Source organism: Spermophilus citellus (genome assembly GCF_964194105.1).
Source record: "Spermophilus citellus genome assembly, chromosome: 15".
In the NCBI taxonomy this organism is placed as follows: domain Eukaryota; kingdom Metazoa; phylum Chordata; class Mammalia; order Rodentia; family Sciuridae; genus Spermophilus; species Spermophilus citellus.
In genome coordinates this window covers 9516334-9588422 of record NC_138195.1, presented here as the reverse complement: position 1 = coordinate 9588422, position 72089 = coordinate 9516334, and positions in this window count along the sequence as shown.

Here is a 72089-nt window from a genome sequence, read left to right as displayed (position 1 = left end):
GAAAAAATGTGTGCTGAGATTTCAGGAAATTCGTAGTTTTTTGGAAGCTTGGCAACCCCTTTCCATGAAAGTGATTTGCAATAGTCTCTAATTAGGGCTACATCAATAGGAAACAAACCATAGAGATAGAACTTGGAACTAATTTATTGTGTCAAGTTTCAAAGAGCTAGCACAAACCGTGTTTGATTTAGAGTTCCAACTACATGTATCCATATAGGAGAAAACAGAGTGAAACCTAAAAATTAAAACTGTTACTCCCAACGAACGGTTTAATGTAGAAGAACGAAATTTGGTGAGCCAAGTGGGACTGGCGTACTGATCATTACCTGAAAGTGTCATCAAGATTGGTTGAAAAAATTTTTGCTGAGATTTCAGGAAACCCATAGTTTTTTGGAAGCTTGGCAACCCCTTTCCATGAAAGTGATTTGCGCCAGTCTCTGCTTAGGGCTACATCAATAGGAAACAAACCATAGTGATAGAACTTTGAACTACTTTATTGTGTCAAGTTTCAAAGAGCTAGCACAAACCGTGTTTGATTTAGTGTCCCAACTACATGTATCCATATAGGAGAAAACAGTGTGAAACCTAAAAATTAAAACTGTTACTGCCAACGATCGGTTTAACCTAGAAGAACGAAATTTGGTGAGCCAAGTGGGATTGGGGTACTGATGATTACCTGAAAGTGTCATCAAGATTGGGTGAAAAAATGTGTGCTGAGATTTCAGGAAATTCGTAGTTTTTTGGAAGCTTGGCAACCCCTTTCCATGAACGTGATTTGCGCCAGTCTCTGCTTAGGGCTACATCAATAGGAAACAAACGAAAGTGATAGAACTCGGAACTACTTTATTGTGTCAAGATTCAAAGAGCTAGCACAAACCGTGTTTGATTTAGAGTCCCAACTACATGTATCCATATAGGAGAAAACAGAGTGAAACCTAAAAATTAAAACTGTTACTGCAACGATTGGTATAACCTAGAAGAACGAAATTTGGTGAGCCAAGTGGGATTGGGGTACTGATGATTACCTGAAAGTGTCATCAAGATTGGTTGAAAAAATGTGTGCTGAGATTCCAGAAAACTAGTAGTTTTTTGGAAGCTTGGCAACCCCTTTCCATGAAAGTGATTTGCGCCATTCTCTGCTTATGGCTACATCAATAGGAAACAAACCATAGAGATAGAACTTGGAACTACTTTATTGTGTCAAGTTTCAAAGAGCTAGCACAAACCGTGTTTGATTTAGAGTCCCAACTACATGTATCCATATAGGAGAAAACAGAGTGAAACCTAAAAATTAAAACTGTTACTGCCAACGAATGGATTAACCTAGAAGAACGAAATTTGGTGAGCCAAGCGGGATTGGGGTACTGATCATTACCTGAAAGTGTCATCAAGATTGGGTGAAAAAATGTGTGCTGCGATTTCAGGAAACTCGTAGTTTTTTGGAAGCTTGGCAACCCCTTTCCATGAAAGTGATTTGCGCCAGTCTCTGCTTAGGGCTACATCAATAGGAAACAAACCATTGAGATATAACTTGGAACTACTTCATTGTGTCAAGTTTCAAAGAGCTAGCACAAACCGTGTTTGATTTAGAGTCCCAACTACATGTATCCATATAGGAGAAAACAGAGTGAAACCTAAAAATTAAAACTGTTACTGCCAACGAATGGATTAACCTAGAAGAACGAAATTTGGTGGGGCAAGCGGGATTGGGCTACTGATCATTACCTGAAAGTGTCATCAAGATTGGGTGAAAAAATGTGTGCTGAGATTTAAGGAAACTCATAGTTGTTTGGAAGCTTGGCAACCCCTTTCCATGAACGTGATTTGCGCCAGTCTCTGCTTAGGGCTACATCAATAGGAAACAAACCATAAAGATAGAAGTTGGAACTACTTTATTGTGTCAAGTTACAAAGAGCTAGCACAAACCGTGTTTGATTTAGAGTTCCAACTACATGTATCCATATAGGAGAAAACAGAGTGAAACCTAAAAATTAAAACTGTTATTGCCAACAAACGCTTTAACCTAGAAGAACGAAATTTGGTTAGCCAAGTGGGATTGGGGTACTGATCATTACCTGAAAGTGTCATCAAGTTTTGGTGAAAAAATGTGTGCTGAGATTCCAGAAAACTCGTAGATTTTTGGAGCTTGGCAACCCCTTTCCATGAAAGTGATTTGCGCCAGTCTCTGCTTATGGCTACATCAATAGGAAACAAACCATAGAGATAAAACTTGGAACTACTTTATTGTGTCAAGTTTCAAAGAGCTAGCACAAACCGTGTTTGATTTAGAGTCCCAACTACATGTATCCATATAAGAGAAAAGAGAGTGAAACCTAAAAATTAAAACTGTTACTGCCAACGAATGGATTAACATAGAAGAACGAAATTTGGTGAGCCAAGCGGGATTGGGGTACTGATCATTACCTGAAAGTGTCATCAAGATTGGGTGAAAAAATGTGTGCTGAGATTTCAGGAAACTCATAGTTGTTTGGAAGCATTGTAACCCCTTTCCATGAAAGTGATTTGCGCCAGTCTCTGCTTAGGGATACATCAATAGGAAACAAACCATAGAGATAGAACTTGGAACTACTTGATTGTGTCAAGTTTCAAAGAGCTAGCTCAAACCGTGTTTGATTTAGAGTTCCAATTACATGTATCCATATAAGAAAACAGAGTGAAACCTAAAAATTAAAACTGTTATTGCCAACGAACGGTTTAACCTAGAAGAACGAAATTTGGTGAGCCAAGTGGGATTGGGGTACTGATCATTACCTGAAAGTGTCATCAAGATTGGGTGAAAAAATGTGTGCTGAGATTTCAGGAAACTCGTAGTTTTTTGGAAGCATGGCAACCCCTGTCCATTAAAGTGATTTGCGCCAGTCTCTGCTTAGGGCTACATCTATAGGAAACAAACCATAGAGATAGAACTTGGAACTACTTGATTGTGTCAAGTTACAAAGAGCTAGCACACACCGTGTTTGATTTAGAGTTCCAAATACATGTATCCCTATAGGAGTAAACAGAGTGAAACCTAAAAATTAAAACTGTTACTGCCAACGAACGGTTTAACCTTGAAGAACGAAATTTGGTGAGCCAAGTGCGATTGGGGTACTGATAATTACCTGAAAGTGTCATCAAGATTGGGTGAAAAAATGTGTGCTGAGATTTCAGGAAACTCGTAGTTTTTTGGAAGCTTGGCAACCCCTTTTCATGAAAGTGATTTGCGCCAGTCTCTGCTTAGGGCTACATCAATAGGAAACAAACCATAGAGATAGAACTTGGAACTACTTGATTGTGTCAAGTTTCAAAGAGCTAGCACAAACCGTGTTTGATTTAGAGTTCCAACTACATGTATCCATATAGGAGAAAACAGAGTGAAACCTAAAAATTAAAACTGTTACTGCCAACGAACTGTTTAACCTAGAAGAACGAAATTCGGTGAGCCAAGTGGGATTGGGGTAGTGATCATTACCTGAAAGTGTCATGAAGATTGGGTGAAAAAATGTGTGCGGAGATTTCAGGAAACTCGTAGTTTTTTGGAAGCTTGGCAACCCCTTTCCATGTAAGTGATTTGCGCCAGTCTCTGCTTAGGGGTACATCAATAGGAAACAAACCATAGAGATAGAACTTGGAACTACATTATTGTGTCAAGTTTCAAAGATCTAGCACAAACCGTGTTTGATTTAGAGTTCCAACTACATGTATCCATATAGGAGAAAACAGAGTGAAACCTAAAAATTAAAACTGTTACTGCCAACGAACGGTTTAAACTAGAAGAACGAAATTTGGTGAGCCAATGCGATTGGGGTACAGATCATTACCTGAAAGTATCATGAAGATTGGGTGAAAAAATATGTGCTGAGATTTCAGGAGACTCATATTTTTTGGAAGCTTGGCAACCCCTTTCCATGAAAGTGATTTGCGCCAGTCTCTGCTTACGGCAACATCAATAGGAAACAAGCCATAGAAATAGAACTTGGAACTACTTGATTGTGTCAATTTTCAAAGAGCTTTCACAAACCGTGTTTGATTTAGAGTTCCAACTACATGTATCCATATAGGAGAAAACAGAGTGAAACCTAAAAATTAAAACTGTTACTGCCAATGAACGGTTTAACCTAGAAGATCGAAATTTGGAGAGCCAAGTGGGATTGGGGTAGTGATCATTACCTGAAAGTGTCATCAAAATTACGTGAAAAAATGTGTGTTGAGATTTCAGAAAACTCGTAGTTTTTTGGAAGCTTGGCAACCCCTTTCCATGAAAGTGATTTGCGCCAGTCTCTGCTTAGGGCTACATTAATAGGAAACAATCCATAGAGATAGAACTCGCAACTACTTGATTGTGTCAAGTTTCAAAGAGCTAGCACAAACCTTGTTTGATTTAGAGTTCCAACTACATGTATCCTTATAGGAGAAAACAGAGTGAAGCCTAATTTTAAAACTGTTACTGCCAACGAATGGTTTAATCAAGAACAACGAAATTTGGTGAGCCAAGTGGGATTGGGTACTGATCATTACCTGAAAGTGTCATCAAGATTGGGTGAAAAAATGTGTGCTGAGATTTCAGAAAACTCGTAGTTTTTTGGAAGCTTGGCAACCCCTTTCCATGAAAGTGATTTGCAACAGTCTCTGCTTAGGGCTACACCAAAAGGAAACAAACCATAGAGATAGAACTTGGAACTACTTGATTGTGTCAAGTTTCAAAGAGCTAGCACAAACCGTGTTTGATTTAGAGTTCCAACTATATGTATCCATATAGGAGAAAACAAAGAGAAACCTAAAAATTAAAACTGTTACCGCCAACGAACGGTTTAACCTAGAAGAACGAAATTTGGTGAGCCAAGTGGGAATTGCGTAGTGATCATTACCTGAAAGTGTCATCAATATTGGGTGAAAAAATGTGTGCTGAGATTTCAGGAAACTCGTAGTTTTTTGGAGGCATGGCCACCCCTTTCCATTAAAGTGATTTGCGCCTGTCTCTGCTTAGGTCTACAAAAATAGGAAACAAACCATAGAGATAGAACTTGGAACTACTTTATTGTGTCAAGTTGCAAAGAGCTAGCACAAACCGTGTTTGATTTAGAGTTCCAAATACATGTATCCATACAAGAAAACAGAGTGAAACCTAAAAATTAAAACTGTTACTGCCAACGAACGGTTTTACCTAGAAGAATGAAATTTGGTGAACCAAGTGGGATTGGGGTACTGATCATCACCTGAAAGTGTCATCAAGATTTGGTGAATAAATGTGTGCTGAGATTACAGGAAACTCGTAGTTTTTTGGAAGCTTGGCAACCCCGTTCCATGAAAGTGATTTGCGCCAGTCTCTGCTTAGGGCTACATCAATAGGAAACAAACCATAGAGATAGAACTTGGAACTACTTGATTGTGTCAAGTTTCAAAGAGCTAGCACAAACCGTGTTTGATTTAGAGTTCCAACTACATGTATCCATATAGGAAAACAGAGTGAAACCTAAAAATTAAAACTGTTACTGCCAACGAACGGTTTAACCTAGAAGAATGAAATTTGGTGAGCCAAGTGGGATTGGGGTACTGATCATTACCTGAAAGTGTCATCAAGATTGGGTGAAAAAATGTGTTCTGAGATTTCAGGAAACTCGTAGTTTTTTGGAAGCATGGCAACCCCTGTCCATTAAAGTGATTTGCGCCAGTCTCTGCTTAGGGCTACATCTATAGGAAACAAACCATAGAGATAGAACTTGGAACTACTTGATTGTGTCAAGTTACAAAGAGCTACCACACACCGTGTTTGATTTAGAGTTCCAAATACATGTATCCATATAGGAGAAAAGAGGGTGAAACCTAAAAATTAAAACTGTTACTGCCAACAATTGGTTTAACCTTGAAGAACGAAATTTGGTGAGCCAAGTGCGATTGGGGTACTGATCATTACCTGAAAGTGTCATCAAGATTGGGTGAAAAAATGTGTGCTGAGATTTCAGGAAACTCGTAGTTTTTTGGAAGCTTGGCAACCCCTTTTCATGAAAGTGATTTGCGCCAGTCTCTGCTTAGGGCTACATCAATAGGAAACAAACCATAGAGATAGAACTTGGAACTACATGATTGTGTCAAGTTTCAAAGAGCTAGCACAAACCGTGTTTGATTTAGAGTTCCAACTACATGTATCCATATAGGAGAAAACAGAGTGAAACCTAAAAATTAAAACTGTTACTGCCAACGAACTGTTTAACCTAGAAGAACGAAATTCGGTGAGCCAAGTGGGATTGGGGTAGTAATCATTACCTGAAAGTGTCATGAAGATTGGGTGAAAAAATGTGTGCGGAGATTTCAGGAAACTCGTAGTTTGTTGGAAGCAGGGCCACCCCTTTCCATTAAAGTGATTTGCGCCAGTCTCTGCTTAGGGCTACATAAATAGGAAACAAAGCATAGAGATAGAACTTGGAACTACTTTATTGTGTCAAGTTGCAAAGAGCTAGCACAAACCGATTTTGATTTAGAGTTCCAACTACATGTATCCATATAAGAAAACAGAGTGAAACCTAAAAATTAAAACTGTTACTGCCAACGAACGGTTTAACCTAGAAGAACGAAATTTGGTTTGCCAAGTGCGATTGGGGTACTGATCATCACCTGAAAGTGTCATCAAGATTGGGTGAAAAATGTGTGCTGAGATTTCAGGAAACTCGTAGTTTTTTGGAAGCTTGGCAACCCCTTTCCATGAAAGTGATTTGCGCCAGTCTCTGCTTAGGGCTACATCAATAGGAAACAATCCATAGAGATAGAATTTGGAAATACTTGGTTGTGTCAAGTTTCAAAGAGGTAGCATATACCGTGTTTGATTTAGAGTTCCAACTACATGTATCCATATAGGAGGAAACAGAGTGAAACCTAAAAATTAAAACTGTTACTTCCAACGAACGGTTTAACCTAGAAGAACGGAATTTGGTGAGCCAAGTGGGATTGGGGTACTGATCATTACCTGAAAGTGTCATCAAGATTGGGTGAAAAAATGTGTGCTGAGATTTCAGGAAACTCGTAGTTTTTTGGAAGCATGGCAACACCTGTCCATTAAAGTGATTTGCGCCAGTCTCTGCTTAGGGCTACATCTATAGGAAACAAACCATAGAGATAGAACTTGGAACTACTTGATTGTGTCAAGTTACAAAGAGCTAGCACACACCGTGTTTGATTTAGAGTTCCAAATACATGTATCCCTATAGGAGTAAACAGAGTGAAACCTAAAAATTAAAACTGTTACTGCCAACGAACGGTTTAACCTAGAAGAACGAAATTTGGTGAGCCAAGTGGGATTGGGGTACTGATCATTACCTGAAAGTGTCATCAAGATTGGGTGAAAAAATGTGTGCTGAGATTTCAGGAAACTTGTAGTTTTTTGGAAACTTGGCAAACCCTTTCCATGAAAGTGATTTGCGCCAGTCTCTGCTTAGGGCTACATCAATAGGAAACAAACCATAGACATAGAACTTGGAAGTAATTGATTGTGTCAAGTTTCAAAGAGCTAGCACAAACCGTCTTTGATTTAGAGTTCCAAATACATGTATCCATATAGGAGAAAAGAGGGTGAAACCTAAAAATTTAAACTGTTACTGCCAACGAATGGTTTAACCTTGAAGAACGAAATTTGGTGAGCCAAGTGCGATTGGGGTACTGATAATTACCTGAAAGTGTCATCAAGATTGGGTGAAAAAATGTGTGCTGAGATTTCAGGAAACTCGTAGTTTTTTGGAAGCTTGGCAACCCCTTTTCATGAAAGTGATTTGCGCCAGTCTCTGCTTAGGGCTACATCAATAGGAAACAAACCATAGAGATAGAACTTGGAACTACTTGATTGTGTCAAGTTTCAAAGAGCTAGCACGTACCGTGTTTGATTTAGAGTTCCAACTACATGTACCCATATAGGAGAAAACAGAGTGAAACCTAAAAATTAAAACTGTTACTGCCAACGAACGGTTTAACCTAGAAGAACGAAATTTAGTGAGCCAAGTGGGATAGGGGAACTGATCATTACCTGAACGTGTCATCAAGATTGGGTGAAAAAAGGAGTGCTGAAATTTCAGGAAACTCGTAGTTTTTTTGAAGCTTGGCAACCCCATTCCATGAAAGTGATTTGCGCCAGTCTCTGCTTAGGGCTACATCAATAGGAAACAAACCATAGAGATAGAACTTGGAACTAATTGATTGTGTCAAGTTTCAAATAGCTAGCACAAACCGTGTTTGATTTAGAGTTCCAACTACATGAATCCATATAGGAGAAAAGAGAGTGAAACCTAAAATTTAAAACTGTTACTGCCAACAAACGGTTTAACCTAGAAGAACGAAATTTGGTGAGCCAAGTGGGATTGGGGTACTGATCATTACCTGAAAGTGTCATTAAGATTGGGTGAAAAAATGTGTGCTGAGATTTCATGAAACTCGTAGTTTTTTGGAAGCTTGTCAATCCCTTTCCATGAAAGTGATTTGCACCAGTCTCTGCTTAGGGCTACATAAATAGGAAACAAACCATAGAGATAGAACTTGGAACTACTTGATTGTGTCAAGTTTCAAATAGCTAGCACAAACCGTGTTTGATTTAGAGTTCCAACTACATGAATCCATATAGGAGAAAACAGAGTGAAACCTAAAATTTAAAACTGTTACTGCCAACGAACGGTTTAACCTAGAAGAACGAAATTTGGTGAGCCAAGTGGGATTGGGGTACTGATCATTACCTGAAAGTGTCATTAAGATTGGGTGAAAAAATGTGTGCTGAGATTTCATGAAACTCGTAGTTTTTTGGAAGCTTGGCAACCCCTTTCCATGAAAGTGATTTGCACCAGTCTCTGCTTAAGGGTACATCAATAGGAAACAAACCATAGAGACAGAACTTGGAACTACTTGATTGTGTCAAGTTTCAAAGAGGTAGCATATACCGTGTTTGATTTAGAGTTCCAACTACATGTATCCATATAGGAGGAAACAGAGTGAAACATAAAAATTAAAACTATTACTGCCAATGAACGGTTTAACCTAGAAGAACGAAATTTGGGGAGCCAAGTGGGATTGGGGTAGTGATCATTACCTGAAAGTGTCATCAAGATTGGGTGAAAAAATGTGTGCTGAGATTTCAGGAAACTCGTAGTATTTTGGAAGCTTGGCAACCCCTTTCCATGAAAGTGATTTGCGCCAGTCTCTGCTTAGGGCTACATAAATAGGAAACAAACCATAGAGATAGAACTTGGAACTACTTGATTGTGTCAAGTTTCAAAGAACTAGCACAAACCATGTTTGATTTAGAGTTCCAAATCCATTTATCCATATAGGTGAAAACAGAGTGAAACCTAAAAATTAAAACGGTTACTGCCAACAAACGGTTTAACCTAAAAGAACGAAATTTGGTGAGCCAAGTGGGATTGGGGTACTGATCATTACCTGAAAGTGTCATTAAGATTGGGTGAAAAAATGTGTGCTGAGATTTCATGAAACTCGTAGTTTTTTGGAAGCTTGGCAACCCCTTTCCATGAAAGTGATTTGCACCAGTCTCTGCTTAAGGGTACATCAATAGGAAACAAACCATAGAGATAGAACTTGGAACTACTTGATTGTGTCAAGTTTCAAAGAGGTAGCATATACCGTGTTTGATTTAGAGTTCCAACTACATGTATCCATATAGGAGGAAACAGAGTGAAACCTAAAAATTAAAACTGTTACTGCCAACGAACGGTTTAACCTAGAAGAATGAAATTTGGTGAACCAAGTGGGATTGGGGTACTGATCCTCACCTGAAAGTGTCATCAAGATTGGATGAATAAATGTGTGCTGAGATTACAGGAATCTCGTAGTTTTTTGGAAGCTTGGCAACCCCTTTCCATGAAAGTGATTTGCGCTAGTCTCTGCTTAGGGCTACATCAATAGGAAACAAACCATAGAGATAGAACTTGGAACTACTTGATTGTGTCAAGTTTCAAAGAGCTAGCACAAACCGTGTTTGATTTAGAGTTCCAACTACATGTATCCATATAAGAAAACAGAGTGAAACCTAAAAATTAAAACTGTTATTGCCAACGAACGGTTTAACCTAGAAGAACGGAATTTGGTGAGCCAAGTGGGATTTGGGTACTGATCATTACCTGAAAGTGTCATCAAGATTGGGTGAAAAAATGTGTGCTGAGATTTCAGGAAACTCGTAGTTTTTTGGAAGCATGGCAACCCCTGTCCATTAAAGTGATTTGCGCCAGTCTCTGCTTAGGGCTACATCTATAGGAAACAAACCATAGAGATAGAACTTGGAACTACTTGATTGTGTCAAGTTACAAAGAGCTAGCACACACCGTGTTTGATTTAGAGTTCCAAATACATGTATCCCTATAGGAGTAAACAGAGTGAAACCTAAAAATTAAAACTGTTACTGCCAACGAACGGTTTAACCTAGAAGAACGAAATTTGGTGAGCCAAGTGGGATTGGGGTACTGATCATTACCTGAAAGTGTCATCAAGATTGGGTGAAAAAATGTGTGCTGAGATTTCAGGAAACTTGTAGTTTTTTGGAAACTTGGCAAACCCTTTCCATGAAAGTGATTTGCGCCAGTCTCTGCTTAGGGCTACATCAATAGGAAACAAACCATAGACATAGAACTTGGAAGTAATTGATTGTGTCAAGTTTCAAAGAGCTAGCACAAACCGTCTTTGATTTAGAGTTCCAAATACATGTATCCATATAGGAGAAAAGAGGGTGAAACCTAAAAATTTAAACTGTTACTGCCAACGAATGGTTTAACCTTGAAGAACGAAATTTGGTGAGCCAAGTGCGATTGGGGTACTGATAATTACCTGAAAGTGTCATCAAGATTGGGTGAAAAAATGTGTGCTGAGATTTCAGGAAACTCGTAGTTTTTTGGAAGCTTGGCAACCCCTTTTCATGAAAGTGATTTGCGCCAGTCTCTGCTTAGGGCTACATCAATAGGAAACAAACCATAGAGATAGAACTTGGAACTACTTGATTGTGTCAAGTTTCAAAGAGCTAGCACAAACCGTGTTTGATTTAGAGTTCCAACTACATGTATCCATATAGGAGAAAACAGAGTGAAACCTAAAAATTAAAACTGTTACTGCCAACGAACTGTTTAACCTAGAAGAACGAAATTCGGTGAGCCAAGTGGGATTGGGGTAGTGATCATTACCTGAAAGTGTCATGAAGATTGGGTGAAAAAATGTGTGCGGAGATTTCAGGAAACTCGTAGTTTTTTGGAAGCTTGGCAACCCCTTTCCATGTAAGTGATTTGCGCCAGTCTCTGCTTAGGGGTACATCAATAGGAAACAAACCATAGAGATAGAACTTGGAACTACATTATTGTGTCAAGTTTCAAAGATCTAGCACAAACCGTGTTTGATTTAGAGTTCCAACTACATGTATCCATATAGGAGAAAACAGAGTGAAACCTAAAAATTAAAACTGTTACTGCCAACGAACGGTTTAAACTAGAAGAACGAAATTTGGTGAGCCAATGCGATTGGGGTACAGATCATTACCTGAAAGTATCATGAAGATTGGGTGAAAAAATATGTGCTGAGATTTCAGGAGACTCATATTTTTTGGAAGCTTGGCAACCCCTTTCCATGAAAGTGATTTGCGCCAGTCTCTGCTTACGGCAACATCAATAGGAAACAAGCCATAGAAATAGAACTTGGAACTACTTGATTGTGTCAATTTTCAAAGAGGTTTCACAAACCGTGTTTGATTTAGAGTTCCAACTACATGTATCCATATAGGAGAAAACAGAGTGAAACCTAAAAATTAAAACTGTTACTGCCAACGAACGGTTTAACCTAGAAGATCGAAATTTGGAGAGCCAAGTGGGATTGGGGTAGTGATCATTACCTGAAAGTGTCATCAAAATTACGTGAAAAAATGTGTGTTGAGATTTCAGAAAACTCGTAGTTTTTTGGAAGCTTGGCAACCCCTTTCCATGAAAGTGATTTGCGCCAGTCTCTGCTTAGGGCTACATTAATAGGAAACAATCCATAGAGATAGAACTCGCAACTACTTGATTGTGTGAAGTTTCAAAGAGCTAGCACAAACCTTGTTTGATTTAGAGTTCCAACTACATGTATCCTTATAGGAGAAAACAGAGTGAAGCCTAATTTTAAAACTGTTACTGCCAACGAATGGTTTAATCAAGAACAACGAAATTTGGTGAGCCAAGTGGGATTGGGTACTGATCATTACCTGAAAGTGTCATCAAGATTGGGTGAAAAAATGTGTGCTGAGATTTCAGAAAACTCGTAGTTTTTTGGAAGCTTGGCAACCCCTTTCCATGAAAGTGATTTGCAACAGTCTCTGCTTAGGGCTACACCAAAAGGAAACAAACCATAGAGATAGAACTTGGAACTACTTGATTGTGTCAAGTTTCAAAGAGCTAGCACAAACCGTGTTTGATTTAGAGTTCCAACTACATGTATCCATATAGGAGAAAACAAAGAGAAACCTAAAAATTAAAACTGTTACCGCCAACGAACGGTTTAACCTAGAAGAACGAAATTTGGTGAGCCAAGTGGGATTTGCGTAGTGATCATTACCTGAAAGTGTCATCAATATTGGGTGAAAAAATGTGTGCTGAGATTTCAGGAAACTCGTAGTTTTTTGGAGGCATGGCCACCCCTTTCCATTAAAGTGATTTGCGCCTGTCTCTGCTTAGGTCTACAAAAATAGGAAACAAACCATAGAGATAGAACTTGGAACTACTTTATTGTGTCAAGTTGCAAAGAGCTAGCACAAACCGTGTTTGATTTAGAGTTCCAAATACATGTATCCATACAAGAAAACAGAGTGAAACCTAAAAATTAAAACTGTTACTGCCAACGAAAGGTTTAACCTAGAAGAATGAAATTTGGTGAACCAAGTGGGATTGGGGTACTGATCATCACCTGAAAGTGTCATCAAGATTGGGTGAATAAATGTGTGCTGAGATTACAGGAAACTCGTAGTTTTTTGGAAGCTTGGCATCCCCGTTCCATGAAAGTGATTTGCGCCAGTCTCTGCTTAGGGCTACATCAATAGGAAACAAACCATAGAGATAGAACTTGGAACTACTTGATTGTGTCAAGTTTCAAAGAGCTAGCACAAACCGTGTTTGATTTAGAGTTCCAACTACATGTATCCATATAGGAAAACAGAGTGAAACCTAAAAATTAAAACTGTTACTGCCAACGAACGGTTTAACCTAGAAGAACGAAATTTGGTGAGCCAAGTGGGATTGGGGTACTGATCATTACCTGAAAGTGTCATCAAGATTGGGTGAAAAAATGTGTTCTGAGATTTCAGGAAACTCGTAGTTTTTTGGAAGCATGGCAACCCCTGTCCATTAAAGTGATTTGCGCCAGTCTCTGCTTAGGGCTACATCTATAGGAAACAAACCATAGAGATAGAACTTGGAACTACTTGATTGTGTCAAGTTACAAAGAGCTAGCACACACCGTGTTTGATTTAGAGTTCCAAATACATGTATCCATATAGGAGAAAAGAGGGTGAAACCTAAAAATTAAAACTGTTACTGCCAACAATTGGTTTAACCTTGAAGAACGAAATTTGGTGAGCCAAGTGCGATTGGGGTACTGATCATTACCTGAAAGTGTCATCAAGATTGGGTGAAAAAATGTGTGCTGAGATTTCAGGAAACTCGTAGTTTTTTGGAAGCTTGGCAACCCCTTTTCATGAAAGTGATTTGCGCCAGTCTCTGCTTAGGGCTACATCAATAGGAAACAAACCATAGAGATAGAACTTGGAACTACTTGATTGTGTCAAGTTTCAAAGAGCTAGCACAAACCGTGTTTGATTTAGAGTTCCAACTACATGTATCCATATAGGAGAAAACAGAGTGAAACCTAAAAATTAAAACTGTTACTGCCAACGAACTGTTTAACCTAGAAGAACGAAATTCGGTGAGCCAAGTGGGATTGGGGTAGTAATCATTACCTGAAAGTGTCATGACGATTGGGTGAAAAAATGTGTGCGGAGATTTCAGGAAACTCGTAGTTTGTTGGAAGCAGGGCCACCCCTTTCCATTAAAGTGATTTGCGCCAGTCTCTGCTTAGGGCTACATAAATAGGAAACAAAGCATAGAGATAGAATTTGGAACTACTTTATTGTGTCAAGTTGCAAAGAGCTAGCACAAACCGATTTTGATTTAGAGTTCCAACTACATGTATCCATATAAGAAAACAGAGTGAAACCTAAAAATTAAAACTGTTACTGCCAACGAACGGTTTAACCTAGAAGAACGAAATTTGGTTTGCCAAGTGCGATTGGGGTACTGATCATCACCTGAAAGTGTCATCAAGATTGGGTGAAAAATGTGTGCTGAGATTTCAGGAAACTCGTAGTTTTTTGGAAGCTTGGCAACCCCTTTCCATGAAAGTGATTTGCGCCAGTCTCTGCTTAGGGCTACATCAATAGGAAACAATCCATAGAGATAGAATTTGGAAATACTTGGTTGTGTCAAGTTTCAAAGAGCTAGCACAAACCGTGTTTGATTTAGAGTTCCAACTACATGTATCCATATAGGAGAAAAGAGAGTGTAACCTAATATTAAAACTGTTACTGCCAACGAACGGTTTAATCTGGAACAATAAAATTTGGTGAGCCAAGTGGGATTGGGGTACTGATCATTACCTGAAAGTGTCATCAATATTGGGTGAAAAAATGTGTGCTGAGATTTGAGGAAACTCGTAGTTTTTAGGAAGCTTGGCAACCCCTTTCCATGAAAGTGATTTGCGCCAGTCTCTGCTTAGGGCTAAATCAATAGTAAACAAACCATAGAGATAGAACTAGGAACTACTTGATTGTGTCAAGTTTCAAAGAGCTAGCACAAACCGTGTTTGATTTAGAGTTCCAACTACATGTATCCATATAGGAGAAAACAGAGTGAAACCTAAAAATTAAAACTTTTACTGCCAACGAACGGTTTAACCTAGAAGAACGAAATATGGTGAGCCTAGTGGGATTGGGGTACTGATCATTACCTGAACGTGTCATCAAGATTGGGTGAAAAAATGTGTGCTGAAATTTCAGGCAACTCGTAGTTTTTTGGAAGCTTGGCAACCCCTTTCCATGAAAGTGATTTGCGCCAGTCTGTGCTTAGGGCTACATTAATAGGAAACAAACCATAGAGATAGAACTTCGAACTACTTTATTATGTCAAGTTTCAAAGAGCTAGCACAAACCGTGTTTGATTTAGAGTTCCAAACACATGTATCCATATAGGAGAAAACAGAGTGAAACCTAAAATTAAAACTGTTACTGCCAACAAACGGTTTAACCTAGAAGAACGAAATTTGGTGAGCCAAGTGGGATTGCGGTACTGATCAATACCTGAAAGTGTAATCAAGATTGGATGAAAAAATGTGTGCTGATATTTCAAGAAACTCGTAGTTTTTTGGAAGCTTGGTAACCCCTTTCCCTGAAAGTGATTTGCACCAGTCTCTGCTTAGGGCTACATCAATAGGAAACAAACCATAGAGATAGAAATTGGAACTACTTTATTGTGTCAAGTTTCAAAGAGCTAGCACAAACCGTGTTTGATTTAGAGTTTGAACTACATGTATCCACATAGGAGAAAAGAGAGTGAAACCTAAAAATTAAAACTCTTACTGCCAACGAACGATTTAATCTAGAACAGCGAAATTTGGTGAGCCAAGTGGGATTGGGGTACTGATCATTACCTGAAAGTGTCATCAAGTTTGAGTAAAAAAATGTGTGCTGAGAATTCAGGAAACTCGTAGTGTTTTGGAAATCTTGGCAAACCCTTTTCATGAAAGTGATTTGTGCCAGTCTCTGCTTAGGGCTACATCAAAAGGAAACAAACCATAGAGAAGGAACTTGGAACTACTTTATTGTGTCAAGTTTCAAAGAGCTAGCACAAACCGTGTTTGATTTAGAGTTCCAACTACATGTATCCATATAGGAGAAAACAGAGTGAAACCTAAAAATTAAAACTGTAACTGCCAACGAACGGTTTAACATAGAAGAACGAAGTTTGGTGAGCCAAGTGGGATAGGGGAACTGATCATTACCTGAAACTGTCATCAAGATTGGATGAAAAAATGTGTGCTGATATTTCAAGAAACTCGTATTTTTTTGGAAGCTTGGCAACCCCTTTCCATGAAAGTGATTTGCACCAGTCTCTGCATAGGGCTACATCAATAGGAAACAAACCATAGAGATAGAACTTGGAACTACTTTATTGTGTCACGTTACAAAGAGCTAGCACAAACCTTGTTTGATTTAGAGTTCCAACTACATGTATCCATATAGGAGAAAACAGAGTGAAACCTAAAATTTAAAACTGTTACTGCCAAGGAACGGTTTAACCTAGAAGAACGAAATTTGGTGAGCCAAGTGGGATTGGAATACTGATCATTACCTGAAAGTGTCATCAAGATTGGGTGAAAAAATGTGTGCTGAGATTTCAGGAAACTCATAGTTTTTTGGAAGCTTGGCAACCCCTTTCCATAAAAGTGATTTGCGCCAGTCTCTGCTTAGGGCTACATCAATAGGAAAAGAACCATAGAGATAGAACTTGGAACTACTTGATTGTGTCAAGTTTCAAAGAGCTAGCACAAACCGTGTTTGATTTAGAGTTCCAAATACATGAATCCATATAGGAGAAAACAGAGTGAAACCTAAAATTTAAAACTGTTACTGCCAACGAACGGTTTAACCTAGAAGAACGAAATTTGGTGAGCCAAGTGGGATTGGGGTACTGATTATTACCTGAAAGTGTCATCAAGATTGGGTGAAAAAAAGTGTGCTGAGATTTCAGGAAACTCGAAGTTTTTTGGAAGCTTGGCAACCCCTTTCCATGTAAGTGATTTGCGCCAGTCTCTGCTTTGGGCTACATTAATAGAAAACAAACCATTGAGATAGAACTTCGAACTACTTTATTGTGTCAAGTTTCAAAGAGCTAGCACAAACCGTGTTTGATTTAGAGTTCCAACTACATGAATCCATATAGGAGAAAACAGAGTGAAACCTAAAATTTAAAACTGTTACTGCCAACGAACGGTTTAAGCTAGAAGAATGAAATTTGGTGAGCCAAGTGGGATTGGGGAACTGATCATTACCTGAAAGTGTCATCAAGATTGGGTGAAAAAATGTGTGCTGAGATTTCAGGAAACTCGTAGTTTTTTGGAAGCTTGGCAACCGCTTTCCATGAACGTGATTTGTGCCAGTCTCTGCTAAGGGCTACATCAATAGGAAACAAACGATAGAGATAGAACTTGGAACTACTTGATTGTGAAAAGTTTCAAAGAACTAGCACAAACCGTGTTTGATTTAGAGTTCCAACTACATGTATCCATATAGGAGAAAACAGAGTGAAACCTAAAAATTAAAACTGTTACTGCCAACGAACGGTTTAACCTAGAAGAACGAAGTTTGGTGAGCCAAGTGGGATAGGGGATCTGATCATTACTTGAAAGTGTCATCAAGATTGGGTGAAAAAATGTGTGCTGAGATTTCAGGAAACTCGTAGTTTTTTGGAAGCTTGGCAACCCCTTTCTATGAAAGTGATTTGCGCCAGTATCTGCTTCGGGCTACATCAATAGAAAACAAACTATAGAGATAGAACTTGGAACTACTTTATTGTGTCAAGTTTCAAAGAGGTAGCACAAACCGTGTTTGATTTAGAGTTCCAACTACATGTATCCATATAGGAGAAAACAGAGTGAAACCTAAAAATTAAAACGGTTACTGCCAACGAACGGTTTAAACTAGAAGAACGAAATTTGGTGAGCCAAGTGGGATTGGGGTACTGATCATTACCTGAAAGGGTCATCAAGATTGGGTGAAAAAATGTGTGCTGAGATTTCAGGAAACTCGTAGTTTTTTGGAAGCTTGGCAACCCCTTTCCATGAAAGTTTTTTGCGCCAGTCTCTGCTTAGGGTTACATCATTAGGAAACAAACCATAGACATAAAAATTGGAACTACTTTATTGTGTCAAGTTTCAAAGAGCTAGCACAAACCGTGTTTGATTTAGAGTTCCAACTACATGTATCCACATAGGAGAAAACAGAGTGAAACCTAAAAATTAAAACTGTTACTGCCAACGAACGGTTTAACCTAGAAGAACGAAATTTGGTGAGCCAAGTGGGACTGGGGTACTGATCATTACCTGAAAGTGTCATCAAGATTGGCTGAAAAAATGTGTGCTGAGATTTCAGGCAACTCGTAGTTTTTTGGATGCTTGGCAACCCATTTCCATGAAAGTGATTTGCGCCAGTCTCTGCTTAGGGCTACATCAAGAGAAAACAAACCATAGTGATAGAACTTGGAACTACTTGGTTGTGTCAAGTTTCAAAGAGGTAGCACCAACTGTGTTTGATTTAGAGTTCCAACTACATGTATCCATATAGGAGAAAAGAGAGTGAAACCTAAAAATTAAAACTGTTACTGCCAACATACGGTTTAACCTAGAAGAACAAAATTTGGTGAGCCAAGTTGGATTGCAGTACTGATCATTACCTGAAAGTGTCATCAAGATTGGGTGAAAAAATATGTACTGATATTTCAGGAAACTCGTAGTTTTTTGGAAGCTTGGCAACCCCTTTCCCTGAAAGTGAATTGCGCCAGTCTCTGCTTAGGGCTACATCAATAGGAAGCAAACCATAGAGATAGAACTTGGAACTACTTGATTGTGTCAAGTTTCAAAGAGCTAGCACAAATAGTGTTTGATTTAGAGTTCCAACTACATGAATCCATATAGGAGAAAACAGAGTGAAACCTAAAATTTAAAACTGTTACTGCCAACGAACGATTTAAACTAGAAGAACGAAATTTGGTGAGCCAAGTGGGATTGGGGTACTGATCATTACCTGAAAGTGTCATTAAGATTGGGTGAAAAAATGTGTGCTGAGATTTCAAGAAACTCGTAGTTTTTTGGAAGCTTGGCAATCCCTTTCCATGAAAGTGATTTGTGCCAGTCTCTGCTTAGGGCTACATCAATAGGAAACAAACCATAGAGATAGAACTTGGAACTACTTGATTGTGTCAAGTTTCAAAGAACTAGCACAAACCGTGTTTGATTTAGAGTTCCAACTACATGTATCCATATAGGAGAAAACAGAGTGAAACCTAAAAATTAAAACGGTTACTGCCAACGAACGGTTTAACCTAGAAGAACGAAATTTGGTGAGCCTAGTGGGATTGGGGTACTGATCATTACCTGAAAGTGTCATCAAGATTGGGAGAAAAAAAGTGTGCTGAGATTTCAGGAAACTCGTAGTTTTTTGGAAGCTTGGCAACCCCTTTCCATGAAAGTGATTTGCGCCAGTCTCTGCTTAGGGCTACATTAATAGGAAACAAACCATAGAGATAGAACTTCGAATTACTTTATTGTGTCAAGTTTCAAAGAGCTAGCACACACCGTGTTTGATTTAGATTTCCAAATACATGTATCCATATAGGAGAAAACAGAGTGAAACCTAAAAATTTAAACTGTTACTGCCAACGAACGGTTTAACCCAGAAGAATGAAATTAGGTGAGCCAAGTGGGATTGGGGTACTGATCCTTACCTGAAAGTGTCATCAAGATTGGGTGAAAAATTGTGTGCTGAGATTTCAGGAAACTCGTAGTTTTTTGGAAGCTTGGCAACCCCTTTCGATGAAAGTGATTTTTGCCAGTCTCTGCTTTGGGCTAAATCAATAGGAAACAAACCATAGAGATAGAACTTGGAACTACTTGATTGTGTCAAGTTTCAAAGAGCTTGCACAAACCGTGTTTGATTTAGAGTTCCAACTATATGTATCCATATAGGAGAAAACAGAGTGATACCTAAAAATTTAAACTGTTACTGCCAATGAACGGTTTAACCTAGAAGAACGAAATTTGGTGAGCCAAGTGGGACTGGGGTACTGATCATTACCTGAAAGTGTCATCAAGATTGGGTGAAAAAATGTGTGCTGAGATTTCAGGAAACTCGTAGTTTTTTGGAAGCTTGGCAACCCCTTTCCATGAACGTGATTTGTGCCAGTCTCTGCTTAGGGCTACATCAAGAGGAAACAAACCATAGTGATAGAACTTGGAACTACTTGATTGTGTCAAGTTTCAAAGAACTAGCACAAACCGTGTTTGATTTAGAGTTCCAACTACATGTATCCATATAGGAGAAAACAGAGTGAAACCTAAAAATTAAAACTGTTACTGCCAACGAACGGTTTAACCTAGAAGAACGAAGTTTGGGCAGCCAAGTGGGATAGGGGATCTGATCATTACCTGGAAGGGTCATGAAGAATGGGTGAAAAAATATGTACTGATATTTCAGGAAACTCGTAGTTTTTTGGAAGCTTGGCAACCCCTTTCCCTGAAAGTGAATTGCGCCAGTCTCTGCTTAGGGCTACATCAATAGAAAACAAACCATAGAGATAGAACTTGGAACTACTTGATTGTGTCAAGTTTCAAAGAGCTAGCACAAACCGTATTTGATTTAGAGTTCCAACTACATGAATCCATATAGGAGAAAACAGAGTGAAACCTAAAATTTAAAACTGTTACTGCCAACGAACGGTTTAACCTAGAAGAACGAAATTTGGTGAGCCAAGTGTGATTGGGGTACTGATCATTACCTGAAAGTGTCATCAAGATTGGGTGAAAAAATGTGTGCTGAGATTTCAGGAAACTCGTAGTTTTTTGAAAGCTTGGCAACCCCTTTCTATGAAAGTGATTTGCGCCAGTATCTGCTTAGGGCTACATCAATAGGAAACAAACTATAGAGATAGAACTTGGAACTACTTTATTGTGTCAAGTTTCAAAGAGGTAGCACAAACCGTGTTTGATTTAGAGTTCCAACTACATGTATCCATATAGGAGAAAACAGAGTGAAACCTAAAAATTAAAACGGTTACTGCCAACGAACGGTTTAAACTAGAAGAACGAAATTTGGTGAGCCAAGTGGGATTGGGGTACTGATCATTACCTGAAATGGTCATCAAGATTGGGTGAAAAAATGTGTGCTGAGATTTCAGGAAACTCGTAGTTTTTTGTATGCTTGGCAACCCCTTTCCATGAAAGTTTTTTGCGCCAGTCTCTGCTTAGGGTTACATCATTAGGAAACAAACCATAGACATAAAAATTGGAACTACTTTATTGTGTCAAGTTTCAAAGAGCTAGCACAAACCGTGTTTGATTTAGAGTTCCAACTACATGTATCCACATAGGAGAAAACAGAGTGAAACCTAAAAATTAAAACTGTTACTGCCAACGAACGGTTTAACCTAGAAGAACGAAATTTGGTGAGCCAAGTGGGACTGGGGTACTGATCATTACCTGAAAGTGTCATCAAGATTGGCTGAAAAAATGTGTGCTGAGATTTCAGGCAACTCGTAGTTTTTTGGATGCTTGGCAACCCATTTCCATGAAAGTGATTTGCGCCAGTCTCTGCTTAGGGCTACATCAAGAGAAAACAAACCATAGTGATAGAACTTGGAACTACTTGGTTGTGTCAAGTTTAAAAGAGGTAGCACCAACTGTGTTTGATTTAGAGTTCCAACTATATGTATCCATATAGGAGAAAAGAGAGTGAAACCTAAAAATTAAAACTGTTACTGCCAACACACGGTTTAACCTAGAAGAACAAAATTTGGTGAGCCAAGTTGGATTGCAGTACTGATCATTACCTGAAAGTGTCATCAAGATTGGGTGAAAAAATATGTACTGATATTTCAGGAAACTCGTAGTTTTTTGGAAGCTTGGCAACCCCTTTCCCTGAAAGTGAATTGCGCCAGTCTCTGCTTAGGGCTACATCAATAGGAAACAAACCATAGAGATAGAACTTGGAACTACTTGATTGTGTCAAGTTTCAAAGAGCTAGCACAAATAGTGTTTGATTTAGAGTTCCAACTACATGAATCCATATAGGAGAAAACAGAGTGAAACCTAAAATTTAAAACTGTTACTGCCAACGAACGATTTAAACTAGAAGAACAAAATTTGGTGAGCCAAGTGGGATTGGAATACTGATCATTACCTGAAAGTGTCATTAAGATTGGGTGAAAAAATATGTGCTGAGATTTCAAGAAACTCGTAGTTTTTTGGAAGCTTGGCAATCCCTTTCCATGAAAGTGATTTGTGCCAGTCTCTGCTTAGGGCTACATCAATAGGAAAGAAACCATAGAGATAGAACTTGGAACTACTTGATTGTGTCAAGTTTCAAAGAACTAGCACAAACCGTGTTTGATTTAGAGTTCCAACTACATGTATCCATATAGGAGAAAACAGAGTGAAACCTAAAAATTAAAACGGTTACTGCCAACGAACGGTTTAACCTAGAAGAACGAAATTTGGTGAGCCTTGTGGGATTGGGGTACTGATCATTACCTGAAAGTGTCATCAAGATTGGGAGAAAAAAAGTGTGCTGAGATTTCAGGAAACTCGTAGTTTTTGGGAAGCTTGGCAACCCCTTTCCATGAAAGTGATTTGCGCCATTCTCTGCTTAGGGCTATATTAATAGGAAACAAACCATAGAGATAGAACTTCGAATTACTTTATTGTGTCAAGTTTCAAAGAGCTAGCACACACCGTGTTTGATTTAGATTTCCAAATACATGTATCCATATAGGAGAAAACAGAGTGAAACCTAAAAATTTAAACTGTTACTGCCAACGAACGGTTTAACCCAGAAGAACGAAATTAGGTGAGCCAAGTGGGATTGGGGTACTGATCCTTACCTGAAAGTGTCATCAAGATTGGGTGAAAAATTGTGTGCTGAGATTTCAGGAAACTCGTAGTTTTTTGGAAGCTTGGCAACCCCTTTCGATGAAAGTGATTTTTGCCAGTCTCTGCTTTGGGCTACATCAATAGGAAACAAACCATAGAGATAGAACTTGGAACTACTTGATTGTGTCAAGTTTCAAAGAGCTTGCACAAACCGTGTTTGATTTAGAGTTGCAACTATATGTATCCATATAGGAGAAAACCGAGTGATACTTAAAAATTTAAACTGTTACTGCCAGTGAACGGTTTAACCTAGAAGAACGAAATTTGGTGAGCCAAGTGGGACTGGGGTACTGATCATTACCTGAAAGTGTCATCAAGATTGGGTGAAAAAATGTGTGCTGAGATTTCAGGAAACTCGTAGTTTTTTGGATGCTTGGCAACCCCTTTCCATGAAAGTGATTTGCGCCAGTCTCTGCTTAGGGCTACATCAAGAGGAAACAAACCATAGTGATAGAACTTGGAACTACTTGGTTGTGTCAAGTTTCAAAGAGCTAGCACCAACCGTGTTTGATTTAGAGTTCCAACTACATGTATCCATATAGGAGAAAAGAGAGTGAAACCTAAAAATTAAAACAGTTACTGCCAACACACGGTTTAACTTAGAAGAACGAAATTTGGTGAGCCAAGTTGGATTGCAGTTCTGATCATTACCTGAAAGTGTCATCAAGATTGGGTGAAAAAATATGTGCTGATATTTCAGGAAACTCGTAGTTTTTTGGAAGCTTGGCAACCACTTTCCCTTAAAGTGATTTGTGCCAGTCTCTGCTTAGGGCTACATCAATAGGAAACAAACCATAGAGATAGAACTTGGAACTACTTTATTGTGTCAAGTTTCAAAGAGCTAGCGAAAACCGTGTTTGATTTAGAGTTCCAACTACATATATCCATAAAGGAGAAAACAGAGTGAAACCTGAAAATTAAAAGTGTTACTGCCAACGAACGGTTGAACCTAGAAGAACGAAATTTGGTGAGCCACGTGGGATTGGGGTACTGATCATTACCTGAACGTGTCATCAAGATTGGGTGAAAAAATGTGTGCTGAGATTTCAGGAAACTCGTAGTTTTTTGGAAGCTTGGCAACCCCTTTCAATGAAAGTGATTTGCACCAGTCTCTGCTTAGGGCTATATTAATAGGAAACAAACCATAGAGATAGAACATGGAACTACTTGATTGTGTCAAGTTTCAAAGAGCTAGCACATACCGTGTTTGATTTAGATTTCCAACTACATGTATACATATAGGAGAAAACAGAGTGAAACCTAAAAATTAAAACTGTTACTGCCAACGAACGGTTTAACGTAGAAGAACGAAATTTGGTGAGCCAAGTGGGACTGGGGTACTGATCATTACCTGAAAGTGTCATCAAGATTGGCTGAAAAAATGTGTGCTGAGATTTCAGACAACTCGTAATTTTTTGTATGCTTGGCAACCACTTTCCATGAAAGTGAATTGTGCCAGTCTCTGCTTAGGGCTACATCAAGAGGAAACAAACCATAGTGATAGAACTTGGAACTACTTGGTTGTGTCAAGTTTCAAAGAGCTAGCACCAACCCTGTTTGATTTAGAGTTCCAACTACATGTATCCATATAGGAGAAAAGAGAGTGAAACCTAAAATTTAAAACTGTTACTGCCAACAAACGGTTTAACCTAGAAGAACGAAATTTGGTGAGCCAAGTGGGATTGGGGTACTGCTCATTACCTGAAAGTGTCATTAAGATTGGGTGAAAAAATGTGTGCTGAGATTTCATGAAACTCGTAGTTTTTTGGAAGCTTGTCAATCCCTTTCCATGAAAGTGATTTGCGCCAGTCTCTGCTTAGGGCTACATAAATAGGAAACAAACCATAGAGATAGAACTTGGAACTACTTGATTGTGTCAAGTTTCAAAGAACTGGCACAAACCGTGTTTGATTTAGAGTTCCAAATCCATGTATCCATATAGGAGAAAACAGAGTGAAACCTAAAAATTTAAACTGTTACTGCCAACGAACGGTTTAACCAAAAAGAACGAAATTTGGTGAGCCAAGTGGGATTGGGGTACTGATCCTTACCAGGATTTGTCATCAAGTTTGGTTGAAAAAATGTGTGCTGAGATTTCAGGAACCTCGTAGTTTTTTGGAAGCTTGGCAACCCCTTTCCATGAAAGTGATTTGCGCCAGTCTCTGCTCAGGGCCATATTAATAGGAAACAACGATAGAGATAGAACATGGAACTACTTGATTGTGTCAAGTTTCAAAGAGCTAGCACATACCGTGTTTGATTTAGAGTTCCAACTACATGTACCCATATAGGAGAAAACAGAGTGAAACCTAAAAATTAAGACTGTTACTGCAAACGAACGGTTTAACCTAGAAGAACGAAATTTGGTGAGCCAAGTGGGATTGGGGAACTGATCATTACCTGAAAGTGTCATGAAGTTTGGGAGAAAAAATGTGTTCTGAGATTTCAGGCAACTCGTAGTTTTTGGATGCTTGGCAACCCATTTCCATGAAAGTGATTTGCGCCTGTCTCTGCTTAGGGCTACATCAAGAGAAAACAAACCATAGTGATAGAACTTGGAACTACTTGGTTGTGTCAAGTTTCAAAGAGCTAGCACAAACCGTGTTTGGTTTAGAGTTCCAACTACATGTATCCATATATGAGGAAACAGAGTGAAACCTAAAAATTAAAACTGTTACAGCCAATGAACGGTTTAACCTAGAAGAACGAAATTTGGTGAGCCAAGTGGGATTGGGGTACTGATCATTACCTGAAAGTGTCATCAAGATTGGGTGAAAAAATGTGTGCTGAGATTTCAGGAAACTCGTAGTTTTTTGGAAGCTTGGCAACCCCTTTCCATGAAAGTGATTTGTGCCAGTCTCTGCTTAGGGCTACATCAATAGGAAACAAACCATAGAGATAGAAATTGGAACACTTGATTGTGTCAAGTTTCAAAGAGCTATCACAAACCGTGTTTGATTTAGAGTTCCATCTACATGTCTCCGTACAGGAGGAAACAGAGTGAAACCTAAAAATTGCCAACGAACGGTTTCACCTAGAAGAACGAAATTTGGTGAGCCAAGTGGGATTGGGGTACTGATCATTACCTGAAAATGTCATCAATTTTGGGTGAAAAAATGTGTGCTGAGATTTCAGGAAACTCGTAGTTTTTTGGAAGCTTGGCAACACCTTTCCATGAAACTGATTTGCGCCAGTCTCTGCTTAGGGCTACATCAATAGAAAACAACCATAGAGAAAGAACTTGGAACTACTTTATTGTGTCAAGTTTCAAAGAGCTAGCACAAACCGTGTTTGATTTAGAGTTCCAAATATATGTATCCATATAGGAGAAAACAGAGTGAAACCTAAAGATTAAAACTGTTACTGCCAACGAACGGTTTAAAATAGAGGAACGAAATTTGGTGAGCCAAGTGTGATTGGGGTACTGATCATTACCTGAAAGTGTCATGAAGTTTGGGTGAAAAAATATGTGCTGAGATTTCAGGAAACTCGTAGTTTTTTGTAAGCTTGGCAACCCCTTTCCATGAAAATGATTTGCGCCAGTCTCTGCTTAGGGCTACATCAATAGGAAACAAACCATAGAGATAGAACGTGGAACTACTTGATTGTGTCAAGTTTCAAAGAGCTAGCACAAACCGTGTTTGATTTAGAGTTCCAACTACATGTATCCATATAGGAGGAAACAGAGTGAAACCTAAAAATTTAAACTGTTACAGCCAACGAACGGTTTAACCTAGAAGAACTAAATTTGGTGAGGCAAGTGGGATTGGGGTACTGATCATTATCTGAAAGTGTCATGAAGTTTGGGTGAAAATATGTGTGCTGAGATTTCAGGAAACTCGTAGTTTTTTGGAAGCTTGGCAACCCCTTTCCATGAAAGTGATTTGCGCCAGGCTCTGCTTAGGGCTACATCAATAGGAAACAACCATACAGATAGAACTTGGAAGTACTTTATTGTGTCAAGTTTCAAAGAGCTAGCACAAACCGTGTTTGATTTAGAGTTCCAACTACATGTATCCATATATGAGGAAACAGAGTGAAACCTAAAAATTAAAACTGTTACAAACAACGAACGGTTTAACCTAGAAGAACGAAATTGGGTGAGCAAAGTGGGATTGGGGTACTGATCATTACCTGAAAGTGTCATGAAGTTTGGGTGAAAAAATGTGTTCTGAGATTTCAGGAAACTCGTAGTTTTTTGGAAGCTTGGCAACCCCTTTCCATGAAAGTGATTTGCGCCAGTCTCTGCTTAGGGTTACATCAATAGGAAACAAACCATAGAGATAGAACTTGGAACTACATGATTGTGTCAAGTTTCAAAGAGCTAGCAGAAGCCATGTTTGATTTAGAGTTCCAACTACATGTATCCATAAAGGAGAAAACAGAGTGATACCTAAAAATTAAAAATGTTACACCCAACGAACGGTTTAACCTAGAAGAACGAAATTTGGTTAGCCAAGTGGGATTGCGGTACTGATCATTACCTGAAAGTGTCATCAAGATTGGGTGAAAAAATGTGTGCTGAGATTTCAAGAAACTCGTAGTTTTTTGGAAGCTTGGCAATCCCTTTCCATGAAACTGATTTGCGTCAGTCTCTGCTTAGGGCTACATCAATAGGAAACAAACCAAAGAGATAGAACTTGGAACTACTTGATTGTGTCAAGTTTCAAAGAGCTAGGACAAACCGTGTTTGATTTAGAGTTCCAACTACATGTACCATGTAGGAGAAAACAGAGTGAAACCTAAAAATTAAAACTGTTACTGCCAACGAACGGTTTTACCTAGAAGAACGAAATTTGGTGAGCAAAGTGGGATTAGGGTACTGATCATTCCCTGAAAGTGTCATCAAGATTGGGTGAAAAAATGTGTGCTGAGATTCCAGGAATCTCGTAGTTTTTTGGAAGCTTGGCAACCGCTTTCCATGAAAGTGATTTGCGCCAGTCTCTGCTTAGGGCTACATCAATAGGAAACAAACCATAGAGATAGAACTTGGAACTAATTGATTGTGTCAAGTTTCAAAGAGCTAGCACAAACCGTGTTTGATTTAGACTTCCAACTACATGTATCCATATATGAGGGAACAGAGTGAAACCTAAAAATTTAAACTGTTACGAACAACGAACGGTTTAACCTAGAAGAACGAAATTGGGTGAGCCAAGTGTGTTTGGGGTACTGATCATTACCTGAAAGTGTCATCAAGATTGGGTGAAAAAATGTGTGCTGAGATTTCAGGAAACTCGTAGTATTTTGGAAGCTTGGCAACCCCTTTCCATGAAAGTGATTTGCGCCAGGCTCTGCTTAGGGCTACATCAATAGGAAACAACCATAAAGATAGAACTTGGAACTACTTGATTGTGTCAAGTTTCAAAGAGCTAGCACAAACCGTGTTTGATTTAGAGTTCCAAAAACATGTATCCATATAGGAGAAAACAGAGTGAAACCTAAAAATTAAAACTGTTACTGCCAACGAACGGTATAAAATAGAAGAACGAAATTTGGTGAGCCAAGTGGGATTGGGGTACTGATAATTCCCTGAAAGTGTCATGAAGTTTGGGTGAAAAAAATGTGTGCTGAGATTTCAGGTAACTCATAGTTTTTTGGAACCTTGGCAACCTCTTTCCATGAAAATGATTTGTGCCAGTCTCTGCTTAGGGCTACATCAATAGGAAACAACCATAGAGATAGAACTTGGAACTACTTTATTGTGTCAAGTTTCAAAGAGCTAGCACAAACCGTGTTTGATTTAGAGTTCCAAATACATGTATCCATATAGGAGAAAACAGAGTGAAACCTAAAAATTAAAACTGTTACTGCCAACGAACGGTTTAAAATAGAAGAACGAAATTTGGTGATCCAAGTGGGATTGGGGTACTGATCATTACCTGAAAGAGTCATGAAGTTTGGATGAAAAAATGTGTGCTGAGATTACAGAAAACTCGTAGTTTTTTGGAAGCTTGGCAACCCCTTTCCATGAAAGGGATTTGCGCCAGTCTCTGCTTAGGGCTACATGAATAGGAAACAAACCATACAGATAGAAATAGGAACTACTTGATTGTGTCAAGTTTCAAAGAGCTATCACAAACCGTGTTTGATTTAGAGTTCCAACTACATGTATCCATATAGGAGGAAACAGATTGAAACCTAAAAATTAAAACAGTTACTGCCAACTAACGGTTTAACCTAGAAGAACGAAATTTGGTGAGCCAAGTGGGATTGGGTACTGATCATTACCTGAAAGTGTCATCAATTTTGGGTGAAAAAATATGTACTGAGATTTCAGGAAACTCGTAGTTTTTTGGAAGCTTGGCAACCCCTTTCCATGAAAGTGATTTGTGCCAATCTCTGCTTAGGGCTACATCGATAGGAAACAAACCAAAGTGATAGAATGTGGAACTACTTTATTGTGTCAAGTTTCAAAGAGCTAGCACAAACCGTGATACATTTAGAGTTCCAACTACATGTATCCATGTAGGAGAAAACAGAGTGAAACCTAAAAATTAAAACTGTTACTGCCAACGAACTGTTGAACCTAGAAGAACGAAATTTGGTGAGCCAAGTGGGATTTGGGTACTGATCATTACCTGAAAGTGTCATCAAGATTGGGTGAAAAAATGTGTGCTGAGATTTCAGAAAACTCGTAGTTTTTTGGAAGCTTGTCAACCGCTTTCCATGAAAGTGATTTGCGCCAGTCTCTGCTTAGGGCTACATGAATAGGAAACAAACCATAGAGATAGAACTTGGAACTACTTGATTGTGTCAAGTTTCAAAGAGCTAGCACAAACCGTGTTTGATTTAGAGTTCCAACTACATGTAGCCATGTAGGAGAAAACAGAGTGAAACCTAAAAATTAAAACTGTTACTGCCAACGAAGGGATTAACCTAGAAGAACGAAATTTGGTGAGCCAAGTGGGATTGTGGTACTGATCATTACCTGAAAGTGTCATCATGATTGGGTGAAAAAATGTGTGCTGAGATTTCAGGAAACTAGTAGTTTTTTGGATTCTTGGCAACCCCTTTCCATGAAAGTGATTTGCGCCAGTCTCTGCTTAGAGCTACATCAATAGGAAACAAACCATAGAGATAGAACTTGGAACTACTTGATTGTGTCAAGTTTCAAAGAGCTAGCACAAACCGTGTTTGATTTAGAGTTCCAAATACATGTATGCGTATAGGAGAAAACAGATTGAAACCTAAAAATTAAAACTGATACTGCCAACGAACGGTTTGACCAAGAAGAACGTAATTTGGTGAGCCAAGTGGGATTGGGGTACTGATCATTACCTGAAAGTGTCATCAAGTTTGGGTGAAAAAATGTGTGCTGAGATTTCAGGAAACTCGTAGTTTGTTGGAAGCTTGGCAACCACTTTCCATGAAAGGGATTTGCGCCAGTCTCTGCTTAGGGCTACATGAATTGGAAACAAACCATAGAGATAGTAATTGGAACTACTTGATTGTGTCAAGTTTCAAAGAGCTATCACAAACCGTGTTTGATTTAGATTTCCATCTACATGTCTCCATATAGGAGGAAACAGAGTGAAACCTAAAAATTAAAACTGTTACTGCCAATGAACAGTTTCACCTAGAAGAACGAAATTTGGTGAGCCAAGTGGGATTGGGGTACTGATCATTACCTGAAAGTGTCATGAAGTTTGGGTGAAAAAAATGTGTTCTGAGATTTCAGGAACCTGGTAGTTCTTTGGAAGCTTGGCAACCCCTTTCCATGAAAGTGATTTGCGCCAGTCTCTGCTTAGGGTTACATCAATAGGAAACAAACCATAGAGATAGAACTTGGAACTACATGATTGTGTCAAGTTTCAAAGAGCTAGCACAAACCGTGTTTGATTTAGAGTTCCAACTACATGTATCCATATAGGAGAAAACAGAGTGATACCTAAAAATTAAAAATGTTACTGCCAACGAATGGTTTAACCTAGAAGAACGAAATTTGGTGAGCCAAGTGGGATTGGGGTACTGATCATTACCTGAAAGTGTCATCAAGATTGGGTGAAAAAATGTGTGCTGAGATTTCAGGAAACTCGTAGTTTTTTGGAAGCTTGGCAATCCCTTTCCATGAAACTGATTTGCGCCAGTCTCTGCTTAGGGCTACATCAATAGGAAACAAACCTTAGAGATAGAACTTGGAACTAATTGATTGTGTCAAGTTTCAAAGAGCTAGCACAAACCGTGTTTGATTTAGAGTTCCAACTACATGTATCCATGTAGGAGAAAACAGAGTGAAACCTAAAAATTAAAACTGTTACTGCCAACGAACGGTTTAACATAGAAGAACGAAATTTGGTGAGCCAAGTGGGATTGGGGTACTGATCATTACCTGAAAGTGTCATCAAGATTGGGTGAAAAAATGTGTGCTGAGATTTCAGGAAACTCGTAGTTTTTCGGAAGCTTGGCAACCCCTTTCCATGAAAGAGATTTGCGCAGTCTCTGCTTAGGGCTACAAACATAGGAAACAACCAGCGATATAAAACTTGGAACTACTTTATTGTGTCAAGTTTCAAAGAGGTAGCACAAACCGTGTTTGATGTAGAGTTGCAACTGCATGTATCCATATAGGAGAAAACAGAGTGAAACCTAAAAATTAAAACTGTTTCTGCCAACGAACGGTTTAAAATAGAAGTATGAAATTGGGTGAGCCAAGTGGTATTGGGGTAATGATCTTTACATGAAAGTGTCATGAAATTTGGGTGAAAAAATGTGTGCTGAGATTTCAGGAAACTCGTAGTTTTTTGGAAGCTTGGCAATCCCTTTCCCTGAAAGTGATTTGCGCCAGTCTCTGCTTAGGGCTACATCAATAGGAAACAAACCATAGAGATAGAACTTGGAACTACTTGATTGTGTCAAGTTTCAAAGAGCTAGCACAAACCGTGTTTGATTTAGAGTTCCAAATACATGTATCCATATAGGAGAAAACAGAGTGAAACCTAAAAATTTAAACTGTTACTGCCAACGAACGGTTTAACCTAGAAGAACGAAATTTGGTGAGCCAAGTGGGATTGGGGTACTGATCATTACCTGAAAGTGTCATCAAGATTGGGTGAAAAAATGTGTGCTGAGATTTCAGTAAACTCGTAGTTTTTTGGAAGCTTGACAACCCCTTTCCATGAAAGTGATTTGCGCCAGTCTCTGCTTAGGGCTACATCAATAGGAAACAAACCATAGAGATAAAACTTGGAACTACTTGATTTTGTCAAGTTTCAAAGAGCTAGCACAAACCGTGTTTGATTTAGAGTTCCAACTACATGTACCATGTAGGAGAAAACAGAGTGAAACCTAAAAATTAAAACTGTTACTGCCAACGAACGGTTTTACCTAGAAGAAGGAAGTTTGGTGAGCCAAGTGGGATTAGGTTACTGATCATTCCCTAAAAGTGTCATCAAGATTGGGTGAAAAAATGTGTGCTGAGATTCCAGGAATCTCGTACTTTTGTGGAAGCTTGGCAACCCCTTTCCATGAAAGTGATTTGCGCCAGGCTCTGCTTAGGGCTACATCAATAGGAAACAACCATAGAGATAGAACGTGGAACTACTTGATTGTGTCAAGTTTCAAAGAGCTAGCACAAACCGTGTTTGATTTAGAGTTCCAACTACATGTATCCATATAGGAGGAAACAGAGTGAAACCTAAAAATTTAAACTGTTACAGCCAACGAACGGTTTAACCTAGAAGAACTAAATTTGGTGAGGCAAGTGGGATTGGGGTACTGATCATTACCTGAAAGTGTCATGAAGTTTGGGTGAAAATATGTGTGCTGAGATTTCAGGAAACTCGTAGTTTTTTGGAAGCTTGGCAACCCCTTTCCATGAAAGTGATTTGCGCCAGTCTCTGCTTAGGGCTACATCAATAGGAAACAACCATAGAGATAGAACTTGGAACTACTTTATTGTGTCAAGTTTCAAAGAGCTAGCACAAACCGTGTTTGATTTAGAGTTCCAACTACATGTATCCATATATGAGGAAACAGAGTGAAACCTAAAAATTAAAACTGTTACAAACAACGAACGGTTTAACCTAGAAGAACGAAATTTGGTGATCCAAGTGGGATTGGGGTACTGATCATTACCTGAAAGTGTCATGAAGTTTGGGTGAAAAAATGTGTTCTGAGATTTCAGGAAACTCGTAGTTTTTTGGAAGCTTGGCAACCCCTTTCCATGAAAGTGATTTGCGCCAGTCTCTGCTTAGGGTTACATCAATAGGAAACAAACCATAGAGATAGAACTTGGAACTACATGATTGTGTCAAGTTTCAAAGAGCTAGCAGAAGCCATGTTTGATTTAGAGTTCCAACTACATGTATCCATAAAGGAGAAAACAGAGTGATACCTAAAAATTAAAAATGTTACTGCCAACGAACGGTTTAACCTAGAAGAACGAAATTTGGTGAGCCAAGTGGGATTGCGGTACTGATCATTACCTGAAAGTGTCATCAAGATTGGGTGAAAAAATGTGTGCTGAGATTTCAGGAAACTCGTAGTTTTTTGGAAGCTTGGCAATCCCTTTCCATGAAACTGATTTGCGTCAGTCTCTGCTTAGGGCTACATCAATAGGAAACAAACCAAAGAGATAGAACTTGGAACTACTTGATTGTGTCAAGTTTCAAAGAGCTAGGACAAACCGTGTTTGATTTAGAGTTCCAACTACATGTACCATGTAGGAGAAAACAGAGTGAAACCTAAAAATTAAAACTGTTACTGCCAACGAACGGTTTTACCTAGAAGAACGAAATTTGGTGAGCCAAGTGGGATTAGGGTACTGATCATTACCTGAAAGTGTCATCAAGATTGGGTGAAAAAATGTGTGCTGAGATTCCAGGAATCTCGTAGTTTTTTGTAAGCTTGGCAACCGCTTTCCATGAAAGTGATTTGCGCCAGTCTGTGCTTAGGGCTACATCAATAGGAAACAAACCATAGAGATAGAACTTGGAACTACTTGATTGTGTCAAGTTTCAAAGAGCTAGCACAAACCGTGTTTGACTTAGAGTTCCAACTACATGTATCCATATATGAGGGAACAGAGTGAAACCTAAAAATTTAAACTGTTACTGCCAACGAACGGTTTAACCTAGAAGAACGAAATTGGGTGAGCCAAGTGGGATTGGGGTACTGATCATTACCTGAAAGTGTCATCAAGATTGGGTGAAAAAATGTGTGCTGAGACTTCAGGAAACTCGTAGTATTTTGGAAGCTTGGCAACCCCTTTCCATGAAAGGGATTTGCGCCAGTCTCTGCTTAGGGCTACATGAATAGGAAACAACCATAGAGATAGAACTTGGAACTACTTTATTGTGTCAAGTTTCAAAGAGCTAGCACAAACCGTGTTTGATTTAGAGTTCCAAATACATGTATCCCTATAGGAGAAAACAGAGTGAAACCTAAAAATTAAAACTGTTACTGCCAACGAACGGTTTAAAATAGAAGAACGAAATTTGGTGATCCAAGTGGGATTGGGGTACTGATCATTACCTGAAAGTGTCATGAAGTTTGGGTGAAAAAATGTGTGCTGAGATTTCAGAAAACTCGTAGTTTTTTGGAAGCTTGGCAACCCCTTTCCATGAAAGGGATTTGCGCCAGTCTCTGCTTAGGGCTACATGAATAGGAAACAAACCATACAGATAGAAATAGGAACTACTTGATTGTGTCAAGTTTCAAAGAGCTATCACAAACCGTGTTTGATTTAGAGTTCCAACTACATGTATCCATATAGGAGGAAACAGATTGAAACCTAAAAATTAAAACAGTTACTGCCAACTAACGGTTTAACCTAGAATAACGAAATTTGGTGAGCCAAGTGGGATTGGGTACTGATCATTACCTGAAAGTGTCATCAATTTTGGGTGAAAAAATATGTACTGAGATTTCAGGAAACTCGTAGTTTTTTGGAAGCTTGGCAACCCCTTTCCATGAAAGTGATTTGTGCCAGTCTCTGCTTAGGGCTACATCGATAGGAAACAAACCAAAGTGATAGAATGTGGAACTACTTTATTGTGTCAAGTTTCAAAGAGCTAGCACAAACCGTGATTCATTTAGAGTTCCAACTACATGTATCCATGTAGGAGAAAACAGAGTGAAACCTAAAAATTAAAACTGTTACTGCCAACGAACTGTTGAACCTAGAAGAACGAAATTTGGTGAGCCAAGTGGGATTGGGGTACTGATCATTACCTGAAAGTGTCATCAAGATTGGGTGAAAAAATATGTGCTTAGATTTCAGGAAACTCGAAGTTTTTTGGAAGCTTGTCAACCGCTTTCCATGAAAGTGATTTGCGCCAGTCTCTGCTTAGGGCTACATGAATAGGAAACAAACCATAGTGACAGAACTTGGAACTACTTGATTGTGTCAAGTTTCAAAGAGCTAGCACAATCGGTCTTTGATTTAGAGTTCCAACTACATGTTTCCATATAGGAGAAAACAGAGTGAAACCTAAAAATTAAAACTGTTACTGCCAACGAACGGTTTAACCTAGAAGAACGAAATTTGGTAAGCCAAGTGGGATTGGGGTACTGATCATTACCTGAAAGTGTCATCAAGATTGGGTGAAAAAATATGTGCTGAGATGTCAGGAAACTCGTAGTTTTTTGGAAGCTTGGCAACCCCTTTCCATGAAAGTGATTTGTGCCAGTCTCTGCTTAGGGCTACATCAATAGGAAACAAACCATAGAGATAGAACTTGGAACTACTTGATTGTGTCAAGTTACAAAGAGCTAGCACAAACCGTGTTTGATTTAGAGTTCCAACTACATGTAGCCATGTAGGAGAAAACAGAGTGAAACCTAAAAATTAAAACTGTTACTGCCAACGAACGGTTTAACCTAGAAGAACGAAATTTGGTGAGCCAAATGGGATTGTGGTACTGATCATTACCTGAAAGTGTCATCAAGATTGGGTGAAAAAATGTGTGCTGAGATTTCGGGAAACTCGTAGTTTTTTGGATGCTTGGCAACCACTTTCCATGAAAGTGATTTGCGCCAGTCTCTGCTTAGAGCTACATCAATAGGAAACAAACCATAGAGATAGAACTTGGAACTACTTGATTGTGTCAAGCTTCAAAGAGCTAGCACAAACCATGTTTGATTTAGAGTTCCAACTACATGTACCATGTAGGAGAAAACAGAGTGAAACCTAAAAATTAAAACTGTTACTGCCAACGTACGGTTTTACCTAGAAGAATGAAATTTGGTGAGCCAAGTGGGATTAGGGTACTGATCATTACCTGAAAGTGTCATCAAGATTGGGTGAAAAATGTGTGCTGAGATTGCAGGAATCTTGTAGTTTTTTGTAAGCTTGGCAACCGCTTTCCATGAAAGTGATTTGCGCCAGTCTGTGCTTAGGGCTACATCAATAGGAAACAAACCATAGAGATAGAACTTGGAACTACTTGATTGTGTCAAGTTTCAAAGAGCTAGCACAAACCGTGTTTGACTTAGAGTTCCAAATACATGTATCCATATATGAGGGAACAGAGTGAAACCTAAAAATTTAAACTGTTACTGCCAACGAACGGTTTAACCTAGAAGAACGAAATTGGGTGAGCCAAGTGGGATTGGGGTACTGATCATTACCTGAAAGTGTCATCAAGATTGGGTGAAAAAATGTGTGCTGAGATTTCAGGAAACTCGTAGTATTTTGGAAGCTTGGCAACCCCTTTCCATGAAAGTGGTTTGCGCCAGGCTCTGCTTAGGGCTACATCAATAGGAAACAACCATAGAGATAGAACTTGGAACTACTTGATTGTGTCAAGTTTCAAAGAGATAGCACAAACCTTGTTTGATTTAGAGTTCCAAATACATGTAGCCATGTAGGAGAAAACAGAGTGAAACCTAAAAATTAAAACTGTTACTGCCAACGAACGGTTTAACCTAGAAGAACGAAATTTGGTGAGCCAAGTGGGATTGTGGTACTGATCATTACCTGAAAGTGTCATCAAGATTGGGTGAAAAAATGTGTGCTGAGATTTCAGGAAACTCGAAGTTTTTTGGATGCTTGGCAACCTCTTTCCATGAAAATGATTTGCGCCAGTCTCTGCTTAGGGCTACATCAATAGGAAACAACCATAGAGATAGAACTTGGAACTACTTTATTGTGTCAAGTTTCAAAGAGCTAGCACAAACCGTGTTTGATTTAGAGTTCCAAATACATGTATCCATATAGGAGAAAACAGAGTGAAACCTAAAAATTAAAACTGTTACTGCCAACGAACGGTTTAAAATAGAAGAACGAAATTTGGTGATCCAAGTGGGATTGGGGTACTGATCATTACCTGAAAGTGTCATGAAGTTTGGGTGAAAAAATGTGTGCTGAGATTTCAGAAAACTCGTAGTTTTTTGGAAGCTTGGCAACCCCTTTCCATGAAAGGGATTTGCGCCAGTCTCTGCTTAGGGCTACATGAATAGGAAACAAACCATACAGATAGAAATAGGAACTACTTGATTGTGTCAAGTTTCAAAGAGCTATCACAAACCGTGTTTGATTTAGAGTTCCAACTACATGTATCCATATAGGAGGAAACAGATTGAAACCTAAAAATTAAAACAGTTACTGCCAACTAACGGTTTAACCTAGAATAACGAAATTTGGTGAGCCAAGTGGGATTGGGTACTGATCATTACCTGAAAGTGTCATCAATTTTGGGTGAAAAAATATGTACTGAGATTTCAGGAAACTCGTAGTTTTTTGGAAGCTTGGCAACCCCTTTCCATGAAAGTGATTTGTGCCAGTCTCTGCTTAGGGCTACATCGATAGGAAACAAACCAAAGTGATAGAATGTGGAACTACTTTATTGTGTCAAGTTTCAAAGAGCTAGCACAAACCGTGATTCATTTAGAGTTCCAACTACATGTATCCATGTAGGAGAAAACAGAGTGAAACCTAAAAATTAAAACTGTTACTGCCAACGAACTGTTGAACCTAGAAGAACGAAATTTGGTGAGCCAAGTGGGATTGGGGTACTGATCATTACCTGAAAGTGTCATCAAGATTGGGTGAAAAAATGTGTGCTGAGATTTCAGGAAACTCGAAGTTTTTTGGAAGCTTGTCAACCGCTTTCCATGAAAGTGATTTGCGCCAGTCTCTGCTTAGGGCTACATGAATAGGAAACAAACCATAGTGACAGAACTTGGAACTACTTGATTGTGTCAAGTTTCAAAGAGCTAGCACAATCGATCTTTGATTTAGAGTTCCAACTACATGTTTCCATATAGGAGAAAACAGAGTGAAACCTAAAAATTAAAACTGTTACTGCCAACGAACGGTTTAACCTAGAAGAACGAAATTTGGTAAGCCAAGTGGGATTGGGGTACTGATCATTACCTGAAAGTGTCATCAAGATTGGGTGAAAAAATATGTGCTGAGATGTCAGGAAACTCGTAGTTTTTTGGAAGCTTGGCAACCCCTTTCCATGAAAGTGATTTGTGCCAGTCTCTGCTTAGGGCTACATCAATAGGAAACAAACCATAGAGATAGAACTTGGAACTACTTGATTGTGTCAAGTTTCAAAGAGCTAGCACAAACCGTGTTTGATTTAGAGTTCCAACTACATGTAGCCATGTAGGAGAAAACAGAGTGAAACCTAAAAATTAAAACTGTTACTGCCAACGAACGGTTTAACCTAGAAGAACGAAATTTGGTGAGCCAAATGGGATTGTGGTACTGATCATTACCTGAAAGTGTCATCAAGATTGGGTGAAAAAATGTGTGCTGAGATTTCAGGAAACTCGTAGTTTTTTGGATGCTTGGCAACCCCTTTCCATGAAAGTGATTTGCGCCAGTCTCTGCTTAGAGCTACATCAATAGGAAACAAACCATAGAGATAGAACTTGGAACTACTTGATTGTGTCAAGCTTCAAAGAGCTAGCACAAACCATGTTTGATTTACAGTTCCAACTACATGTACCATGTAGGAGAAAACAGAGTGAAACCTAAAAATTAAAACTGTTACTGCCAACGAACGGTTTTACCTAGAAGAAGGAAATTTGGTGAGCCAAGTGGGATTAGGTTACTGATCATTCCCTAAAAGTGTCATCAAGATTGGGTGAAAAAATGTGTGCTGAGATTCCAGGAATCTCGTACTTTTGTGGAAGCTTGGCAACCCCTTTCCATGAAAGTGATTTGCGCCAGGCTCTGCTTAGGGCTACATCAATAGGAAACAACCATAGAGATAGAACGTGGAACTACTTGATTGTGTCAAGTTTCAAAGAGCTAGCACAAACCGTGTTTGATTTAGAGTTCCAACTACATGTATCCATATAGGAGGAAACAGAGTGAAACCTAAAAATTTAAACTGTTACAGCCAACGAACGGTTTAACCTAGAAGAACTAAATTTGGTGAGGCAAGTGGGATTGGGGTACTGATCATTACCTGAAAGTGTCATGAAGTTTGGGTGAAAATATGTGTGCTGAGATTTCAGGAAACTCGTAGTTTTTTGGAAGCTTGGCAACCCCTTTCCATGAAAGTGATTTGCGCCAGGCTCTGCTTAGGGCTACATCAATAGGAAACAACCATAGAGATAGAACTTGGAACTACTTTATTGTGTCAAGTTTCAAAGAGCTAGCACAAACCGTGTTTGATTTAGAGTTCCAACTACATGTATCCATATATGAGGAAACAGAGTGAAACCTAAAAATTAAAACTGTTACAAACAACGAACGGTTTAACCTAGAAGAACGAAATTTGGTGATCCAAGTGGGATTGGGGTACTGATCATTACCTGAAAGTGTCATGAAGTTTGGGTGAAAAAATGTGTTCTGAGATTTCAGGAAACTCGTAGTTTTTTGGAAGCTTGGCAACCCCTTTCCATGAAAGTGATTTGCGCCAGTCTCTGCTTAGGGTTACATCAATAGGAAACAAACCATAGAGATAGAACTTGGAACTACATGATTGTGTCAAGTTTCAAAGAGCTAGCGGAAGCCATGTTTGATTTAGAGTTCCAACTACATGTATCCATAAAGGAGAAAACAGAGTGATACCTAAAAATTAAAAATGTTACTGCCAACGAACGGTTTAACCTAGAAGAACGAAATTTGGTGAGCCAAGTGGGATTGCGGTACTGATCATTACCTGAAAGTGTCATCAAGATTGGGTGAAAAAATGTGTGCTGAGATTTCAGGAAACTCGTAGTTTTTTGGAAGCTTGGCAATCCCTTTCCATGAAACTGATTTGCGTCAGTCTCTGCTTAGGGCTACATCAATAGGAAACAAACCAAAGAGATAGAACTTGGAACTACTTGATTGTGTCAAGTTTCAAAGAGCTAGGACAAACCGTGTTTGATTTAGAGTTCCAACTACATGTACCATGTAGGAGAAAACAGAGTGAAACCTAAAAATTAAAACTGTTACTGCCAACGATCGGTTTTACCTAGAAGAACGAAATTTGGTGAGCCAAGTGGGATTAGGGTACTGATCATTACCTGAAAGTGTCATCAAGATTGGGTGAAAAAATGTGTGCTGAGATTCCAGGAATCTCGTAGTTTTTTGTAAGCTTGGCAACCGCTTTCCATGAAAGTGATTTGCGCCAGTCTGTGCTTAGGGCTACATCAATAGGAAACAAACCATAGAGATAGAACTTGGAACTACTTGATTGTGTCAAGTTTCAAAGAGCTAGCACAAACCGTGTTTGACTTAGAGTTCCAACTACATGTATCCATATATGAGGGAACAGAGTGAAACCTAAAAATTTAAACTGTTACTGCCAACGAACGGTTTAACCTAGAAGAACGAAATTGGGTGAGCCAAGTGGGATTGGGGTACTGATCATTACCTGAAAGTGTCATCAAGATTGGGTGAAAAAATGTGTGCTGAGATTTCAGGAAACTCGTAGTATTTTGGAAGCTTGGCAACCCCTTTCCATGAAAGTGATTTGCGCCAGGCTCTGCTTAGGGCTACATCAATAGGAAACAACCATAGAGATAGAACTTGGAACTACTTGATTGTGTCAAGTTTCAAAGAGCTAGCACAAACCGTGTTTGATTTAGAGTTCCAAATACATGTATCCATATAGGAGAAAACAGAGTGAAACCTAAAAATTAAAACTGTTACTGCCAACGAACGGTTTAAAATAGAAGAACGAAATTTGGTGATCCAAGTGGGATTGGGGTACTGATCATTACCTGAAAGTGTCATGAAGTTTGGGTGAAAAAATGTGTGCTGAGATTTCAGAAAACTCGTAGTTTTTTGGAAGCTTGGCAACCCCTTTCCATGAAAGGGATTTGCGCCAGTCTCTGCTTAGGGCTACATGAATAGGAAACAAACCATACAGATAGAAATAGGAACTACTTGATTGTGTCAAGTTTCAAAGAGCTATCACAAACCGTGTTTGATTTAGAGTTCCAACTACATGTTTCCATATAGGAGAAAACAGAGTGAAACCTAAAAATTAAAACTGTTACTGCCAACGAACGGTTTAACCTAGAAGAACGAAATTTGGTAAGCCAAGTGGGATTGGGGTACTGATCATTACCTGAAAGTGTCATCAAGATTGGGTGAAAAAATATGTGCTGAGATGTCAGGAAACTCGTAGTTTTTTGGAAGCTTGGCAACCCCTTTCCATGAAAGTGATTTGTGCCAGTCTCTGCTTAGGGCTACATCAATAGGAAACAAACCATAGAGATAGAACTTGGAACTACTTGATTGTGTCAAGTTTCAAAGAGCTAGCACAAACCGTGTTTGATTTAGAGTTCCAACTACATGTAGCCATGTAGGAGAAAACAGAGTGAAACCTAAAAATTAAAACTGTTACTGCCAACGAACGGTTTAACCTAGAAGAACGAAATTTGGTGAGCCAAATGGGATTGTGGTACTGATCATTACCTGAAAGTGTCACCAAGATTGGGTGAAAAAATGTGTGCTGAGATTTCAGGAAACTCGTAGTTTTTTGGATGCTTGGCAACCCCTTTCCATGAAAGTGATTTGCGCCAGTCTCTGCTTAGAGCTACATCAATAGGAAACAAACCATAGAGATAGAACTTGGAACTACTTGATTGTGTCAAGCTTCAAAGAGCTAGCACAAACCATGTTTGATTTACAGTTCCAACTACATGTACCATGTAGGAGAAAACAGAGTGAAACCTAAAAATTAAAACTGTTACTGCCAACGAACGGTTTTACCTAGAAGAAGGAAATTTGGTGAGCCAAGTGGGATTAGGTTACTGATCATTCCCTAAAAGTGTCATCAAGATTGGGTGAAAAAATGTGTGCTGAGATTCCAGGAATCTCGTACTTTTGTGGAAGCTTGGCAACCCCTTTCCATGAAAGTGATTTGCGCCAGGCTCTGCTTAGGGCTACATCAATAGGAAACAACCATAGAGATAGAACGTGGAACTACTTGATTGTGTCAAGTTTCAAAGAGCTAGCACAAACCGTGTTTGATTTAGAGTTCCAACTACATGTATCCATATAGGAGGAAACAGAGTGAAACCTAAAAATTTAAACTGTTACAGCCAACGAACGGTTTAACCTAGAAGAACTAAATTTGGTGAGGCAAGTGGGATTGGGGTACTGATCATTACCTGAAAGTGTCATGAAGTTTGGGTGAAAATATGTGTGCTGAGATTTCAGGAAACTCGTAGTTTTTTGGAAGCTTGGCAACCCCTTTCCATGAAAGTGATTTGCGCCAGGCTCTGCTTAGGGCTACATCAATAGGAAACAACCATAGAGATAGAACTTGGAACTACTTTATTGTGTCAAGTTTCAAAGAGCTAGCACAAACCGTGTTTGATTTAGAGTTCCAACTACATGTATCCATATATGAGGAAACAGAGTGAAACCTAAAAATTAAAACTGTTACAAACAACGAACGGTTTAACCTAGAAGAACGAAATTTGGTGATCCAAGTGGGATTGGGGTACTGATCATTACCTGAAAGTGTCATGAAGTTTGGGTGAAAATATGTGTTCTGAGATTTCAGGAAACTCGTAGTTTTTTGGAAGCTTGGCAACCCCTTTCCATGAAAGTGATTTGCGCCAGTCTCTGCTTAGGGTTACATCAATAGGAAACAAACCATAGAGATAGAACTTGGAACTACATGATTGTGTCAAGTTTCAAAGAGCTAGCAGAAGCCATGTTTGATTTAGAGTTCCAACTACATGTATCCATAAAGGAGAAAACAGAGTGATACCTAAAAATTAAAAATGTTACTGCCAACGAACGGTTTAACCTAGAAGAACGAAATTTGGTGAGCCAAGTGGGATTGCGGTACTGATCATTACCTGAAAGTGTCATCAAGATTGGGTGAAAAAATGTGTGCTGAGATTTCAGGAAACTCGTAGTTTTTTGGAAGCTTGGCAATCCCTTTCCATGAAACTGATTTGCGTCAGTCTCTGCTTAGGGCTACATCAATAGGAAACAAACCAAAGAGATAGAACTTGGAACTACTTGATTGTGTCAAGTTTCAAAGAGCTAGGACAAACCGTGTTTGATTTAGAGTTCCAACTACATGTACCATGTAGGAGAAAACAGAGTGAAACCTAAAAATTAAAACTGTTACTGCCAACGAACGGTTTTACCTAGAAGAACGAAATTTGGTGAGCCAAGTGGGATTAGGGTACTGATCATTACCTGAAAGTGTCATCAAGATTGGGTGAAAAAATGTGTGCTGAGATTCCAGGAATCTCGTAGTTTTTTGTAAGCTTGGCAACCGCTTTCCATGAAAGTGATTTGCGCCAGTCTGTGCTTAGGGCTACATCAATAGGAAACAAACCATAGAGATAGAACTTGGAACTACTTGATTGTGTCAAGTTTCAAAGAGCTAGCACAAACCGTGTTTGACTTAGAGTTCCAACTACATGTATCCATATATGAGGGAACAGAGTGAAACCTAAAAATTTAAACTGTTACTGCCAACGAACGGTTTAACCTAGAAGAACGAAATTGGGTGAGCCAAGTGGGATTGGGGTACTGATCATTACCTGAAAGTGTCATCAAGATTGGGTGAAAAAATGTGTGCTGAGATTTCAGGAAACTCGTAGTATTTTGGAAGCTTGGCAACCCCTTTCCATGAAAGTGATTTGCGCCAGGCTCTGCTTAGGGCTACATCAATAGGAAACAACCATAGAGATAGAACTTGGAACTACTTGATTGTGTCAAGTTTCAAAGAGCTAGCACAAACCGTGTTTGATTTAGAGTTCCAAATACATGTATCCATATAGGAGAAAACAGAGTGAAACCTAAAAATTAAAACTGTTACTGCCAACGAACGGTTTAAAATAGAAGAACGAAATTTGGTGATCCAAGTGGGATTGGGGTACTGATCATTACCTGAAAGTGTCATGAAGTTTGGGTGAAAAAATGTGTGCTGAGATTTCAGAAAACTCGTAGTTTTTTGGAAGCTTGGCAACCCCTTTCCATGAAAGGGATTTGCGCCAGTCTCTGCTTAGGGCTACATGAATAGGAAACAAACCATACAGATAGAAATAGGAACTACTTGATTGTGTCAAGTTTCAAAGAGCTATCACAAACCGTGTTTGATTTAGAGTTCCAACTACATGTATCCATACAGGAGGAAACAGATTGAAACCTAAAAATTAAAACAGTTACTGCCAACTAACGGTTTAACCTAGAATAACGAAATTTGGTGAGCCAAGTGGGATTGGGTACTGATCATTACCTGAAAGTGTCATCAATTTTGGGTGAAAAAATATGTACTGAGATTTCAGGAAACTCGTAGTTTTTTGGAAGCTTGGCAACCCCTTTCCATGAAAGTGATTTGTGCCAGTCTCTGCTTAGGGCTACATCAATAGGAAACAAACCATAGAGATAGAACTTGGAACTACTTGATTGTGTCAAGTTTCAAAGAGCTAGCACAAACCGTGTTTGATTTAGAGTTCCAACTACATGTATCCATATAGGAGAAAACAGAGTGAAACCTAAAAATTTAAACTGTTACTGCCAATGAACGGTTTAACCTAGAAGAACGAAATTTGGTGAGCCAAATGGGATTGTGGTACTGATCATTACCTGAAAGTGTCATCAAGATTGGGTGAAAAAATGTGTGCTGAGATTTCAGGAAACTCGTAGTTTTTTGGATGCTTGGCAACCCCTTTCCATGAAAGTGATTTGCGCCAGTCTCTGCTTAGAGCTACATCAATAGGAAACAAACCATAGAGATAGAACTTGGAACTACTTGATTGTGTCAAGTTTCAATGAGCTAGCACAAACCGTGTTTGATTTAGAGTTCCAAATACATGTATGCGTATAGGAGAAAACAGATTGAAACCTAAAAATTAAAACTGATACTGCCAACGAACGGTTTGACCTAGAAGAACGTAATTTGGTGAGCCAAGTGGGATTGGGGTACTGATCATTACCTGAAAGTGTCATCAAGATTGGGTGAAAAAATGTGTGCTGAGATTTCAGGAAACTCGTAGTTTGTTGGAAGCTTGGCAACCCCTTTCCATGAAAGGGATTTGCGCCAGTCTCTGCTTAGGGCTACATGAATTGGAAACAAACCATAGAGATAGTAATTGGAACTACTTGATTGTGTCAAGTTTCAAAGAGCTACCACAAACCGTGTTTGATTTAGATTTCCATCTACATGTCTCCATATAGGAGGAAACAGAGTGAAACCTAAAAATTAAAACTGTTACTGCCAATGAACGGTTTAACCTAGAAGAACGAAATTTGGGGAGCCAAGTGGGATTGGGGTACTGATCATTACCTGAACGTGTCATCAATTTTGGGTGAAAAAAAGTGTGCTGTGACTTCAGGAAACTCGTAGTATTTGGAAGCTTGGCAACCCCTTTCCATGAAACTGATTTGCGCCAGTCTCTGCTTAGGGCTACATCAATAGGAAACAAACCATAGAGATAGAACTTGGAACTACTTGATTGTGTCAAGTTTCAAAGAGTTATCACAAACCGTGTTTGATTTAGATTTCCAACTACATGTATTCATATAGGATGAAACAGAGTGAAACCTAAAAATTGAAACTGTTACTGCCAATGAACAGTTTCACCTAGAAGAACGAAATTTGGTGAGCCAAGTGGGATTGGGGTACTGATCATTACCTGAAAGTGTCATGAAGTTTGGGTGAAAAAAATGTGTTCTGAGATTTCAGGAACCTGGTAGTTCTTTGGAAGCTTGGCAACCCCTTTCCATGAAAGTGATTTGTGCCAGTCTCTGCTTAGGGTTATATCAATAAGAAACAAACCATAGAGATAGAACTTGGAACTAATTGATTGTGTCAAGTTTCAAAGAGCTATCACAAACCGTGTTTGATTTAGATTTCCAACTACATGTATTCATATAGGATGAAACAGAGTGAAACCTAAAAATTGAAACTGTTACTGCCAATGAACAGTTTCACCAAGAAGAACGAAATTTGGTGAGCCAAGTGGGATTGGGGTACTGATCATTACCTGAAAGTGTCATGAAGTTTGGGTGAAAAAATGTGTGCTGAGATTTCAGGAAACTCGTAGATTTTTGGAAGCTTGGCAACCCCTTTCCATGAAAATGATTTGCGCCAGTCTTTGCTTAGGGCTACATCAATAGGAAACAAACCATAGAGATAGAACTTGGAACTACTTGATTGTGTCAAGTTTCAAAGAGCTAGGGCAAACCGTGTTTGATTTAGAGTTCCAACTACATGTACCATGTAGGAGAAAACAGAGTGAAACCTAAAAATTAAAACTGTTACTGCCAACGAACGGTTTTACCTAGAAGAACGAAATTTGGTGAGCCAAGTGGGATTAGGGTACTGATCATTACCTGAAAGTGTCATCAAGATTGGGTGAAAAAATGTGTGCTGAGATTCCAGGAATCTCGTAGATTTTTGGAAGCTTGGCAACCGCTTTCCATGAAAGTGATATGTGCCTGTCTCTGCTTAGGGCTACATCAATAGGAAACAAACCATAGAGATAGAACTTGGAACTACTTGATTGTGTCAAGTTTCAAAGAGCTAGCACAAACCGTGTTTGATTTAGAGTTCCAACTACATGTATCCATATATGAGGAAACAGAGTGAAACCTAAAAATTAAAACTGTTACAGCCAACGAAGGGTTTAACCTAGAAGAAAGAAATTGGGTGAGCCAAGTGGGATTGGGGTACTGATCATTACCTGAAAGTGTCATGAAGTTTGGGTGAAAAAATGTGTTCTGAAATTTCAGGAAACTCGTAGTTTTTTGGAAGCTTGGCAACCCCTTTCCATGAAAGTGATTTGTGCCAGTCTCTGCTTAGGGCTACATCAATAGGAACAAACCATAGAGATAAAACTTGGAACTACTTGATTTTGTCAAGTTTCAAAGAGCTAGCACAAACCGTGTTTGATTTAGAGTTCCAACTACATGTATCCATAAAGGAGAAAACAGAGTGATACCTAAAAATTAAAAATGTTACTGCCAACGAACGGTTTAACCTAGAAGAACGAAATTTGGTGAGCCAAGTGGGATTGCGGTACTGATCATTACCTGAAAGTGTCATCAAGATTGGGTGAAAAAATGTGTGCTGAGATTTCAGGAAACTCGTAGTTTTTTGGAAGCTTGGCAATCCCTTTCCAGGAAACTGATTTGTGTCAGTCTCTGCTTAGGGCTACATCAATAGGAAACAAACCAAAGAGATAGAACTTGGAACTACTTGATTGTGTCCAGTTTCAAAGAGCTAGGACAAACCGTGTTTGATTTAGAGTTCCAACTACATGTACCATGTAGAAGAAAACAGAGTGAAACCTAAAAATTAAAACTGTTACTGCCAACGAACGGTTTTACCTAGAAGAACGAAATTTGGTGAGCCAAGTGGGATTAGGGTACTGATCATTACCTGAAAGTGTCATCAAGATTGGGTGAAAAAATGTGTTCTGAGATTCCAGGAATCTCGTAGTTTTTTGTAAGCTTGGCAACCGCTTTCCATGAAAGTGATTTGCGCCAGTCTGTGCTTAGGGCTACATCAATAGGAAACAAACCATAGAGATAGAACTTGGAACTACTTGATTGTGTCAAGTATCAAAGAGCTAGCACAAACCGTGTTTGACTTAGAGTTCCAACTACATGTAACCATATATGAGGGAACAGAGTGAAACCTAAAAATTTAAACTGTTACTGCCAACGAACGGTTTAACCTAGAAGAACGAAATTGGGTGAGCCAAGTGGGATTGGGGTACTGATCATTACCTGAAAGTGTCATCAAGATTGGGTGAAAAAATGTGTGCTGTGATTTCAGGAAACTCGTAGTATTTTGGAAGCTTGGCAACCCCTTTCCATGAAAGTGATTTGCGCCAGGCTCTGCTTAGGGCTACATCAATAGGAAACAACCATAGAGATAGAACTTGGAACTACTTGATTGTGTCAAGTTTCAAAGAGATAGCACAAACCGTGTTTGATTTAGAGTTCCAAATACATGTAGCCATGTAGGAGAAAACAGAGTGAAACCTAAAAATTAAAACTGTTACTGCCAACGAACGGTTTAACCTAGAAGAACGAAATTTGGTGAGCCAAATGGGATTGTGGTACTGATCATTACCTGAAAGTGTCATCAAGATTGGGTGAAAAAATTTGTGCTGAGATTTCAGGAAACTCGTAGTTTTTTGGATGCTTGGCAACCCCTTTCCATGAAAGTGATTTGCGCCAGTCTCTGCTTAGAGCTACATCAATAGGAAACAAACCATAGAGATAGAACTTGGAACTACTTGATTGTGTCAAGTTTCAATGAGCTAGCACAAACCGTGTTTGATTTAGAGTTCCAAATACATGTATGCGTATAGGAGAAAACAGATTGAAACCTAAAAATTAAAACTGATACTGCCAACGAACGGTTTGACCTAGAAGAACGTAATTTGGTGAGCCAAGTGGGATTGGGGTACTGATCATTACCTGAAAGTGTCATCAAGATTGGGTGAAAAAATGTGTGCTGAGATTTCAGGAAACTCGTAGTTTGTTGGAAGCTTGGCAACCCCTTTCCATGAAAGGGATTTGCGCCAGTCTCTGCTTAGGGCTACATGAATTGGAAACAAACCATAGAGATAGTAATTGGAACTACTTGATTGTGTCAAGTTTCAAAGAGCTACCACAAACCGTGTTTGATTTAGATTTCCATCTACATGTCTCCATATAGGAGGAAACAGAGTGAAACCTAAAAATTAAAACTGTTACTGCCAATGAACGGTTTAACCTAGAAGAACGAAATTTGGGGAGCCAAGTGGGATTGGGGTACTGATCATTACCTGAACGTGTCATCAATTTTGGGTGAAAAAAAGTGTGCTGTGACTTCAGGAAACTCGTAGTATTTGGAAGCTTGGCAACCCCTTTCCATGAAACTGATTTGCGCCAGTCTCTGCTTAGGGCTACATCAATAGGAAACAAACCATAGAGATAGAACTTGGAACTACTTGATTGTGTCAAGTTTCAAAGAGTTATCACAAACCGTGTTTGATTTAGATTTCCAACTACATGTATTCATATAGGATGAAACAGAGTGAAACCTAAAAATTGAAACTGTTACTGCCAATGAACAGTTTCACCTAGAAGAACGAAATTTGGTGAGCCAAGTGGGATTGGGGTACTGATCATTACCTGAAAGTGTCATGAAGTTTGGGTGAAAAAAATGTGTTCTGAGATTTCAGGAACCTGGTAGTTCTTTGGAAGCTTGGCAACCCCTTTCCATGAAAGTGATTTGCGCCAGTCTCTGCTTAGGGTTATATCAATAAGAAACAAACCATAGAGATAGAACTTGGAACTAATTGATTGTGTCAAGTTTCAAAGAGCTATCACAAACCGTGTTTGATTTAGATTTCCAACTACATGTATTCATATAGGATGAAACAGAGTGAAACCTAAAAATTGAAACTGTTACTGCCAATGAACAGTTTCACCAAGAAGAACGAAATTTGGTGAGCCAAGTGGGATTGGGGTACTGATCATTACCTGAAAGTGTCATGAAGTTTGGGTGAAAAAATGTGTGCTGAGATTTCAGGAAACTCGTAGATTTTTGGAAGCTTGGCAACCCCTTTCCATGAAAATGATTTGCGCCAGTCTTTGCTTAGGGCTACATCAATAGGAAACAAACCATAGAGATAGAACTTGGAACTACTTGATTGTGTCAAGTTTCAAAGAGCTAGGGCAAACCGTGTTTGATTTAGAGTTCCAACTACATGTACCATGTAGGAGAAAACAGAGTGAAACCTAAAAATTAAAACTGTTACTGCCAACGAACGGTTTTACCTAGAAGAACGAAATTTGGTGAGCCAAGTGGGATTAGGGTACTGATCATTACCTGAAAGTGTCATCAAGATTGGGTGAAAAAATGTGTGCTGAGATTCCAGGAATCTCGTAGATTTTTGGAAGCTTGGCAACCGCTTTCCATGAAAGTGATATGTGCCAGTCTCTGCTTAGGGCTACATCAATAGGAAACAAACCATAGAGATAGAACTCGGAACTACTTGATTGTGTCAAGTTTCAAAGAGCTAGCACAAACCGTGTTTGATTTAGAGTTCCAACTACATGTATCCATATATGAGGAAACAGAGTGAAACCTAAAAATTAAAACTGTTACAGCCAACGAAGGGTTTAACCTAGAAGAAAGAAATTGGGTGAGCCAAGTGGGATTGGGGTACTGATCATTACCTGAAAGTGTCATGAAGTTTGGGTGAAAAAATGTGTTCTGAAATTTCAGGAAACTCGTAGTTTTTTGGAAGCTTGGCAACCCCTTTCCATGAAAGTGATTTGTGCCAGTCTCTGCTTAGGGCTACATCAATAGGAAACAAACCATAGAGATAAAACTTGGAACTACTTGATTTTGTCAAGTTTCAAAGAGCTAGCACAAACCGTGTTTGATTTAGAGTTCCAACTACATGTATCCATAAAGGAGAAAACAGAGTGATACCTAAAAATTAAAAATGTTACTGCCAACGAACGGTTTAACCTAGAAGAACGAAATTTGGTGAGCCAAGTGGGATTGCGGTACTGATCATTACCTGAAAGTGTCATCAAGATTGGGTGAAAAAATGTGTGCTGAGATTTCAGGAAACTCGTAGTTTTTTGGAAGCTTGGCAATCCCTTTCCAGGAAACTGATTTGGGTCAGTCTCTGCTTAGGGCTACATCAATAGGAAACAAACCAAAGAGATAGAACTTGGAACTACTTGATTGTGTCAAGTTTCAAAGAGCTAGGACAAACCGTGTTTGATTTAGAGTTCCAACTACATGTACCATGTAGAAGAAATCAGAGTGAAACCTAAAAATTAAAACTGTTACTGCCAACGAACGGTTTTACCTAGAAGAACGAAATTTGGTGAGCCAAGTGGGATTAGGGTACTGATCATTACCTGAAAGTGTTATCAAGATTGGGTGAAAAAATGTGTTCTGAGATTCCAGGAATCTCGTAGTTTTTTGTAAGCTTGGCAACCGCTTTCCATGAAAGTGATTTGCGCCAGTCTGTGCTTAGGGCTACATCAATAGGAAACAAACCATAGAGATAGAACTTGGAACTACTTGATTGTGTCAAGTTTCAAAGAGCTAGCACAAACCGTGTTTGACTTAGAGTTCCAACTACATGTAACCATATATGAGGGAACAGAGTGAAACCTAAAAATTTACACTGTTACTGCCAACGAACGGTTTAACCTAGAAGAACGAAATTGGGTGAGCCAAGTGGGATTGGGGTACTGATCATTACCTGAAAGTGTCATCAAGATTGGGTGAAAAAATGTGTGCTGAGATTTCAGGAAACTCGTAGTATTTTGGAAGCTTGGCAACCCCTTTCCATGAAAGTGATTTGCGCCAGGCTCTGCTTAGGGCTACATCAATAGGAAACAACCATAGAGATAGAACTTGGAACTACTTGATTGTGTCAAGTTTCAAAGAGATAGCACAAACCGTGTTTGATTTAGAGTTCCAAATACATGTAGCCATGTAGGAGAAAACAGAGTGAAACCTAAAAATTAAAACTGTTACTGCCAACGAACGGTTTAACCTAGAAGAACGTAATTTGGTGAGCCAAGTGGGATTGTGGTACTGATCATTACCTGAAAGTGTCATCAAGATTGGGTGAAAAAATGTGTGCTGAGATTTCAGGAAACTCGTAGTTTTTTGGATGCTTGGCAACCTCTTTCCATGAAAATGATTTGCGCCAGTCTCTGCTTAGGGCTACATCAATAGGAAACAACCATAGAGATAGAACTTGGAACTACTTTATTGTGTCAAGTTTCAAAGAGCTAGCACAAACCGTGTTTGATTTAGAGTTCCAAATACATGTATCCATATAGGAGAAAAGAGAGTGAAACCTAAAAATTAAAACTGTTACTGCCAACGAACGGTTTAAAATAGAAGAACGAAATTTGGTGAGCCAAGTGGGATTGGGGTACTGATCATTACCTGAAAGTGTCATCAAGATTGGGTGAAAAAATGTGTGCTGAGATTTCAGGAAACTCGTAGTTTTTTGGAAGCTTGGCAACCCCTTTCCATGAAAGTGATTTGTGCCAGTCTCTGCTTAGGGCTACATCAATAGGAAACAAACCATAGAGATAGAACTTTGAACTACTTGATTGTGTCAATTTTCAAAGAACTAGCACAAACCGTGTTTGATTTAGAGTTCCAACTACATGTATCCATATATGAGAAAACAGAGTGAATCCTAAAAATTAAAACTGTTACTGCCAATAAACGGTTTAACCTAGAAGAACGAAATTTGGTGAGCCTAGTGGGATTGGGGTACTGATCATTACCTGAAAGTGTCATCAAGATTGGGTGAAAAAAAAGTGTGCTGAGATTTCAGGAATCTCGTAGTTTTTTGATAACTTGGCAACCCCTTTCCATGAAAGTGATTTGCGCCAGTCTCTGCTTTGGGCTACATTAATAGGAAACAAACCATAAACATAGAACTTCAAACTACTTTATTGTGTCAAGTTTCAAAGAGCTAGCACAAACCGTGTTTGATTTAGAGTTCCAACTACATGAATCCATATAGGAGAAAACAGAGTGAAACCTAAAATTTAAAACTGTTACTGCCAACGAACGGTTTAAGCTAGAAGAACGAAATTTGGTGAGCCAAGTGGGACTGGGGTACTGATCATTACCTGAAAGTGTCATCAAGATTGGGTGAAAAAATGTGTGCTGAGATTTCAGGAAACTCGTAGTTTTTTGGAAGCTTGGCAACCCCTTTCAATGAAAGTGATTTGTGCCAGTCTCTGCTTAGGGCTACATCAATAGGACATAAACCATAGAGATAGAACTTGGAACTACTTTATTGTGTCAAGTTTCAAAGAACTAGCACAAACCGTGTTTGGTTAGAGTTCCAACTACATGTATCCATATAGGAGAAAACAGGTTGAACCTAAAAATTAAAACTGTTACTGCCAACGAACGGTTTAACCTAGAAGAACGAAATTTGGTGAGCCTTGTGGGATTGGGGTACTGATCATTACCTGAAAGTGTCATCAAGATTGGGTGAAAAAATGTGTGCTGAGATTTCAGGAAACTAATAGATTTTTGGAAGCTTGGCAACCCCTTTCCATGAAAGTGATTTGCGCCAGTCTCTGCTTAGGGCTACATTAATAGGAAACAAACCATAGAGATAGAACTTCGAAATACTTTATTGTGTCAAGTTTCAAAGAGCTAGCACAAACCGTGTTTGATTTAGAGTTCCAAATACATGTATCCATATAGGAGAAAACAGAGTGAAACCTAAAAATTAAAACTGTTACTGCCAACAAACGGTTTAACCTAGAAGAACGAAATTTGGTGAGCCAAGTGGGATTGCGGTACTGATCATTACCTGAAACTGTCATCAGGATTGGATGAAAAAATGTGTGCTGATATTTCAAGAAACTCGTAGTTTTTTGGAAGCTTTGCAACCCCTTTCCATGAAAGTGATTTACACCAGTCTCTGCATAGGGCTACATCAATAGGAAACAAACCATAGAGACAGAACTTGGAACTACTTTATTGTGTCACGTTACAAAGAGCTAGCACAAACCTTGTTTGATTTAGAGTTCCAACTACATGTATCCATATAGGAGAAAACAGAGTGAAACCTAAAATTTAAAACTGTTACTGCCAACGAACGGTTTAAACTAGAAGAACGAAATTTGGTGAGCCAAGTGGGATTGGGGTACTGATCATTACCTGAAAGTGTCATCAAGATTGGGTGAAAAAATGTGTGCTGAGATTTCAGGAAACTCGTAGTTTTTTGGAAGCTTGGCAACCCCTTTCCATAAAAGTGATTTGCGCCAGTCTCTGCTTAGGGCTACATCAATAGGAAAAGAACCATAGAGATAGAACTTGGAACTACTTGATTGTGTCAAGTTTCAAAGAGCTAGCACAAACCGTGTTTGATTTAGAGTTCCAAATACATGAATCCATATAGGAGAAAACAGAGTTAAACCTAAAATTTAAAACTGTTACTGCCAACGAACTGTTTAACCTAGAAGAACGAAATTTGGTGAGCCAAGAGGGATTGGGGTACTGATCATTACCTGAAAGTGTCATCAAGATTGGGTGAAAAAAAGTGTGCTGAGATTTCAGGAAACTCGAAGTTTTTTGGAAGCTTGGCAACCCCTTTCCATGAAAGTGATTTGCGCCAGTCTCTGCTTTGGGCTACATTAATAGAAAACAAACCACTGAGATAGAACTTCGAACTACTTTATTGTGTCAAGTTTCAAAGAGCTAGCACAAACCGTGTTTGATTTAGAGTTCCAACTACATGAATCCATATAGGAGAAAACAGAGTGAAACCTAAAATTTAAAACTGTTACTGCCAACGAACGGTTTAAGCTAGAAGAATGAAATTTGGTGAGCCAAGTGGGATTGGGGAACTGATCATTACCTGAAAGTGTCATCAAGATTGGGTGAAAAAATGTGTGCTGAGATTTCAGGAAACTCGTAGTTTTTTGGAAGCTTGGCAACCGCTTTCCATGAACGTGATTTGTGCCAGTCTCTGCTTAGGGCTACATCAATAGGGTACAAACCATAGAGATAGAACTTGGAACTACTTGATTGTGTCAAGTTTCAAAGAACTAGCACAAACCGTGTTTGACTTAGAGTTCCAACTACATGTAACCATATATGAGGGAACAGAGTGAAACCTAAAAATTTAAACTGTTACTGCCAACGAACGGTTTAACCTAGAAGAACGAAATTGGGTGAGCCAAGTGGGATTGGGGTACTGATCATTACCTGAAAGTGTCATCAAGATTGGGTGAAAAAATGTGTGCTGAGATTTCAGGAAACTCGTAGTATTTTGGAAGCTTGGCAACCCCTTTCCATGAAAGTGATTTGCGCCAGGCTCTGCTTAGGGCTACATCAATAGGAAACAACCATAGAGATAGAACTTGGAACTACTTGATTGTGTCAAGTTTCAAAGAGATAGCACAAACCGTGTTTGATTTAGAGTTCCAAATACATGTAGCCATGTAGGAGAAAACAGAGTGAAACCTAAAAATTAAAACTGTTACTGCCAACGAACGGTTTAACCTAGAAGAACGAAATTTGGTGAGCCAAATGGGATTGTGGTACTGATCATTACCTGAAAGTGTCATCAAGATTGGGTGAAAAAATGTGTGCTGAGATTTCAGGAAACTCGTAGTTTTTTGGATGCTTGGCAACCCCTTTCCATGAAAGTGATTTGCGCCAGTCTCTGCTTAGAGCTACATCAATAGGAAACAAACCATAGAGATAGAACTTGGAACTACTTGATTGTGTCAAGTTTCAATGAGCTAGCACAAACCGTGTTTGATTTAGAGTTCCAAATACATGTATGCGTATAGGAGAAAACAGATTGAAACCTAAAAATTAAAACTGATACTGCCAACGAACGGTTTGACCTAGAAGAACGTAATTTGGTGAGCCAAGTGGGATTGGGGTACTGATCATTACCTGAAAGTGTCATCAAGATTGGGTGAAAAAATGTGTGCTGAGATTTCAGGAAACTCGTAGTTTGTTGGAAGCTTGGCAACCCCTTTCCATGAAAGGGATTTGCGCCAGTCTCTGCTTAGGGCTACATGAATTGGAAACAAACCATAGAGATAGTAATTGGAACTACTTGATTGTGTCAAGTTTCAAAGAGCTACCACAAACCGTGTTTGATTTAGATTTCCATCTACATGTCTCCATATAGGAGGAAACAGAGTGAAACCTAAAAATTAAAACTGTTACTGCCAATGAACGGTTTAACCTAGAAGAACGAAATTTGGGGAGCCAAGTGGGATTGGGGTACTGATCATTACCTGAACGTGTCATCAATTTTGGGTGAAAAAAAGTGTGCTGTGACTTCAGGAAACTCGTAGTATTTGGAAGCTTGGCAACCCCTTTCCATGAAACTGATTTGCGTCAGTCTCTGCTTAGGGCTACATCAATAGGAAACAAACCATAGAGATAGAACTTGGAACTACTTGATTGTGTCAAGTTTCAAAGAGTTATCACAAACCGTGTTTGATTTAGATTTCCAACTACATGTATTCATATAGGATGAAACAGAGTGAAACCTAAAAATTGAAACTGTTACTGCCAATGAACAGTTTCACCTAGAAGAACGAAATTTGGTGAGCCAAGTGGGATTGGGGTACTGATCATTACCTGAAAGTGTCATGAAGTTTGGGTGAAAAAAATGTGTTCTGAGATTTCAGGAACCTGGTAGTTCTTTGGAAGCTTGGCAACCCATTTCCATGAAAGTGATTTGCGCCAGTCTCTGCTTAGGGTTATATCAATAAGAAACAAACCATAGAGATAGAACTTGGAACTAATTGATTGTGTCAAGTTTCAAAGAGCTATCACAAACCGTGTTTGATTTAGATTTCCAACTACATGTATTCATATAGGATGAAACAGAGTGAAACCTAAAAATTGAAACTGTTACTGCCAATGAACAGTTTCACCAAGAAGAACGAAATTTGGTGAGCCAAGTGGGATTGGGGTACTGATCATTACCTGAAAGTGTCATGAAGTTTGGGTGAAAAAATGTGTGCTGAGATTTCAGGAAACTCATAGATTTTTGGAAGCTTGGCAACCCCTTTCCATGAAAATGATTTGCGCCAGTCTTTGCTTAGGGCTACATCAATAGGAAACAAACCATAGAGATAGAACTTGGAACTACTTGATTGTGTCAAGTTTCAAAGAGCTAGGGCAAACCGTGTTTGATTTAGAGTTCCAACTACATGTACCATGTAGGAGAAAACAGAGTGAAACCTAAAAATTAAAACTGTTACTGCCAACGAACGGTTTTACCTAGAAGAACGAAATTTGGTGAGCCAAGTGGGATTAGGGTACTGATCATTACCTGAAAGTGTCATCAAGATTGGGTGAAAAAATGTGTGCTGAGATTCCAGGAATCTCGTAGATTTTTGGAAGCTTGGCAACCGCTTTCCATGAAAGTGATATGTGCCAGTCTCTGCTTAGGGCTACATCAATAGGAAACAAACCATAGAGATAGAACTTGAAACTACTTGATTGTGTCAAGTTTCAAAGAGCTAGCACAAACCGTGTTTGATTTAGAGTTCCAACTACATGTATCCATATATGAGGAAACAGAGTGAAACCTAAAAATTAAAACTGTTACAGCCAACGAAAGGTTTAACCTAGAAGAAAGAAATTGGGTGAGCCAAGTGGGATTGGGGTACTGATCATTACCTGAAAGTGTCATGAAGTTTGGGTGAAAAAATGTGTTCTGAAATTTCAGGAAACTCGTAGTTTTTTGGAAGCTTGGCAACCCCTTTCCATGAAAGTGATTTGTGCCAGTCTCTGCTTAGGGCTACATCAATAGGAAACAAACCATAGAGATAAAACTTGGAACTACTTGATTTTGTCAAGTTTCAAAGAGCTAGCACAAACCGTGTTTGATTTAGAGTTCCAACTACATGTATCCATAAAGGAGAAAACAGAGTGATACCTAAAAATTTAAAATGTTACTGCCAACGAACGGTTTAACCTAGAAGAACGAAATTTGGTGAGCCAAGTGGGATTGCGGTACTGATCATTACCTGAAAGTGTCATCAAGATTGGGTGAAAAAATGTGTGCTGAGATTTCAGGAAACTCGTAGTTTTTTGGAAGCTTGGCAATCCCTTTCCAGGAAACTGATTTGCGTCAGTCTCTGCTTAGGGCTACATCAATAGGAAACAAACCAAAGAGTTAGAACTTGGAACTACTTGATTGTGTCAAGTTTCAAAGAGCTAGGACAAACCGTGTTTGATTTAGAGTTCCAACTACATGTACCATGTAGAAGAAAACAGAGTGAAACCTAAAAATTAAAACTGTTACTGCCAACGAACGGTTTTACCTAGAAGAACGAAATTTGGTGAGCCAAGTGGGATTAGGGTACTGATCATTACCTGAAAGTGTTATCAAGATTGGGTGAAAAAATTTGTTCTGAGATTCCAGGAATCTCGTAGTTTTTTGTAAGCTTGGCAACCGCTTTCCATGAAAGTGATTTGCGCCAGTCTGTGCTTAGGGCTACATCAATAGGAAACAAACCATAGAGATAGAACTTGGAACTACTTGATTGTGTCAAGTTTCAAAGAGCTAGCACAAACCGTGTTTGACTTAGAGTTCCAACTACATGTAACCATATATGAGGGAACAGAGTGAAACCTAAAAATTTAAACTGTTACTGCCAACGAACGGTTTAACCTAGAAGAACGAAATTGGGTGAGCCAAGTGGGATTGGGGTACTGATCATTACCTGAAAGTGTCATCAAGATTGGGTGAAAAAATGTGTGCTGAGATTTCAGGAAACTCGTAGTATTTTGGAAGCTTGGCAACCCCTTTCCATGAAAGTGATTTGCGCCAGGCTCTGCTTAGGGCTACATCAATAGGAAACAACCATAGAGATAGAACTTGGAACTACTTGATTGTGTCAAGTTTCAAAGAGATAGCACAAACCGTGTTTGATTTAGAGTTCCAAATACATGTAGCCATGTAGGAGAAAACAGAGTGAAACCTAAAAATTAAAACTGTTACTGCCAACGAACGGTTTAACCTAGAAGAACGTAATTTGGTGAGCCAAGTGGGATTGTGGTACTGATCATTACCTGAAAGTGTCATCAAGATTGGGTGAAAAAATGTGTGCTGAGATTTCAGGAAACTCGTAGTTTTTTGGATGCTTGGCAACCTCTTTCCATGAAAATGATTTGCGCCAGTCTCTGCTTAGGGCTACATCAATAGGAAACAACATAGAGATAGAACTTGGAACTACTTTATTGTGTCAAGTTTCAAAGAGCTAGCACAAACCGTGTTTGATTTAGAGTTCCAAATACATGTATCCATATAGGAGAAAACAGAGTGAAACCTAAAAATTAAAACTGTTACTGCCAACGAACGGTTTAAAATAGAAGAACGAAATTTGGTGAGCCAAGAGGGATTGGGGTACTGATCATTACCTGAAAGTGTCATCAAGATTGGGTGAAAAAATGTGTGCTGAGATTTCAGGAAACTCGTAGTTTTTTGGAAGCTTGGCAACCCCTTTTCATGAAAGTGATTTGTGCCAGTCTCTGCTTAGGGCTACATCAATAGGAAACAAACCATAGAAATAGAACTTTGAACTACTTGATTGTGTCAATTTTCAAAGAACTAGCACAAACCGTGTTTGATTTAGAGTTCCAACTACATGTATCCATATATGAGAAAACAGAGTGAAACCTAAAAATTAAAACTGTTACTGCCAATAAACGGTTTAACCTAGAAGAACGAAATTTGGTGAGCCTAGTGGGAATGGGGTACTGATCATTACCTGAAAGTGTCATCAAGATTGGGTGAAAAAAAAGTGTGCTGAGATTTCAGGAATCTCGTAGTTTTTTGATAACTTGGCAACCCCTTTCCATGAAAGTGATTTGCGCCAGTCTCTGCTTTGGGCTACATTAATAGGAAACAAACCATAAAGATAGAACTTCAAACTACTTTATTGTGTCAAGTTTCAAAGAGCTAGCACAAACCGTGTTTGATTTAGAGTTCCAACTACATGAATCCATATAGGAGAAAACAGAGTGAAACCTAAAATTTAAAACTGTTACTGCCAACGAACGGTTTAAGCTAGAAGAACGAAATTTGGTGAGCCAAGTGGGACTGGGGTACTGATCATTACCTGAAAGTGTCATCAAGATTGGGTGAAAAAATGTGTGCTGAGATTTCAGGAAACTCGTAGTTTTTTGGAAGCTTGGCAACCCCTTTCAATGAAAGTGATTTGTGCCAGTCTCTGCTTAGGGCTACATCAATAGGACATAAACCATAGAGATAGAACTTGGAACTACTTTATTGTGTCAAGTTTCAAAGAACTAGCACAAACCGTGTTTGGTTAGAGTTCCAACTACATGTATCCATATAGGAGAAAACACGTTGAACCTAAAAATTAAAACTGTTACTGCCAACGAACGGTTTAACCTAGAAGAACGAAATTTGGTGAGCCTCGTGGGATTGGGGTACTGATCATTACCTGAAAGTGTCATCAAGATTGGGTGAAAAAATGTGTGCTGAGATTTCAGGAAACTAATAGATTTTTGGAAGCTTGGCAACCCCTTTCCATGAAAGTGATTTGCGCCAGTCTCTGCTTAGGGCTACATTAATAGGAAACAAACCATAGAGATAGAACTTCGAAATACTTTATTGTGTCAAGTTTCAAAGAGCTAGCACAAACCGTGTTTGATTTAGAGTTCCAAATACATGTATCCATATAGGAGAAAACAGAGTGAAACCTAAAAATTAAAACTGTTACTGGCAACAAACGGTTTAACCTAGAAGAACGAAATTTGGTGAGCCAAGTGGGATTGCGGTACTGATCATTACCTGAAACTGTCATCAGGATTGGATGAAAAAATGTGTGCTGATATTTCAAGAAACTCGTAGTTTTTTGGAAGCTTGGCAACCCCTTTCCATGAAAGTGATTTACACCAGTCTCTGCATAGGGCTACATCAATAGGAAACAAACCATAGAGACAGAACTTGGAACTACTTTATTGTGTCACGTTACAAAGGGCTAGCACAAACCTTGTTTGATTTAGAGTTCCAACTACATGTATCCATATAGGAGAAAACAGAGTGAAACCTAAAATTTAAAACTGTTACTGCCAACGAACGGTTTAAACTAGAAGAACGAAATTTGGTGAGCCAAGTGGGATTGGGGTACTGATCATTACCTGAAAGTGTCATCAAGATTGGGTGAAAAAATGTGTGCTGAGATTTCAGGAAACTCGTAGTTTTTTGGAAGCTTGGCAACCCCTTTCCATAAAAGTGATTTGCGCCAGTCTCTGCTTAGGGCTACATCAATAGGAAAAGAACCATAGAGATAGAACTTGGAACTACTTGATTGTGTCAAGTTTCAAAGAGCTAGCACAAACCGTGTTTGATTTAGAGTTCCAAATACATGAATCCATATAGGAGAAAACAGAGTGAAACCTAAAATTTAAAACTGTTACTGCCAACGAACTGTTTAACCTAGAAGAACGAAATTTGGTGAGCCAAGAGGGATTGGGGTACTGATCATTACCTGAAAGTGTCATCAAGATTGGGTGAAAAAAAGTGTGCTGAGATTTCAGGAAACTCGAAGTTTTTTGGAAGCTTGGCAACCCCTTTCCATGAAAGTGATTTGCACCAGTCTCTGCTTTGGGCTACATTAATAGAAAACAAACCATTGAGATAGAACTTCGAACTACTTTATTGTGTCAAGTTTCAAAGAGCTAGCACAAACCGTGTTTGATTTAGAGTTCCAACTACATGAATCCATATAGGAGAAAACAGAGTGAAACCTAAAATTTAAAACTGTTACTGCCAACGAACGGTTTAAGCTAGAAGAATGAAATTTGGTGAGCCAAGTGGGATTGGGGAACTGATCATTACCTGAAAGTGTCATCAAGATTGGGTGAAAAAATGTGTGCTGAGATTTCAGGAAACTCGTAGTTTTTTGGAAGCTTGGCAACCGCTTTCCATGAACGTGATTTGTGCCAGTCTCTGCTTAGGGCTACATCAATAGGGTACAAACCATAGAGATAGAACTTGGAACTACTTGATTGTGTCAAGTTTCAAAGAACTAGCACAAACCGGGTTTGACTTAGAGTTCCAACTACATGTAACCATATATGAGGGAACAGAGTGAAACCTAAAAATTTAAACTGTTACTGCCAACGAACGGTTTAACCTAGAAGAACGAAATTGGGTGAGCCAAGTGGGATTGGGGTACTGATCATTACCTGAAAGTGTCATCAAGATTGGGTGAAAAAATGTGTGCTGAGATTTCAGGAAACTCGTAGTATTTTGGAAGCTTGGCAACCCCTTTCCATGAAAGTGATTTGCGCCAGGCTCTGCTTAGGGCTACATCAATAGGAAACAACCATAGAGATAGAACTTGGAACTACTTGATTGTGTCAAGTTTCAAAGAGATAGCACAAACCGTGTTTGATTTAGAGTTCCAAATACATGTAGCCATGTAGGAGAAAACAGAGTGAAACCTAAAAATTAAAACTGTTACTGCCAACGAACGGTTTAACCTAGAAGAACGTAATTTGGTGAGCCAAGTGGGATTGTGGTACTGATCATTACCTGAAAGTGTCATCAAGATTGGGTGAAAAAATGTGTGCTGAGATTTCAGGAAACTCGTAGTTTTTTGGATGCTTGGCAACCTCTTTCCATGAAAATGATTTGCGCCAGTCTCTGCTTAGGGCTACATCAATAGGAAACAACCATAGAGATAGAACTTGGAACTACTTTATTGGGTCAAGTTTCAAAGAGCTAGCACAAACCGTGTTTGATTTAGAGTTCCAAATACATGTATCCATATAGGAGAAAACAGAGTGAAACCTAAAAATTAAAACTGTTACTGCCAACGAACGGTTTAAAATAGAAGAACGAAATTTGGTGAGCCAAGTGGGATTGGGGTACTGATCATTACCTGAAAGTGTCATCAAGATTGGGTGAAAAAATGTGTGCTGAGATTTCAGGAAACTCGTAGTTTTTTGGAAGCTTGGCAACCCCTTTCCATGAAAGTGATTTGTGCCAGTCTCTGCTTAGGGCTACATCAATAGGAAACAAACCATAGAGATAGAACTTTGAACTACTTGATTGTGTCAATTTTCAGAGAACTAGCACAAACCGTGTTTGATTTAGAGTTCCAACTACATGTATCCATATATGAGAAAACAGAGTGAAACCTAAAAATTAAAACTGTTACTGCCAATAAACGGTTTAACCTAGAAGAACGAAATTTGGTGAGCCTAGTGGGAATGGGGTACTGATCATTACCTGAAAGTGTCATCAAGATTGGGTGAAAAAAAAGTGTGCTGAGATTTCAGGAATCTCGTAGTTTTTTGATAACTTGGCAACCCCTTTCCATGAAAGTGATTTGCGCCAGTCTCTGCTTTGGGCTACATTAATAGGAAACAAACCATAAAGATAGAACTTCAAACTACTTTATTGTGTCAAGTTTCAAAGAGCTAGCACAAACCGTGTTTGATTTAGAGTTCCAACTACATGAATCCATATAGGAGAAAACAGAGTGAAACCTAAAATTTAAAACTGTTACTGCCAACGAACGGTTTAAGCTAGAAGAACGAAATTTGGTGAGCCAAGTGGGACTGGGGTACTGATCATTACCTGAAAGTGTCATCAAGATTGGGTGAAAAAATGTGTGCTGAGATTTCAGGAAACTCGTAGTTTTTTGGAAGCTTGGCAACCCCTTTCAATGAAAGTGATTTGTGCCAGTCTCTGCTTAGGGCTACATCAATAGGACATAAACCATAGAGATAGAACTTGGAACTACTTTATTGTGTCAAGTTTCAAAGAACTAGCACAAACCGTGTTTGGTTAGAGTTCCAACTACATGTATCCATATAGGAGAAAACACGTTGAACCTAAAAATTAAAACTGTTACTGCCAACGAACGGTTTAACCTAGAAGAACGAAATTTGGTGAGCCTCGTGGGATTGGGGTACTGATCATTACCTGAAAGTGTCATCAAGATTGGGTGAAAAAATGTGTGCTGAGATTTCAGGAAACTAATAGATTTTTGGAAGCTTGGCAACCCCTTTCCATGAAAGTGATTTGCGCCAGTCTCTGCTTAGGGCTACATTAATAGGAAACAAACCATAGAGATAGAACTTCGAAATACTTTATTGTGTCAAGTTTCAAAGAGCTAGCACAAACCGTGTTTGATTTAGAGTTCCAAATACATGTATCCATATAGGAGAAAACAGAGTGAAACCTAAAAATTAAAACTGTTACTGGCAACAAACGGTTTAACCTAGAAGAACGAAATTTGGTGAGCCAAGTGGGATTGCGGTACTGATCATTACCTGAAACTGTCATCAGGATTGGATGAAAAAATGTGTGCTGATATTTCAAGAAACTCGTAGTTTTTTGGAAGCTTGGCAACCCCTTTCCATGAAAGTGATTTACACCAGTCTCTGCATAGGGCTACATCAATAGGAAACAAACCATAGAGACAGAACTTGGAACTACTTTATTGTGTCACGTTACAAAGGGCTAGCACAAACCTTGTTTGATTTAGAGTTCCAACTACATGTATCCATATAGGAGAAAACAGAGTGAAACCTAAAATTTAAAACTGTTACTGCCAACGAACGGTTTAAACTAGAAGAACGAAATTTGGTGAGCCAAGTGGGATTGGGGTACTGATCATTACCTGAAAGTGTCATCAAGATTGGGTGAAAAAATGTGTGCTGAGATTTCAGGAAACTCGTAGTTTTTTGGAAGCTTGGCAACCCCTTTCCATAAAAGTGATTTGCGCCAGTCTCTGCTTAGGGCTACATCAATAGGAAAAGAACCATAGAGATAGAACTTGGAACTACTTGATTGTGTCAAGTTTCAAAGAGCTAGCACAAACCGTGTTTGATTTAGAGTTCCAAATACATGAATCCATATAGGAGAAAACAGAGTGAAACCTAAAATTTAAAACTGTTACTGCCAACGAACTGTTTAACCTAGAAGAACGAAATTTGGTGAGCCAAGAGGGATTGGGGTACTGATCATTACCTGAAAGTGTCATCAAGATTGGGTGAAAAAAAGTGTGCTGAGATTTCAGGAAACTCGAAGTTTTTTGGAAGCTTGGCAACCCCTTTCCATGAAAGTGATTTGCACCAGTCTCTGCTTTGGGCTACATTAATAGAAAACAAACCATTGAGATAGAACTTCGAACTACTTTATTGTGTCAAGTTTCAAAGAGCTAGCACAAACCGTGTTTGATTTAGAGTTCCAACTACATGAATCCATATAGGAGAAAACAGAGTGAAACCTAAAATTTAAAACTGTTACTGCCAACGAACGGTTTAAGCTAGAAGAATGAAATTTGGTGAGCCAAGTGGGATTGGGGAACTGATCATTACCTGAAAGTGTCATCAAGATTGGGTGAAAAAATGTGTGCTGAGATTTCAGGAAACTCGTAGTTTTTTGGAAGCTTGGCAACCGCTTTCCATGAACGTGATTTGTGCCAGTCTCTGCTTAGGGCTACATCAATAGGGTACAAACCATAGAGATAGAACTTGGAACTACTTGATTGTGTCAAGTTTCAAAGAACTAGCACAAACCGGGTTTGACTTAGAGTTCCAACTACATGTAACCATATATGAGGGAACAGAGTGAAACCTAAAAATTTAAACTGTTACTGCCAACGAACGGTTTAACCTAGAAGAACGAAATTGGGTGAGCCAAGTGGGATTGGGGTACTGATCATTACCTGAAAGTGTCATCAAGATTGGGTGAAAAAATGTGTGCTGAGATTTCAGGAAACTCGTAGTATTTTGGAAGCTTGGCAACCCCTTTCCATGAAAGTGATTTGCGCCAGGCTCTGCTTAGGGCTACATCAATAGGAAACAACCATAGAGATAGAACTTGGAACTACTTGATTGTGTCAAGTTTCAAAGAGATAGCACAAACCGTGTTTGATTTAGAGTTCCAAATACATGTAGCCATGTAGGAGAAAACAGAGTGAAACCTAAAAATTAAAACTGTTACTGCCAACGAACGGTTTAACCTAGAAGAACGTAATTTGGTGAGCCAAGTGGGATTGTGGTACTGATCATTACCTGAAAGTGTCATCAAGATTGGGTGAAAAAATGTGTGCTGAGATTTCAGGAAACTCGTAGTTTTTTGGATGCTTGGCAACCTCTTTCCATGAAAATGATTTGCGCCAGTCTCTGCTTAGGGCTACATCAATAGGAAACAACCATAGAGATAGAACTTGGAACTACTTTATTGGGTCAAGTTTCAAAGAGCTAGCACAAACCGTGTTTGATTTAGAGTTCCAAATACATGTATCCATATAGGAGAAAACAGAGTGAAACCTAAAAATTAAAACTGTTACTGCCAACGAACGGTTTAAAATAGAAGAACGAAATTTGGTGAGCCAAGTGGGATTGGGGTACTGATCATTACCTGAAAGTGTCATCAAGATTGGGTGAAAAAATGTGTGCTGAGATTTCAGGAAACTCGTAGTTTTTTGGAAGCTTGGCAACCCCTTTCCATGAAAGTGATTTGTGCCAGTCTCTGCTTAGGGCTACATCAATAGGAAACAAACCATAGAGATAGAACTTTGAACTACTTGATTGTGTCAATTTTCAGAGAACTAGCACAAACCGTGTTTGATTTAGAGTTCCAACTACATGTATCCATATATGAGAAAACAGAGTGAAACCTAAAAATTAAAACTGTTACTGCCAATAAACGGTTTAACCTAGAAGAATGAAATTTGGTGAGCCTAGTGGGATTGGGGTACTGATCATTACCTGAAAGTGTCATCAAGATTGGGTGAAAAAAAAGTGTGCTGAGATTTCAGGAATCTCGTAGTTTTTTGATAACTTGGCAACCCCTTTCCATGAAAGTGATTTGCGCCAGTCTCTGCTTTGGGCTACATTAATAGGAAACAAACCATAAAGATAGAACTTCAAACTACTTTATTGTGTCAAGTTTCAAAGAGCTAGCACAAACCGTGTTTGATTTAGAGATCCAACTACATGAATCCATATAGGAGAAAACAGAGTGAAACCTAAAATTTAAAACTGTTACTGCCAACGAACGGTTTAAGCTAGAACAACGAAATTTGGTGAGCCAAGTGGGACTGGGGTACTGATCATTACCTGAAAGTGTCATCAAGATTGGGTGAAAAAATGTGTGCTGAGATTTCAGGAAACTCGTAGTTTTTTGGAAGCTTGGCAACCCCTTTCAATGAAAGTGATTTGTGCCAGTCTCTGCTTAGGGCTACATCAATAGGACATAAACCATAGAGATAGAACTTGGAACTACTTTATTGTGTCAAGTTTCAAAGAACTAGCACAAACCGTGTTTGGTTAGAGTTCCAACTACATGTATCCATATAGGAGAAAACAGGTTGAACCTAAAAATTAAAACTGTTACTGCCAACGAACGGTTTAACCTAGAAGAACGAAATTTGGTGAGCCTCGTGGGATTGGGGTACTGATCATTACCTGAAAGTGTCATCAAGATTGGGTGAAAAAATGTGTGCTGAGATTTCAGGAAACTAATAGATTTTTGGAAGCTTGGCAACCCCTTTCCATGAAAGTGATTTGCGCCAGTCTCTGCTTAGGGCTACATTAATAGGAAACAAACCATAGAGATAGAACTTCGAAATACTTTATTGTGTCAAGTTTCAAAGAGCTAGCACAAACCGTGTTTGATTTAGAGTTCCAAATACATGTATCCATATAGGAGAAAACAGAGTGAAACCTAAAAATTAAAACTGTTACTGCCAACAAACGGTTTAACCTAGAAGAACGAAATTTGGTGAGCCAAGTGGGATTGCGGTACTGATCATTACCTGAAACTGTCATCAGGATTGGATGAAAAAAAGTGTGCTGATATTTCAAGAAACTCGTAGTTTTTTGGAAGCTTGGCAACCCCTTTCCATGAAAGTGATTTACACCAGTCTCTGCATAGGGCTACATCAATAGGAAACAAACCATAGAGACAGAACTTGGAACTACTTTATTGTGTCACGTTACAAAGAGCTAGCACAAACCTTGTTTGATTTAGAGTTCCAACTACATGTATCCATATAGGAGAAAACAGAGTGAAACCTAAAATTTAAAACTGTTACTGCCAACGAACGGTTTAAACTAGAAGAACGAAATTTGGTGAGCCAAGTGGGATTGGGGTACTGATCATTACCTGAAAGTGTCATCAAGATTGGGTGAAAAAATGTGTGCTGAGATTTCAGGAAACTCGTAGTTTTTTGGAAGCTTGGCAACCCCTTTCCATAAAAGTGATTTGCGCCAGTCTCTGCTTAGGGCTACATCAATAGGAAAAGAACCATAGAGATAGAACTTGGAACTACTTGATTGTGTCAAGTTTCAAAGAGCTAGCACAAACCGTGTTTGATTTAGAGTTCCAAATACATGAATCCATATAGGAGAAAACAGAGTGAAACCTAAAATTTAAAACTGTTACTGCCAACGAACTGTTTAACCTAGAAGAACGAAATTTGGTGAGCCAAGAGGGATTGGGGTACTGATCATTACCTGAAAGTGTCATCAAGATTGGGTGAAAAAAAGTGTGCTGAGATTTCAGGAAACTCGAAGTTTTCTGGAAGCTTGGCAACCCCTTTCCATGAAAGTGATTTGCGCCAGTCTCTGCTTTGGGCTACATGAATAGAAAACAAACCATTGAGATAGAACTTCGAACTACTTTATTGTGTCAAGTTTCAAAGAGCTAGCACAAACCGTGTTTGATTTAGAGTTCCAACTACATGAATCCATATAGGAGAAAACAGAGTGAAACCTAAAATTTAAAACTGTTACTGCCAACGAACGGTTTAAGCTAGAAGAATGAAATTTGGTGAGCCAAGTGGGATTGGGGAACTGATCATTACCTGAAAGTGTCATCAAGATTGGGTGAAAAAATGTGTGCTGAGATTTCAGGAAACTCGTAGTTTTTTGGAAGCTTGGCAACCGCTTTCCATGAACGTGATTTGTGCCAGTCTCTGCTTAGGGCTACATCAATAGGGTACAAACCATAGAGATAGAACTTGGAACTACTTGATTGTGTCAAGTTTCAAAGAACTAGCACAAACCGTGTTGGATTTAGAGTTCCAACTACATGTATCCATATAGGAGAAAACAGAGTGAAACCTAAAAATTAAAACTGTTACTGCCAACGAACGGTTTAACCTAGAAGAACGAAGTTTGGTGAGCCAAGTGGGATTGGGGTACTGATCATTACCTGAAAGTGTCATCAAGATTGGGTGAAAAAATGTGTGCTGAGATTTCAGGAAACTCGTAGTTTTTTGGAAGCTTGGCAACCCCTTTCCATAAAAGTGATTTGCGCCAGTCTCTGCTTAGGGCTACATCAATAGGAAAAGAACCATAGAGATAGAACGTGGAACTACTTGATTGTGTCAAGTTTCAAAGAGCTAGCACAAACCGTGTTTGATTTAGAGTTCCAAATACATGAATCCATATAGGAGAAAACAGAGTGAAACCTAAAATTTAAAACTGTTACTGCCAACGAACTGTTTAACCTAGAAGAACGAAATTTGGTGAGCCAAGTGGGATTGGGGTACTGATCATTACCTGAAAGTGTCATCAAGATTGGGTGAAAAAAAGTGTGCTGAGATTTCAGGAAACTCGAAGTTTTTTGGAAGCTTGGCAACCCCTTTCCATGAAAGTGATTTGCGCCAGTCTCTGCTTTGGGCTACATTAATAGAAAACAAACCATTGAGATAGAACTTGGAACTACTTTATTGGGTCAAGTTTCAAAGAGCTAGCACAAACCGTGTTTGATTTAGAGTTCCAACTACATGAATCCATATAGGAGAAAACAGAGTGAAACCTAAAATTTAAAACTGTTACTGCCAACGAACGGTTTAAGCTAGAAGAATGAAATTTGGTGAGCCAAGTGGGATTGGGGTACTGATCATTACCTGAAAGTGTCATCAAGATTGGCTGAAAAAATGTGTGCTGAGATTTCAGGAAACTCGTAGTTTTTTGGAAGCTTGGCAACCGCTTTCCATGAACGTGATTTGTGCCAGTCTCTGCTTAGGGCTACATCAATAGGGTACAAACCATAGAGATAGAACTTTGAACTACTTGATTGTGTCAAGTTTCAAAGAACTAGCACAAACCGTGTTTGATTTAGAGTCCCAACTACATGTATCCATATAGGAGAAAACAGAGTGAAACCTAAAAATTAAAACTGTTACTGCCAACGAACGGTTTAACCTAGAAGAACGAAGTTTGGTGAGCCAAGTGGGATAGGGGATCTGATCATTACCTGGAAGGGTCATCAAGAATGGGTGAAAAAATGAGTGCTGAGATTTCAGGAAACTCGTAGTTTTTTGGAAGCTTGGCAACCCCTTTCCATAAAAGTGATTTGCGCCAGTCTCTGCTTAGGGCTACATCAATAGGAAACAAACCATAGAGATAGAACTTGGAACTACTTGATTGTGTCAAGTTTCAAAGAGCTAGCACAAACCGTGTTTGTATTTAGAGTTCCAACTACATGTATCCATATAAGAAAACAGAGTGAAACCTAAAAATTAAAACTGTTATTGCCAACAAACGGTTTAAACTAGAAGAACGAAATTTGGTGAGCCAAGTGGGATTGGGGTACTGATCATTACCTGAAAGTGTCATCAAGATTGGGTGAAAAAATGTGTGCTGAGATTTCAGGAAACTCGTAGTTTTTTGGAAGCTTGGCAACCCCTTTCTATGAAAGTGATTTGCGCCAGTATCTGCTTAGGGCTACATCAGTAGGAAACAAACTATAGAGATAGAACTTGGAACTACTTTATTGTGTCAAGTTTCAAAGAGGTAGCACAAACCGTGTTTGATTTAGAGTTCCAACTACATGTATCCATAAAGGAGAAAACAGAGTGAAACCTAAAAATTAAAACGGTTACTGCCAACGAACGGTTTAAACTAGAAGAACGAAATTTGGTGAGCCAAGTGGGATTGGGGTACTGATCATTCCGTGAAAGGGTCATCAAGATTGGGTGAAAAAATGTGTGCTGAGATTTCAGGAAACTCGTAGTTTTTTGTAAGCTTGGCAACCCCTTTCCATGAAAGTTTTTTGCGCCAGTCTCTGCTTAGGGTTACATCATTAGGAAACAAACCATAAACATAAAAATTGGAACTACTTTATTGTGTCAAGTTTCAAAGAGCTAGCACAAACCGTGTTTGATTTAGAGTTCCAACTACATGTATCCACATAGGAGAAAACAGAGTGAAACCTAAAAATTAAAACTGTTACTGCCAACGAACGGTTTAACCTAGAAGAACGAAATTTGGTGAGCCAAGTGGGACTGGGGTACTGATCATTACCTGAAAGTGTCATCAAGATTGGCTGAAAAAATGTGTGCTGAGATTTCAGGCAACTCGTAGTTTTTTGGATGCTTGGCAACCCATTTCCATGAAAGTGATTTGCGCCAGTCTCTGCTTAGGGCTACATCAAGAGGAAACAAACCATAGTGATAGAACTTGGAACTACTTGGTTGTGTCAAGTTTCAAAGAGGTAGCACCAACTGTGTTTGATTTAGAGTTCCAACTACATGTATCCATATAGGAGAAAAGAGAGTGAAACCTAAAAATTAAAACTGTTACTGCCAACACACGGTTTAACCTAGAAGAACAAAATTTGGTGAGCCAAGTTGGATTGCAGTACTGATCATTACCTGAAAGTGTCATCAAGATTGGGTGAAAAAATATGTACTGATATTTCAGGAAACTCGTAGATTTTGGAAGCTTGGCAACCCCTTTCCCTGAAAGTGAATTGCGCCAGTCTCTGCTTAGGGCTACATCAATAGGAAACAAACCATAGAGATAGAACTTGGAACTACTTGATTGTGTCAAGTTTCAAAGAGCTAGCACAAACCGTGTTTGATTTAGATTTCCAACTACATGAATCCATATAGGAGAAAATAGAGTGAAACCTAAAATTTAAAACTGTTACTGCCAACGAACGATTTAAACTAGAAGAACGAAATTTGGTGAGCCAAGTGGGATTGGGGTACTGATCATTACCTGAAAGTGTCATTAAGATTGGGTGAAAAAATGTGTGCTAAGATTTCAAGAAACTCGTAGTTTTTTGGAAGCTTGGCAATCCCTTTCCATGAAAGTGATTTGTGCCAGTCTCTGCTTAGGGCTACATCAATAGGAAACAAACCATAGAGATAGAACTTGGAACTACTTGATTGTGTCAAGTTTCAAAGAGGTAGCACAAACCGTGTTTGATTTAGAGTTCCAACTACATGTATCCATATAGGAGAAAACAGAGTGAAACCTAAAAATTAAAACGGTTACTGCCAACGAACGGTTTAAACTAGAAGAACGAAATTTGGTGAGCCAAGTGGGATTGGGGTACTGATCATTCCGTGAAAGGGTCATCAAGATTGGGTGAAAAAATGTGTGCTGAGATTTCAGGAAACTCGTAGTTTTTTGGAAGCTTGGCAACCCCTTTCCATGAAAGTTTTTTGCGCCAGT